Source organism: Somniosus microcephalus, chromosome 26 (assembly GCF_052327205.1).
Source record: "Somniosus microcephalus isolate GS21.2 chromosome 26, FLI_Smic_1.0, whole genome shotgun sequence".
Taxonomy (NCBI): Eukaryota; Metazoa; Chordata; class Chondrichthyes; order Squaliformes; family Somniosidae; genus Somniosus; species Somniosus microcephalus.
In genome coordinates this window covers 42,016,836-42,088,924 of record NC_141012.1, presented here as the reverse complement: position 1 = coordinate 42,088,924, position 72,089 = coordinate 42,016,836, and the positions used below count along the sequence as shown (strand labels likewise).

The following is a 72,089-nucleotide window of genomic DNA, read 5'->3' as shown; positions in this document are numbered from 1 at the left end:
GTTATAGTTATCACTGTATATTGTTCTCACTGTTCTCACTGTCACATCACTACACGAGGTCGCCTCTTGTCGCACTGTTATACCTGGGCTGACCACCTCCGACTCCGCCCATTACCTGCCCAGGTATAAAGGTAGCTGACTGGCTAGTATTCCTCCCTGTTGGATCGGATCACCCACGAGGGTGGGCTCTGTTATTTAGCCAATAAAAACCTTCAGTTACGTTCTTAACTCGTCGCCTTTTATTGGACTAATTGATAGGCATATCACAGGTCTATATTGAAACCTCATGCTATCTGTGGTGTATGTAACTTGTTCCACCTTAAGAGAACTTAAACCTGTTCCACCTTAAGAGATGTACTACTTTCTCTGGCTGCTGTATACGGTAATACCGGTGAATGAAGTATTCCATTCATCACTCATCAGTATTTCTCTGCCTGTGACTGTGGTTGGTTTCAGTTTCATTTCCATTGTATTGTACTGTGTGTAGGGCTCCGCCCATACCTGGCTCCTATGTAAGCTGGCCCAGCCTGCAGCACATCCAGTACGGCAGACCTCTGGATGGAAGATACATTCTCCTCTGTGTGTTACCTTCTAAGTCAATAAAAGCCTTGTTTTGTTTCGCTAACATCGAGTCTCGGATTTATTGAGGCACATCAACCACACCGGTATATAAGTGCTGTGTAGTAATTTGCTGGGTAGTATAGCCCTAACCTCCGAATAGTAAAGACCTATTGAAAAGTTATTCTTGTAGTCTGTGTCAGTAATTGACCTTAAATATAACTGGAACACACAGACTCAACAGTGGCGACGAGTCCGATCTTACCCTGCGGCAGTTTACATCCACGGCAGCTTCGTCCTCAGAACGGGCGTCGAGAAGAGGCATCCACCCTCATCATCCTGCTGAACAGCACGTCGCGCGGGAGGCATCGAGGACCCGGAGTGAAGAAGAGAAATTCTGAACTCGAAGCCCCCATCAGCGGCAGACAGCTATCTTCCTTCTACCACGGTGGTGGGTAAGCCAATCAGCGAAAGTCGGCCGCGTTGGCTGTAGCGAAGGGGAGGGAAGACGGAGGAAAGAGGGCAGTGAAATCGACCGCGGCCGGTGAAAAGGGCCGGGCCGCACTTGGGCCGAAAGGCGCAGCGACTGGGGCAGCTGAAGGCGCGAGAGCCGTGGTGAATTCGAACGCAGTGGGTGCACATAACCGGGCTGCAAGAAGGGATGCGAGGCGCGACGGCAGGGAAGCGCGAATGCCCACGGGAACCGCGGTGGAGTAGAAGCAGCGTTGGGGGAGTTGTTAACCACTGGGGAGGCGAGACCGGCAGCAGCACAGCAATTGCCATTGCAGCCAGCGGGTGAAGAAGACGAGCGCGGGAAGACGCCGCCATTTTGAATAAAAAAATTGCAAAGATGCCTAAACATGGGAACATTAATACTTTTGATAGCGACATCGAAGATTGGACCACGTATGTAGAACGCATAGAAGTTTATTGTAGAGCAAATAAGATACCAGATGGGGAGAAAGCACTAACCTTATTAAACTTAATGGGTGCGAAGACATACGGGCAATTGAAACACCTTCTATCACCAGAGAAACCGGCGGATAAGACTTTCGCGGATATTGTTACCATCCTGAAAAATCATTTAAGCCCCACGCCGCTGATGCTAGCGGAACGATTTAAATTTTACAGCAGAAAGCAGCTGAAAGATGAAAGCAATGCTGAATTTTTAATTGAATTGCGTAAGCTAGCAAAGTACTGTCAGTTTGGAACAGGACTAACAGATGCGCTAAGAGATAAATTTGTGTGTGGATTGTTAAAAGAAGAGACACAAAAGCGACTGCTTGAGGAGAATGAGCTGACGCTTGATAAAGCTGTCGCTATGGCAGCATCGCACGAAGCCGCAGTGAGAGGCACGGCGGTAATGCAGCTACGGTCACCGGAACTCAGCACAAATCAAATGGTCTTGGGTACAGTAAAATGTTATCGTTGTGGAAAGACAACGCACGATCAGAACCAGTGCTGGTTCAAAAATAAGGAATGCAGAAAATGTGGCAGGCTTGGTCACATAGCTAAAGTATGCCGGTCAGGAGAGAAGACCAGCAACAAAAAGTCACCGCAGGGAAAGTACAGAAAGGTACACAAGGTGACAGAGAACAGTTCGAACGAACAGAAGTCAGATTCAGACGCCAGCAGTAATGAACTGGGTAGCTTAAGAGTACACAACGTTGGTAAGGAAGCAGACCTCCAGACAATTTGGGTCACACTTCAGATAGCAGGAGTCCAAGTGAAGATGGAATTGGACACTGGATCGGCATTGACGGTCATGAATAAGAAAGATTACAAAAGGTTATTCCAACATATTCCCCTACGGGATACGGAGATTGTATTGAAAACATACATGGGGCAAAGAGTATACCCCATCGGAAAGATAGAGGTAAAGGTGGTCCACAAGGGCAAAGAAAGCCGAGGAATGGACTTACATGTGCTACCTGAAGGAGGTCCACCACTACTGGGACGGGAGTGGATTAGAAAAATGAATATGGACTGGCATTCCTTAAAAGCACTAACGGTAGATGCCAGGGAAACAGATGTCAAACCTAAACGATTGTCCAGAATATTGGACGATGCTAAAGAGGTGTTCCAGCAGGGACTGGGAACACTGAGAGGAATTACGGCAAACATCAAGATTGAAGAACATGCACAACCAAAATTTTTCAAAGCCAGACCGGTACCCTATGCGATACGACCTGCTGTGGAAGCGGAGCTGGAAGCGCTAGAACGTTCAGGAGTACTGTCTAAGGTAGACTGGAGTGAGTGGGCTACGCCCATTGTTCCCGTGATGAAACGTCCTTCGAGCAACAAGCCGGGAGAACCAGGGAAGGTTCGCATCTGTGGAGATTTCAAGATCACTGTTAATCCGGTGCTTCACACGGTGAAGTATCCGCTTCCGCGGATTGAGGATATCTTCGCTTCATTGTCGGGCGGGAAACACTTCACCAAGATAGACCTGGTGCAGGCGTACTTACAGATGGAAGTTGAGGAAGAGTCACGCCAGTACCTCACGATCAACACGCATAGAGGCTTGTACGGGTATAATAGACTGGTTTTTGGAGTGGCATCGGCTCCAGCAATTTGGCAGAGGGCCATGGAGCAGGTATTACAGGGAATTCCAGGCACACAATGTTACCTGGACGATATTCTGATTACAGGAGATGGTGACGAGGAACACCTCGCAAATTTGGAACTGGTGCTCATCAGATTGAAAGAATATGGACTTCGAGTTAATCGGCAGAAATGTGAGTTCTTTCAGAAGCGGATCTCGTACTGTGGCCATGTCATTGACCAGGAGGGACTTCATAAGTCTCCTGACAAGATCGAAGCGGTTGTGAAGGCTCCCGCTCCGGTTAATGTATCTCAGTTGAGGTCGTTCCTAGGATTGATTAACTATTACCATAAGTTTCTGCCAAATTTATCCACAGTACTGCACCCGCTGAACGCTCTTTTGCAGAAGGGAGTACCATGGGAGTGGAGCGAGGACTGTAAGAAGGCCTTTCGCAAAAGCAAGGAATTGATAACCTCAGAGGAAGTGTTGGCTCATTTCAACCCAACACTGCCTATTCGTTTGGCTTGTGATGCTTCTCCATATGGTATTGGGGCAGTACTCTCACACAAGTTGCCAAATGGCACGGAGAGGCCAGTCGCGTTCGCATCCAGATCATTGACCTCCGCTGAGTGCAACTATGCTCAGATAGATAGGGAGGCTCTCAGCCTTGTGTGGGGAGTAAAGAAGTTTAATCATTACCTGCAGGGCCAAAAGTTTACGCTTCTGACAGACCATCAGCCGTTGGTATCCATTTTTAACCCTAAGAAGGGTGTGTCGGTGATGACAGTACAGAGACTCCAGAGATAGTCCCTTTTCCTAGGGGCACATCAATATCAGATAGAATTCAAAGGTACAAAGCAGCATGGTAATGCTGATGGGCTGTCGCGCCTGCCACTACCTGAAGAAGAGGAGACAACGAAGGTTGACCCTGTTGAGTTATTTCACTCGACCATCATCGAGTGTTTACCAGTCACCAATGCAAGTATTGAAAGAGAAACCAGGAATGACCCGACACTGTCCTGAGTCTACGAGGTGACAGTGAAGGGATGGCCAGCACATGGTGATTCTCTGTTACCGGCATTCTCGGCAAGACGAGACCAGCTGTCCGTCTGTCAAGGAACATTGATGTATGGAACGAGAGTGATTATTCCTCCTAAGTTAAGGGAAAGAGTTCTAAAGGAACTGCATGAAGGTCATCTGGGGGGAGTCAAGATGAAAAGCCTTGCTAGGGCTTATGTGTGGTGGCCGGGTATCGACCAACAGATAGAGGAGCTGACGAAAAGCTGCTCAGGGTGCCAAAAAGTGCAAAATGCACCTCCGATTGCACCGTTGCATCCATGGGAATGGCCTTCAACCCCATGGCAACGCGTACATATTGACTTTGCTGGTCCATTCATGGACTCCTTGGCCTAGAAATTGAGTGGGGTTAGCGCCCAATTAGAGGCGCTAGAGGGCCTTGTGCCGGAATTATAGCCGCTTCGGAAATTGATTTGGGTCCTACCATCGGCGTTAGCCGGTAGCGCTGCGCCGGCACCGATGACGTCAGCGGTGTGCGCAGCGTCCCGGTTGCCGTGGTAACGCGGCCGGACGCCGAAATTCAGTTGCGGCCGCCTCGCCCGTGGCAGCCGCAACCAACGATTTTTCAAAAGTTTCTTGCTGGACTTAGCGCCGGCGCATTAAGGTGGCGCGGCGGCCGGCCGCTTTCCCGGCGGCCGCCTGCCCGCACCTCCCTCCCCGGACTCCTCCACCACCCCCCCGCGGCACAGATGTGTGTGGGCCTCGAGCCCGGCACTTCTCCGAGGTGCCGGGCTCATTTTTCGTGCGATTCCACCGGCCAGCGGTCGGCTGCAGGCAGCTCCTCCTTAACAGAAGGAGGAGGCCTGCAGTACCCCAGCCTGCCGCACCGCATCGGGTGCCGCAGCGGGGGATTAGCGCCGCAATCCTGCATTCAGCGCCCATTGCGAGGCGCTGACACCCTCCATTAGCGCCCGCAGCCGTCTGGGCGCGGCGCAGCTGAATTTTTGGCGGGCGCAGCGGCAATTAACGTTGGCGCTAAATTTCGGGCGCTACAGCCCTGGTGGAGGCAAACTCAATTTCTAGGCCCATGTTTCTAATTGCGGTGGACGCACATTCTAAATGGCCAGAAGTGATCAAGATGACTACCACTACTTCAGAAAAGACAATTGCGGTGTTAAGAACGATATTCACAAGGAACGGATTGCCAGAACAAATATGTTCCGACAACGGACCACAGTTCGTGTCAGAAGAATTCCAAAAATTCTTAAAGAAGAATGGGGTGAAACATTATACCTCTGCCCCATATCATCCGGCTACAAATGGGTTGGCCGAGAGATTTGTACAAACATTCAAAAAGGCAATAAAGGCCATGAGCGAAGATCAGATTCCACTACAACATAAGGTGGACAAGTTTTTACTGGCATATCGAAACGCCGCTCATGCAGTGACAAACCAAAGTCCTGCCATGATGTTTTATAACAGGAGGTTGCGGTCCAGGTTGGACTTGTTAAAACCAAATGAGCGGAGGGAAGTTGAAAACAAACAGTTCCAGCATATAAATAACAAGACCACTCGGAGTTTCGAGGTAGGACAACCAGTGTTGGCCAGGGACTATGGAAACGAGAAATGGCAATCCGGAACAATTCGGGCCAGACAAGGACCCCTGATGTACACGGTAGATGTTGGTAAAAATGTAATACGGCGTCATGCTGACCAACTGGTGGAATCAAGAACAAGGGTCGAACCCATGGTTACGACAGAGACAACCGTGGAAGAAGTTAGTGAACCTGAAGCATCTACCTCGGCAGTGAATGTACCTGATGATGATGTCCAAGACATAAGAGACCAACTAGAGGAGTCACCTCAGCAACAAGAATCAGAGACCCCTGAAAGGCGTTATCCAACTCGAATCAGGAGGCCTCCTGAGAGACTGAACCTTTGAACTGTTTCTACATGAAGTTGTATATGTATATATGTTATTATGTTATGTTAAATGGGGATATAACTGTTAAGCTAAAAAGGGAGGATTTTGGTGTATGTAACTTGTTCCACCTTAAGAGAACTTAAATCTGTTCCACCTTAAGAGATGTACTACTTTCTCTGGCTGCTGTATACGGTAATACCGGTGGTGGCCACACCGGTATATAAGTGCTGTGTAGTAATTTGCTGGGTAGCACAGCCCTAACCTCCGAATAGTAAAGACCTATTGAAAAGTTATTCTTGTAGTCTGTGTCAGTAATTGACCTTAAATATAACTGGAACACACAGACTTAACACTATCCACAACCAGTATGAGTGCACAAGTCTTTTTCATACTACCAGGAGATCCAGGAGCCAATAAGCCGCAAGCGCAAGGCATTCCTGATCTGGAAACAGCAACACAACTCGAGAGCAAGAAAGCAGCTCTACAGAAGCCTGAAGGCCGAGGTCCAACAAACAACTCGCGACCTAAAGAACAGATGGTGGGTGGAGAAAGCGCAGGAGATCCAGCAGCTAGCCGACAACCACGACGTGCGTGGATTCTTTAGCACAGTCAAGACCATCTACGGCCCAAGCACCCAAAGCCCTACCCCACTGCGGGTCAAGAACGGAGAGGTACTCATCAAGGACAGAGAGGCAGTCAGTGCCCGCTGGAAGGAGCACTTCGAAGATCTCCTTAACCGCGACTCTGACTTCGATGCGAGTGTCCTCAACTCCATCCCACAGCATGCTACCCGCCACCATCTCAGCACAACCCCAGCCCGGCATGAGGTTGAAAAGGCCATCTGACAACTGAAGAACAACAAGGCCTCAGGAGCAGATGGAATCACCGCCGAGGCACTAAAGCATGGTGGAGAAGCACTACTGGCATGAATTCATTTCTCTTATCTGGAAGGAGGAGAGCATACCAGGGGATCTCAGAGATGCCGTAATTGTGATCATCTTCAAGAAAGGTGACAAGTCTGATTGCGGTAATTACAGAGCAGTTTCCCTGCTGTCTGCCACAGGGAAAGTCATCGCAAGAATCCTCCTCAATCGCCTTCTCCCAGTGGCCGAAGAGCTCCTCCCAGAGTCGCAATGCGGATTCCACCCACTAAGGGGCACAATGGACATGATCTTCACCGCATGTCAATTACAAGAGAAATGCAGGGAACAGCACCAACCGCTGTACATGGCCTTCTTTGATCTCACAAAGGCCTTCGACACTGTCAACCGTGAGGGATTATGGAGTGTCCTCCTCAAATTCGACTGCCCTCAAAAGTTTGTCACCATCCTCCGCCTTCTTCACGACGACATGCAAGCCGTGATCCTGACCAACGGTTCCACCACAGACCCAATTCACGTACGAACCGGGGTCAAGCAAGGCTGTGTCATCGCACCAACGCTCTTCTCGATCTTCCTTGCTGCAATGCTCCATCTCACCCTCAGTAAGCGCCCCACTGGAGTGAAGCTAATTTAGAGAACAAATGGGAAACTGTTCAACCTCCGTCGTCTCCAGTCCAGATCCAAGGTCGTCCCATCCTCTGTCGTTGAATTACAGTATGCAGATGACGCTTGCGTCTGCGTTCACTTGGAGGTCAAACTCCAAACCATCGTCAACACCTTCACCGAAGCGTACGAGAGCATGCACCTTACACTAAACATCCGTAAGACAAAGGTCCTCTACCAACCTGCCCCCTCCACACAGTACTGCCCCCCGATTATCAAAATCCACGACAAGGCCTTGGACAACATGGACCACTTTCCATACCTCGGGCGTCTACTGTCAACAAGGGCAGACGTCGACGACGAAGTCCAACACTGCCTTCAGTGTGCCAGTGCAGCCTTTGGTCACCTGAGGAAGAGAGTGTTTGAAGACCAGGACCTCAAACCTGGCACTAAGCTCATGGTCTACAGAGCAGCAGTGATACCCGCCCTGCTCTATGCCTCAGAGACATGGACCATGTACAGCGGGCACCTCAAAGCACTGGAGAGGTACCACCAACGCTGCCTCTGCAAGATCCTGCAAATCCATTGGCAGGATAGGCGTACCAACGTCAGTGTTCTTGCTCAGGCCAACATCCCCAGCATCGAAGCTCTGACCACACTCGATCAGCTCCGATGGACGGGTCACATCGTCCGCATGCCCGATACGAGGCTCCCAAAACAAGCGCTCTACTTGGAGCTCCAGCACGGCAAGAGAGCCCCAGGTGGGCAGAGGAAACGCTTCAAGGACACCCTCAAAGCCTCCTTGAAAAAGTGCAACATCCTCACCGACACCTGGGAATCCCTGGCCCAAGACCGCACAAAGTGGAGGAGAAGCATCCAGGAAGGCACCAAACACCTCGAGTCTTTTCGCCGGGAGCAAGCGGAAGCCAAGCGCAGGCATTGCAAGGAGCGCACGTCAACCCAAGCACCCCACCCACCCGCCCCTTCAACCACCGTCTGTCCCACCTGTGACAGAGACTGTAGGTCCCGCATTGGACTCATCAGTCACCTGAGAACTCATTTTTAATGTGGAAGCATGTCATCCTCGGTTCCGAGGGACTGCCTAAGAAGAAGACACAAACCTGTGTGAGAGCTGCTGAGACACACACTGTCCAATTCTAGTGTGAGCTGCTAAACAGTGTTTCCTTTCATTTCTTATACTAAATGTTGCCTTTGATCACTACATTCGATGCATACTATCAATAAATCCTGGTACATCAAAGGTACATACAAATACCACAGAATAACAACATAAACTAAACATCCAGGCTCTCAACTCTTCTAATTGCTGCAATAACACGCTTGCCATCCATTTTATTACTAACTAGCTGGAGTGCCCGGCGGTGCCGAGGCTTTGTTGAGGGCATGTTGTTGTTGGAAGAGAGAGAGAGAGCGACTGGGGGGAAGAGAGAGAGAGAGCAACTGGGGGGAAGAGAGAGAGTGACTGGGGGGGAAGAGAGAGTGACTGGGGGGAAGAGAGAGAGCGACTGGGGGGAAGAGAGAGAGCGACGGGGGGAAGCGAGAGAGCGACTGGGGGGAAGCGAGAGAGCGACTGGGGGGAAGCGAGAGAGCGACTGGGGGGAAGAGAGAGAGCGACTGGGGGGGAAGAGAGAGAGCGACTGGGGGGGAAGAGAGAGAGCGACTGGGGGGAAGAGAGAGAGCGACTGGGGGGAAGAGAGAGAGCGACTGGGGGGAAGAGAGAGAGCGACTGGGGGGAAGAGAGAGAGCGACTGGGGGGAAGAGAGAGAGCGACTGGGGGGAAGAGAGAGAGCGACTGGGGGGAAGAGAGAGAGCGACTGGGGGGAAGAGAGAGAGCGACTGGGGGGAAGAGAGAGAGCGACTGGGGGGAAGAGAGAGAGCGACTGGGGGAAGAGAGAGAGCGACTGGGGGAAGAGAGAGAGCGACTGGGGGAAGAGAGAGAGCGACTGGGGGAAGAGAGAGAGCGACTGGGGGAAGAGAGAGAGCGACTGGGGGAAGAGAGAGAGCGACTGGGGGAAGAGAGAGAGCGACTGGGGGAAGAGAGAGAGCGACTGGGGGAAGAGAGAGAGCGACTGGGGGAAGAGAGAGAGCGACTGGGGGAAGAGAGAGAGCGACTGGGGGGAAGAGAGAGAGCGACTGGGGGGAAGAGAGAGAGCGACTGGGGGGAAGAGAGAGAGCGACTGGGGGGAAGAGAGAGAGCGACTGGGGGGAAGAGAGAGAGCGACTGGGGGGAAGAGAGAGAGCGACTGGGGGGAAGAGAGAGAGCGACTGGGGGGAAGAGAGAGAGCGACTGGGGGGAAGAGAGAGAGCGACTGGGGGGAAGAGAGAGAGCGACTGGGGGGAAGAGAGAGAGCGACTGGGGGGAAGAGAGAGAGCGACTGGGGGGAAGAGAGAGAGCGACTGGGGGGAAGAGAGAGAGCGACTGGGGGGAAGAGAGAGAGCGACTGGGGGAAGAGAGAGAGCGACTGGGGGAAGAGAGAGAGCGACGGGGGGGAAGAGAGAGAGCGACTGGGGGGAAGAGAGAGAGCGACTGGGGGGAAGAGAGAGAGCGACTGGGGGGAAGAGAGAGAGCGACTGGGGGGAAGAGAGAGAGCGACTGGGGGGAAGAGAGAGAGCGACTGGGGGGAAGAGAGAGAGCGACTGGGGGGAAGAGAGAGAGCGACTGGGGGGAAGAGAGAGAGCGACTGGGGGGAAGAGAGAGAGCGACTGGGGGGAAGAGAGAGAGCGACTGGGGGGAAGAGAGAGAGCGACTGGGGGGAAGAGAGAGAGCGACTGGGGGGAAGAGAGAGAGCGACTGGGGGGAAGAGAGAGAGCGACTGGGGGGGAAGAGAGAGAGCGACTGGGGGGGAAGAGGGAGAGCGACTGGGGGGAAGAGAGAGCGCGACTGGGGGGAAGAGAGAGCGCGACTGGGGGGAAGAGAGAGCGCGACTGGGGGGAAGAGAGAGAGCGACCGGGGAGAAGAGAGAGAGCGACCGGGGGGAAGAGAGAGAGCGACTGGGGGGAAGAGAGAGAGCGACTGGGGGGAAGAGAGAGAGCGACTGGGGGGAGGAAAGAGAGCGACTGGGGGGAAGAGAGAGAGCGATAGATAAGATACACACCGGTGATCAAATTGACACATTCAAATATAGCTGAAAAACTCACCTTCTCACATCTTCTTTTCTGTGAAAACATCCTCTGCTTTTATCTCTTACCCAATTTACAACCCATGCTCAGCAGAAAGCTGCTTGACCTTTTCACCCTGATCTCACAGACTGCACAGAAAGAACAGCGATTCGGGTAAAACGGACTTTCGCTCCCACAGTGGTGAGCCGCCTTCGTGAACCGCTGCAGTCCGTGTGGTGAAGGTGCGCCCACAGCGCTGTTAGGGAGGGAGTTCCAGGATTTTGACCCAGCGACGATGAAGGATCAGCGAAATACTTCTAAGTCAGGATGGTGTGTGACTTGGAGGGGAACCTGGCGGTGGCGATGTTCCCATGCGCCTGCTGCCCTTGTCCTTCTAGGTGGTAGAGGTCGCGGGTTTGGGAGGTGCTGCCGAAGAAGCCTTGGCGAGTTGCTGCAGTGCATCTTGTAGATGGTACACACTGCAGCCACGGTGCGCAGTGGTGGAGGGAGTCAATTTTTCCGGTGGTGGATGGGGTGCCAATCAAGCGGGCTGCTTTGGTGGTGTCGAGCTTCTTGAGTGTTGTTGGAGCTGCACTCATTCAAGCAAGTGGAGAGTATTCCATCACACTCCTTACTTGTGCCTTGTAGATGGTGAAAAGGCTTTGGGGAGTTGGGGTGAGACACTCGCTGTAGAATACCTAACCTCTGACCTTCTCTTGTAGCCACAGTATTTATGTGGCTGGTCCAGTTAAGTTTCTGGTCAATGATGACCTCCAGTATAATGATGGTGGGGGATTTGGTGATGGTAATGCCGTTGAATGTCAAGGGGTGGTGACTAGACTCTCTCTTGTTGGAGATAGTCATTGCCTGGCACTTGTGTGGCGTGAATGTTACCTGCCACTTATCAACCCAAGCCTAAATGGTTGTCCAGGTCTTGCTGCATGCGGGCACAGACTGCTTCATTATCTGAAGAGTTGCGAATGGAACTGAACACTGTGCAATCATCAATGAACATCCCCACTCCTGACCTTATGATGGAGGGAAGGTCATTGATGAAGCAATTGAAGATGGTTGGGCCTAGGGCACTGCCCTGAGGAACCCCTGCAGCGATGTCTTGGGGCTGAGATGTTTGGCCTTCAACAACCACAACCATCTTCCTTTGTGCTAAGTATGACTCCAGCCAGTGGAGAGTTTCCTCCTGATTCCAACTGCCTTCAAATTTTTTTGATAATTTGATCAGACACGTGGTCTGTTAATTTCAGTTTTCAAACCCAAAATCAGAAGAACGCAATATTGCTAAAAAAAACATATTTGTTTAAATATACAGGGAAAACAATTGACCATGAAAGTCAGCATCTGACACTGACCAAAATGCTTACATTACTGTTAATAGCAACGGGGACTACAAAGGGTTACACTGATTTTAGTTCTATGAAACACTACAACATAAAACAATAAAAAGAACACACATTTAAAGAGACAGTACCTTTAAAGTACACACAACACAAGAGAAAGTCTCTTAGTCTGTTAGTTCAGTCTTGTTAACTCACAATTTCAATCTCTGATACTTGCTGTGGGCTTTCAATTTCTTTCTCTTCCTAAATCTGTTCTTACTCGTCTCATATCTAATAAAGGACTTTCTACCAAACTGCTTTACAGCCTTTGCTGCAAAAGTGCTCCTGAACAAGCCACAGCTGCTTGTTGATCAATAATCTTATCTCTAAATTTATGAATTTCCTTTTCCTGTGCTTCTATTGCTAAGTGTTCCTGCTTATTCTCTTTTTCGAAATCCTCTGTTTGGGTCACTACGGTGACCAATACCGCACTACCGGCTACATCAATTAGCTTCTTTTGAAGAGCTTCCTTGACATTTGCCATGGTTTGCAACTTAATCGTTTTATTATGTTCGACCCCACACAATGTCTCTAAGCAGTAGACGTACAGAGAAATAAACAATATGACCCCATTTCCCCTCCGGGTAGAGCTGTAGACTTCATCAATCCTTCTGATCCTGACTCTCTCTACAAATTGTTAAGGAAAGCTCAAGATCTTTAGAGGCCCTCTCGCACGCTCTAGATGATTCATTATGACATGTCAAGTGTTATTGAGAACAAGACCCCCAGAAATGAGGCAGTTACTACAAAACTTCCAGATAATCATATAATTAATCATCTTAGCCCCATTGTCTGTTTCCCTATCTGAAGACAATCTTGGCTATCTTGTTTCACAATGTGGCATCAAAAAGAAGTCAATGGGAACGAATCACCCATCCTGCACCTCAGCAGAAAATAAATAGCAGTCAGCCAAACTGTACACTGCTACATTAAGCCCTAAAGCGACCTGGGAATGAACTATTTTAACCATTTCATTATTTCTAGCTACAGTAAAAATCCACAAGCCATCCACAAGTTAAAAGGAAAGCAAAAACCTTAATCATAAGAGATTAAACCAAATCCTACATGTATATGTGAACACAAATAGGGTGTCTTAAAAGAGTGACTTTGCTCATTGCCTGGCCCTGGCCCAGTTTCTCATCAGCTCTTGGCCCTGGGCTCCATTTCTCAGCCTACTCACACCTGCATCTTCCCTGGCTTTGCCTCCAACTTAATAGTAACAGGAAGACCATCCAGCCTGGTGTGGAGATGCACCACAGACCTAAGCCCCAACCTCAATTTCCCTTTCTCCCACTCCTGCTGGGATCGCCACTGGCTGCCCTTTCCCCTACCCATCAGACAAATACTGGCATGTGGTGGGGCCCAGGGCCTTGGTTCATTTCCCTCCCATCTGCCCCAGTTACTGCCGCTTCCCTGGATCGGTAGATGTTAGTAGGTCTGGTAGCAGTGGTTCTGACCATACGACTAGGGAATCAAGGGAGAGGGGCTCCGAGGAGATTCTAGCTCAATGTGTGAAAAGTATATGGAGAGAGTGGGAAAATACAGGAGAAGAGAAATGATAAAGGGAAGGAGAGACAGCAAGAGGGAGAAAGAGAAAGGGTCAGCAATGTAGAGATACAGTGGTGACAATGTGAGAAAATAAATGTGTGAAATACAGTGAAAAAGAGGGAGAGTTAAAGAGCCGAAGATTGATAGGGAGACAAAATCAAGGAGTGAGAGATGAGCAGAGAGTTAGTGTAAGACAAACACAATTTATTTTACTTTCTGCCTGTGAGCAATGGCCTTGGCCGATCAACCAATGTTTAAATTTTTTTTTTAATGGTACTGTAGGAATGGTCAAATTCCTATCTAGAGATTGAGTTCGACGCAGGCAATCAATCAAAAAGGTTTTTAATGTCAAACTAACGAGTTTAAACAGATTGATGCAAGAGAACTATGAATACAGGTCTTAACAGGTCGGAGGCTCCACGAGGACTGCCTGGGCGGTCCCGTGGATGGCGTCATGACGTCATGACGTTTTTCCTGCGTTTGGGTGATCACGTGATTAGCGGCATGACGTCATCGCGTTTGTCCACGCTCTTAAAGGGGCCGCGCATTGTACATGCAAACAGTATATACAATGGCACAGATTTAGTTTGTAGCTAACACATCATTAAAGGGAATTATGTACAGTTGTTCAGAGTCCCTCAGTGGCTCTGCCACAGTACCATTTTTAAAAAATGACACATCTAGTGACGATGACATTGTCAATAGCGGTTTCTAACCCTATCCCTAACACTGACACCCTGACCCTTACGCCTTAAACCTGACTCCAACCCTAAACCTTAACCTCTAGTCCTAACCCTAAATCACATGGTGTTAACAGCGCGATGCAGGCTAGCTGCAGCGCTAAAAAATGGGACTTGTTTCTAACAGTGAGCTGTCAGAATATCAGACACGTTTCCATGGAGATGATTGTGAACTCAGAGTGTCAGAATGTGTCAGGTAAGTGACATCAGCGCACGGGAAGGAGCTGATTGGTGAGTAGTTGGTGATTGTTTTTTTTTAAGTCTTCAGTTTATTTCTGTTAAGTTAGTTAGTAGTCTATTAAGTAGAGGCATGGCAGGGCACCTTGGTCCCGTGGAATGCACATCTTGTGCCATGTGGGAACTCCAGGATGCGTCCAGTGTCCTGGACAACCACATCTGCAGGAAGTGTCATCAGCTGAAGGAGCTTGAGCTCCAGATTTTGGAGCTTGAGCAGCAGTTGGCGTCATTGCAGCGCATCTGTGAGGCCGAGAGCTTCATCGATAGCACGTTTCAGGAGGTGGTCACTCTGCAGCATAAAAGTGTGCAGGCAGAGGGGGAATGGATGACTGCCAGACAGACAAGGAGGACCAGGCAGGTAGTACAGGAGTCCCCTGAGTGCATTTCACTCTCCAACCAGTATTCAGTACTGGTGAGAGCGATGGTTCCTCTAGGGAGTATAGCCAGAGCCAAGTCCATGGCACTACGGGTGGCTCAGCTGTACGGGGGGGGGGGGAGGAAGATTGGGAAAGCAATAGTGATAGGAGATTCGATAGTATGGGGAACAGACAGGCGTTTCTGCGGCCACAGACGTGATTTCAGAATGGTATGTTGCCTCCCTGGTGCCAGGGTCAAGGATGTCACTGAGCAGCTGCAGAACATTCTGAGGGGGGAGGGTGAACAGCCAGAGGTCATGGTTCATATCGGTATCAATGACATAGGTAGAAGGAGGGATGAGGTCCTGCAGGCAGATTTTAGGGAGCTAGGAAAGAGATTAACGAGCAGGACCTCAAAGGTAGTAATCTCCAGATTACTCCCGGTGCCACGCGCTAGTGAGTATAGAAATAGGAGGATAGAACAGATGAATGCGTGGCTGGAGAGATGGTGCAGGAGGGAGGGCTTTAAATTCCTGGGACATTGGGACTGGTTCTGGGGAAGGTGGGACCTGTACAGGCTGGACGGGTTGCACCTCAACAGAGCCGGGACCAACGTCCTCGCAGGGTGGTTTGCTAGTGCTGTTGGGGAGGGTTTATACTAATTTGGCAGGGAGATGGGCACCAGGATGTAGCATTAGAAAGGAGAAACAAGGTGCACAAAGGATTGGGAGAGGCAGATAGCACTAGAGTAAAAAATAGTAAGGTATTAGGTGGGGTCAGACTAAGAGAGAATACAAGAAGGTCTCAGATAGGTTTACAGTGCATGTGTGTGAATGCACGAAGTGTGGTAAATAAGGTTGGTGAGCTGCAGGCGCAAATAACCACATGGGAATATGATGTCGTGGCGATAACGGAGACCTGGCAGGATTGGGTACTAAATATTCCTGGATATAAGGTGTTCAGGAAAGATAGGGAAGGAAAGAAAGGAAAAGGGGTGGCAGTATTGATTAAAGAGAATATTACAGTGCTGGAGAGAGAGGGTGTCCTGGAGGGGTCAAGGACAGAATCTAGTTGGTTAGAGTTAAGAAACAATGGAGGTGCCATTACACTACTGGGTGTATTCTATAGGCCGCCAGTTAGTGGGAAGGATATAGAGGAAGAAATTTGCAGGGTAATTACAGAGAGGTGCAAGAATTATAGAGTAGTGATAATGGGGGACTTCAATTATCCTAATATAGACTGGGATAGTAATAGTGTAAAGGAGAGAGAGGGGGAATTTCTGAACTGTGTTCAGGAGAACTTTCTGGATCAGTATGTTTCCAGCCCAACGAGGAAGGGGGAATTGCTGGATCTGGTTCTGGGGAATGAGGTGGGTCAAGTAGAGCAAGTGTCAGTAGGGCAACATTTAGGAAACAGTGATCACAGTATCATAAGGTTTAGACTAGCTATGGAAAAGGACAGGGAGCAATCTAGAGTGAAAATACTTCATTGGAGGAAGGCCAATTTCAGTGGGTTGAGAATGGATCCGGTCCGGGTAAATTGGAATCAAAGATTGGCAGGCAAAACTGTAATCGAACAATGGGCTGCCTTTAAAGAGGAGATGGTTCGGGTACAGTCGAGGTACATTCCCACGAGGGGGAAAGGTAGGGCAACCAAAGCCAGAGCTCCCTGGATGACGAAAGAAATAGTGAGTAAGGGGAAGCAAAAAAAGGGGGCATATGACACTTGTCAGGTTGAGACTACAAGTGAGCACCAGGCTGAATATAGAGGGGAAGTGAAAAAGGAAATAAGAGGGGCAAAGAGGGAGTATTGAGAATAGATTGGCAGCTAACATAAAAGGGAATCCAAAAGTCTTCTATAGGCATATATAAATAATAAATAGGTAGTAAGAGGAGGAGTGGGGCTGATTAGGGACCAAAATGGAGACCTACGCATGGAGGCAGAGGACATGGCTGAGGTACTAAATGAGTACTTTGCATCTGTCTTCATCAAGGAAGAAGATGCTGCCAAATTCATAGTGAAAGAGGAGGTAGTTGAGATACTGGATAGGATAAAAATTGATGAGGAGGAAGTACTAGAGTGGCTGGCTGTACTTAAAGTAGATAAGTCACCAGGACTGGATGGGATGCATCCTATGATACTGAGGGAAGTGAAGGTGGAAATTGCGGAGGTACTGGCCATAATCTTTCAATCCTCCTTAGATACGGGGCTGGTGCCAGAGGAGTGAAGAATTGCAAATGTTACACTCTAGTTCAGAAAAGGGTGTAAGGATAAACCCAGCAACTACAGGCCAGGCCAGTCAGTTAAACCTCGGTAGCTTTTAGAAACAATAATCCAGGACAAAATTAACAGTCACTTAGACAAGTGTGGATTAATTAAGGAAAGTCAGCATAGATTTGTTAAAGGCAAATCAAATTGTTAAAGGCACCCACATGGGTCCTGGCTATGCCTGCCTTTTCATGGGATATGTGGAACATTCTTTGCTCCAGTCCTACTCAGGTCCCCTCCCTCATCTCTTCTTCCGGTAGATTGATGACTATATTGGTGCCATTTCCTGCTCTCGCCCTGAACTAGATAATTTCATTCACTTTGCTTCCAATTTCCACCCTTCCCTCACCTTCACATGGTCCATCTCCAACTCTTCCCTTCCCTTCCTCGACTTCTCTGTCTCCATTTCTGGGGATAGGTTATCGACAAGCATCCACTATAAGCCCATTGACTCCCACAGCTACCTGGACTACACTTCCTCCCACCCTGCCTCCTGTAAGGACTCTATTCCATTCTCCCAGTTTCTCCGTCTCTGCCACATCTGTTCTGACGACGCCACCTTCCATACCAGTGCTTCCGGCAGGTCTTCCTTTTTCCTCAACTGAGGATTCCCCTCTACCGTGGTTGACATGGCCCTTGACCGTGTCCGTTCCATCTCCCGCACTTCTGCTCTCACCCCTTCCCCTCCCTCCAAGAGCCATGATAGGGTTCCCCTTGTCCTCACCTTTCACCCCACCAGCCTCCACATTCAACGGATCATCCTGCACCATTTCCGCCACCTCCAGCGTGATCCCACCACCAAACACATCTTCCCCTCCCCCCCACTTTCAACATTCCGAAGGGACCGCTCCCTCTGCGACACCCTGGTCCACTCCTCTATCACCCCCAACACCCCTTCCCCTTCGCCCAGCACCTTCCCATGCAAGTGCAGAAGATGCAACACCTGCCCTTTTACCTCCTCCCTTCCCACTGTCCAGGGCCCCAAACACTCCTTCCAGGTGAAACAGCGATTTACTTATACTTCTTGCAATCTAATATACTGTATTCGCTGCTCACGATGCAGTCTCCTCTACATTGGGGAGACCAAATGCAGATTGGGCGACCGCTTTGCGGAACACCTCCATTCAGTCCGTAAGTGTGACCCTGAGCTTCCGGTCACCTGTCACTTTAATTCACCGCTTCACTCCCACTCTGACCTCTCTGTCCTCGGCCTCTTACACTGTTCCAAGAAAGCTCAACATAAACTCGAGGAACAGCACCTCATCTTTCTATTAGGCACTTTACAGCCTTCTGGACTTAACATCGAGTTCAACAATTTCAGACTATAAATTGGCCCCTGTAGTTCTTTATATTTTTTTTTAATTAATTTTTTTCTCTCTTGTTTCCTCACATGGTAGCTGTTAATGTTGCTGCCGCCATCATCATTCACACATCATCTAGAGCCATCTTTTGTTTCTTTACCTGTCCCATTACCTCTCCTTTTGCCTCGCACCATCATCCCTTTTGTCAGTCAATCTCTCCTGCCTTCCATCCTGTCACAGACCTTCCCTTTGCTCTCCCCTCCCCTCCTCCCTGCCCCTGTTTAAAAATCTCTCCTCCCTAATCTTTTCCAGTTCTGACGAAGGGTTCGACCCGAAACGTTGACTCTGTTTCTCTCTCCTCGATGCTGCCGGACCTGCTGAGTGTTTCCAGCACTTTCTGTTGTTAGTTCATGTTTAACTAACTTGATTGAGTTTTTTGATGAGGTACCAGAGACGGTTGATGAAGGCAATGCAGTTGACATAGTGTATATGGACTTCCAAAAGGCATTTGATAAAGTGCCACATAATGGCCTAGAAATTGAGTGGGCTTTGCGCCCATTTTGCGGCGCTAGAGGTCATTGCGCTGGACTTACAGCCGGTTCAGAAATTCCCTGGGGCCCTACCATCGGCGGTAGACCGGTTGCGCTGCGCCGGCACCGATGACGTCATCGGTGTGCGCAGCGTCCCGGTTGCCGTGGTGACGGGCCCCAGCGCCGAAATTGAGTTGCGGCCGCCTCGCCCGTGGCAGCCGCAACTAAGACTCTGGCAACCGAGTCTTACAGGAGTTTGCGCCGGCGCATTAAGGTCGCGCGGCGGCCGGCCACTTTCCCGCCGGCCGCCTGCCCGCACCTCCCTCCCCGGACTCCTCCACCCCCCCCCCCGCGGAACAGATGCTTCTGGGCTGCGAGCCCGGCACTTCCCCGAGGTGCCGGGCTCATTTTTGTGAAGATTTTACCGGCCAGCGGGCGGGTGCAGGCAGCTCCTCCTTAACTGAAGGAGGAGGCCTGCACTTCCCGAGCCTGCCGCACCGCATCGGGCGCCGCAGCGCCGGAATAGCGCCGCAATGCGGCAGGTAGCGCCCATTTTCAGGCGCAAACACCCTTCAGTAGCGCCGGCAGCCGTTTGGGCGCGGCGCTACTGAATTTTTGGCGCGCGCAGGGGGACTTAGCGCCGGCGCTAACTTTCCGGCGCTAAAGCCCTGGCGCGGCGCCAACTGAATTTCTAGGCCAATAAGTTTGTCAGCAAAGTTGAAGCCTATGGAAAAAAGGGACAGTGGCAGCATGGATACAAAATTGGCTAAGTGACAGGAAACAGAGAGTAGTGGTGAACGGTTGTTTTTCGGACTGGAGGAAGGTATACAGTGGTGTTCCCCAGGGGTCAGTACTAGGACCACTGCTTTTCTTGATATATATTAATGACTTAGACTTGGGTGTACAGGGCACAATTTCAAAATTTGCAGATGAAAAAACTTGGAAGTATAGTGAACAGTGAGAAGGAGAGTGATAGACTTCAAGGGGACATAGGCAGGCTGGTGAAATGGGCGGACACGTGGCAGGTGAAATTTAATGCAGAAAAGTGCGACGTGATACATTTTGGTAGGAAGAACGAGGAGAGACAATATAAACTAAAGGGTACAATTCTAAAGTGGGTGCAGGAACAGAGTGGCCTGGGGGTATATGTGCACAAATCGTTGAAGGTGGCAGGGCAGGTTGAGAAACCAGTTAAAAATGCATATGGGATCCTGGGCTTTATAAATAGAGGCACAGAGTACAAAAGCAAGGAAATTATGATGAACCTTTATAAAACACTGGTTCGGCCTCAACTGGACTATTGTGTTCAGCTCTGGGCACCGCACTTTAGGAAGGATGTGAAGGCCTTAGAGAGGGTGCAGAAAAGATTACAAGAATGGTTCCAGGGATGAGGGACTTCAGTTACGTGGATAGACTGGGGAAGCTGGGGTTGTTCTCCTTAGAGCAGAGAAGGTTGAGAGGAGATTTGATGGAGGTGTTCAAAATCATGAGGGGTCTAGATGGAGTAGATAGAGAGAAACTGTTCCCATTAGCGGAAGGGTCGAGAACCAGAGGACACAGATTGAAGGTGATTGGCAGAAGAACCAAAGGCGAGTGGTTATGATCTGGAATTCACTGCCTGAAAGGGTGGTGGAGGCAGATTCAATTATGGCTTTCAAAAGGGAATTGGATAAGTACCTGAAAGAAAAAAATTTGCAGGGCTACGGGGAAAGGGCGGAGGAGTGGGACTAGCTGAGCTGCTCTTGCAGAGAGCTGGCACAGGCTTGACGGGCTGAATGGCCTCCTTCTGTGCTGTAACCATTCTATGATCTTATGATTCTACGTTTCCATGGGGATGATTGTGAGCTCACATACTATGACAGTAACATGGTCACAGGGAGATTGAGGAAAACCTGCCGCAAGATCTGAGAGAACCAGAAGTGACAGCACGGCCTCGGAGTAATCACTTCCAGAGAGCAGCAGGGCAATGAGCTGAGAGAGGAGCAGATCTTATACAAATTGTGACTGTTACTTATTCTATCTTTAAAAGTCAGAATTTAAAGGACAACCAGAAGCGATGGGGGAAACGACCAACTAATCAGTGTAACCAGTAATTGCTTCTTAACACAACATGTTAACTGGAGACAAAAGCAAAATACTGCGGATGCTGAAAATCTGAAATAAAAACAGAAAATGCTGGAAATACTTAGCAGGTCAGGCAGCATCTGTGGAGAGAGAAACAGAGTTAACGTTTCAGGTCGATGATCCTTCGTCAGAACTGGAAAAAGTTGGAGATCGAACAGGTTTTTAAGCAAGTGTAGGGGCAGGGAGAGGGGGGAGGGGAGGAAAGAACAAAAGGGAAGGTCTGTGATAGGATGGAAGGCAGGAGAGATTAAATGACAAAAGGGATGATGGTGCAAGGCAAAAGGAGATGGTAATGGGACAAGTTAAGAAACAAAAGACGACTCTAGATGAAGTGTATTTGACAATGGCAGAATCAACAACAGCTGCCATGTGAGAGCAAAAAAAGGAAAACAAAATAGGGGCTGAGGTTATAGTCTATGTTCACCGGAGAACTAGGCGACAGAGGGGCCGATTTTAACTTTAGGTGGACAAACATCACTAAAAGAAATAACTTGCCTCGGCAGGGAATGTGAAAGCTCCACAGTGCATTCGACTTACTGTGTAGCAGCACACAGGAAGTGGTTAGTTGACTTGCCACAGCGACAAAGGACAAGGGCAAAAATAGCAACAGAGGAAACTTAAGAGAAATTTTGGAGAATAAATCCTACATGGAGATCGGTTAGTGTCAGTGAGAGAGCTGCAGATTACCGGGAATGTTGATTTAACCTTTATACTGTATGTGGTTCTTATCTATGAAGTTGATGATGCACAAAGCTCATACTTCCTCTGGTCAGGATGAGTCAGAGGGTCTCTTGTTTTGAGTAAAAGGGACTTTTGGGTCCAGAGCTGCGCTTCATTTTCAGAACAACAAGGTCACAAGGACACTTTCAAAACAGTGGAGGTACACAGAGGGAGAAAACCTGCCACGTCTCAGGGCTGAGCAGGGAGCAGCTGATCATTCTTGACAATTTTGAAATTTCTATGCACTCAATGGGAGAGGCCATTTTCTCTCCTCCCCTTTCAGAGTCCCACATCCCCTCCATTGCTTCACACCTCTAAGCTGCCCATTGCCTCCTTCATTGCACCAAGATTTCCCCCTGTTCATTCCATCTGTTCTAGCTCCCCACTCAATTCAATTCAATTCAAATCGCTTTATTGGCATGACAAGTTACATCTTATGTTGCCAAACCACTCCCTCTCTATTTCTCTCCCACCAGTGTATCCCCAGGATTTCTCGGCCTGCTCTGTGCTTCGTCAGGGAGCCTCCCTTCAAGTGCACCAGTTGCAATTCTTGGTGATTTTCCCCACTCTCCCCACACGCCTTTCAACTTCAATAATCACCTTCCACTGCTCACTTGAACCGTCCAAAGTGCTTGACTCCGAACCCCTTCTCAACCCCAGCATCTCTCCGCTTCAAGGCCTCCTTTACCACTGTGGATCCCTCTCTGTGCTGTGTGTGCTGCACTCCCTAATGGAGCTGAGAGGGACTGAATGAGACGGGCTGAAATTGACACCGAACACGATAGAGAATAATCAACTAAGACAAGTGGGAAATGAGAGGTCTTTCACCCACTGGGAGCAGAAATTTAGCCACCTGGTCCTCATAACTTTCTATCCAACGGTTTTAATAGGTGAGGAATCAGTGGGTGTGCACCTGGATTCCTGATCTTCACTCAAGGCTCCACTCCAAGAGTACAGTTTCATAAAGGTATTTGTACTTTTTCTCTCTCTCCCTCTTGTAATGCCAGTATTTCATACTGCACAGACACCGGCAGCCCTCCATTCTCAACATGTGCATGTCGGTAGACCATATGACCCACTGAGAGGCCTGATCCTTTACAGCCCCAGGATAGAAGGCAGTAAGTGAGCAAAGGCTTATACTGGTGCCTATGTGTCACCTGCAGTAACCAGGAAGCTTTGCAGGCTTTCAGCTTCCTCCAATTGAACATTCAGCCTTAAATCCTACAATTCTTTATCAAACGTCTTAAGACGTACTTAAAAAATATTCAGCTCCAACACAGACCGCTGCAAAGATCAGGAGATGATACAGGTTTACACTTACTCCGGACTGGGTCATTTTATTCAGCAGCCGATACCCAACCTGCCCACTTGGGCCATTTCCCCTTTCATAAGAACATAAGAAGTAGGAGCAGGAGTAGGCCATACGGCCCCTCGGGCCTGCTTCGCCATTCAATAGGATCATGGCTGATCCGAATCTAGACTCACGTCCACTTCCCTGCCCTCTCCCCATAACCCCTAATTCCCTTATCTGCTAGGAAACTATCTATCTCCATTTTAAATTTATTTAATGTTGCAGCTTCCACAGCTCTCTGGGGTAGCAAATTCCATAGATTTACTACCCTCTGAGTGAAGAAGTTTCTCCTCATCTCAGTTTTGAAAGGGCAGCCCCTTATTCTTAGACTATGCCCCCTAGTTCTAGTCTCACCCATCAGTGGAAACATCCTCCCCGCATCCACCCGATCAAGCCTCCTCACAATCTTATATGTTTCGATAAGATCGCCTCTCATTCTTCTGAACTCCAATGAGTAGAGTCCCAACCTACTCAACCTTTCCTCATACGTCAACCCCCTCATCTCCAGAATCAACCGAGTGAACCTTCTCTGAACCGCCTCGAGAGCAAGTATATCTTTTCTTAAATATGGAAACCAAAACTGCACGCAGTATTCCAGGTGTGGCCTCACCAATACCCTGTATAACTGCAGCAAGACTTCCCTGTTTTTATACTCCATCCCCCTTGCAATAAAAGCCAAGATTCCATTGGCCTTCCTGATCACCTGCTGCACCTGCATACTAACTTTTTGTGTTTCATGCACCAGGACCCCCAGATCCCTTTGTACTGTAGCACTTTGCAGTTTCTCTCCATTTAGATAATAACTTGCTCTTTGATTTTTTCTGCCAAAGTGCATAACCTCGCACTTTCCAACATTATATTGCATCTGCCAAATCTCTGCCCACTCATTTAGCCTGTCTACGTCCTTTTGCAGGTTTTTTATGTCCTCCTCTCTCATTGCTTTCCCTCCCATCTTTGTATCGTCAGCAAACTTGGATATGTTGCACTCGGTCCCTTCCTCCAAATCGTTAATATAGATTGTAAAGAGTTGGGGTCCCAGCACTGACCCCTGCGGAACACCACTAGTTACTGATTGCTAACCCGAGAATGAACCATTTATCCCAACTCTTTGTTTTCTGTTAGATAGCCAATCTTCCACCCATGCCAGTATATTACCCCCATCCCGTGATTTCTTATCTTGATCAGTAATCTTTTGTGTGGAACCTTGTCAAATGCCTTTTGGAAGTCCAAATACACTACATCCACTGGTTCCCCTTTATCCACCCTGTATGTTACATCCTCAAAGAATTCAAGCAAATTTGTCAAACATGACTTCCCCTTCATAAAACCATGCTGACTCTGTCCTATTAAATTATGTTTATCCAAATGCTCTGTTACTGTTTCCTTAATAATGGACTCCAACATTTTGCCAACCACAGATGTTAGGCTAACTGGTCTATAGTTTCCAGCTTTTTGTCTACTTCCCTTCTTAAATAAGGGTGTTACATTAGCAGTTTTCCAATCTGCTGGGACCTTTCCTGAGTCCAGGGAGTTCTGGAAAATAATCACCAATGCATCCACAATCCCTACCGCCACTTCTCTCAAGACCCTAGGATGTAGGCCATCAGGTCCGGGGGTTTTATCCGCCTTAAGTCCCATTATTTTACTGAGTACCATCTCCTTAGTGATTTTAATTGTCTTTAGCTCCTCCCCCCCCCCCCCATTGCCCCCTGTTTGTCCAGTGTTGGGATATTTTTAGTGTCCTCTATTGTAAAGACTGATACAAAATATTTGTTCAGCGTCTTTGCCATCTCCATGTTCCCCACCACTAGTTTCCCGGTCCCATCCTCTAAGGGACCAACGTTCACTTTAGCCACCCTTTTTCTTTTTATATAGCTGTAGAAACTCTTGCTATCTGTTTTTATATTTTTTGCTAGTTTACTTTCATAATCTATCTTCCCTTTCTTAATTAATCTTTTAGTTATTGTTTGCTGGCTTTTAAATGCTTCCCAATCTTCTATCCTCCCACTAGATTTGGCTACTTTATATGCCCTTGTTTTCAGTCGGATACTATCCTTTATTACTTTACTAAGCCACGGATGGCTGTCTTTTCTTTTACTCCCCTTTTTCCTCAGTGGAATATATTTATCTTGAAAGATGTGAAATATCTCCTTGAATGTAGACCACTGCTCTTGTACCGTCTTACACTTTAATCTGTTTTCTCAGTCCACTTTAGTCAATTCTACTCTCATACCTTCATAGTCTCCTTTATTTAAGCTCAGTATGCTGGTTTGAGATCCAACTCTCTCACCCTCAAACTGAATTTGGAATTCAACCATATTATGGTCACTCATTCCAAGGGGATCCTTTACTAGGACATTTTTTATTAATCCTGTCTCATTACACAGGACCAGATCTAAGATTGCCTGCCCCCTGGTTGGTTCAGTTACATACTGCTCAAGGAACCCATCCCTAATACACTCTATGAACTCTTTCTCAAAGCTGCCATGCCCAATTTGATTAGTCCAGTCAATATGAAAGTTAAAATCCCCCATGATTATAGCTGTTCCCTTATTACAAGTCCCAACTATTTCCTGATTTATACTCTGACCAACAGAGTTGCAACCTCTGGAATATATCTATAATAAATAAACTGATGCACAGGATCCATCGAACTGCAGTCTGCTTTTTTTTGGTGGTTTTTATTCAAGAGAGAAATATGCTGATTGTGTTTTCTGCCTCAGTGACACTTCTCGCTGTGACCTCCAGGTGCAGGTTAGCAAAGCCTGTAGGATAAGACAGGAGAGATTAAGTTGAGGATTGAAAGGTGTCAGCTGTGGCCCCAGTGGGTAGCACGCTTGTCTTCTGGGTCAGAGGGTTGCGGGTTCAAGTCCCACTCCAGGGACTTGCGCACATAATCCAGGCTAACACTCCCACTGCATTACTGAGGGAGCGCTGCACTGTTGAGCATCCCTGATTATAATCGCTCAACCTTTGGTGGCCGTGCCTTCTGTTGCCTAGGCCCTAAGCTCTGGAATTCCCTGCCTAAACCTCTCTTTCCTGATTTAAGATGCTCCTTAACACCTACCTCTTTGACCAAGCTTTTGGTCACCTGCCCTAATTTATCCTTATGTGGTTTGGTGTCAAATTTTTTGTCTTAAAATACTCCTGTGCAGCACCTTGGGACGTTTTACTACATTAAAGACGCTATATAAATGCAAGTTGCTGTTGTTGAATGCGCCACCTTTCAGATGCGATGTTAAACCAAGGCCTTGTCTGCTCTCTCAGATGGATGTAAAAGATCCCCCGGCACTTTTTTGAAGAAGAGTAGGGGAGTTCTCCCCGATGTCCTGGCCAATATTTATCTCTCAACCAATATCACTGAAACAGGTTATTTGGTCACTTATCTCATTGCTGTTTGTGTCACTTCTCCCAAATTTACCCCTACAGTCACTGCATGCAGTTTGTTGGAGGGCGGGGGTGAACTGATCAAGGGTTTGAGGTCAGCCAGATGTGCGCGCACCGACGGAGCAGGCAATGCTGTCTGCAGCAGGTAAGCAGAGGTGAGTGTTTTTCCATTGTCAGGGCCCACACCAGGGGCTCGAGCTGCTCGCGGAGCCCCGTGGGTCCACTCGTGGAGGGCAGCCCGGAGGGCGGAATGTGACAGGCGGCTGACCGACCGACCGACTGAAAAAACCCAAAAAGGTGACGTGACTGTTTAAAATAAACCAGTAAACTCACGGGAACCATGACTGCCAGGACCTTACCAGAGAACAACATGAAAACCCAACATACCCAACACTCCTACAGTGCAGCAATCTCCTCAACCACTGAACCCCAAACTACCCTTTAACTGCATTTGATAGGATTGCGGCCCATGAATATATTTAACTGTATTTCCCTGCCAAGGTAAAAGGTTAACAAGTAGTGGATCAAGAAAATATTCAAGAACATGTAAGATGAGTGACTTTCAAAAATGGCCAATTTGTTTTTTAGCTGTAATTGCTCCAAAGGACACACGGTGGCAGTGGTACCTATCACTTTAGTATTTTATTTCTGCGCTGCAGTCAGTTCTGTGGATCCTATTCAGTCCTTTTATCTGTTACAAACCAGCTGTATCTGTCACCCACTGCATGCACATTGGGCTGAACTTCTCTGACATTCATCAATGGCAACAGCTGTGCAAAACGTGCCTCTGGTTTCAAACTTTCTTTTTTTATATTCATTCTCATGATGTGGGGTATTGTTGGCCAGCATTGATTGCCCATTCCCCAGCTTCCCTGGGAAGGTGGTTAGTGGTTGGCCTTCTACTTGAGCTGCCACGGACCACATTTGTCGTAGCGGTTTGATACAACGGAGGGGCTCGCTAGGCCCACTTCAGAGGGCAGTTAAGAGTCAACCAGGTTGGTGTGGGACTGGAGTCACGTGTAGGGCCAGACCAGGTAAGTGTAGTGTATGTACCTTTAAGGGGAGAACTACTTTTTACAGCTCCTGTATACTGTAGTACCGGCAGTGACCACACCGGTATATAAACCCTGAGTAGGGATCCGCCCTCTGCCTCAGCAGCTTTTTGGGGAGAGAGTTCAAGATTTCCACTACCCTTTGTGTGAAAAAGTGCTTCCTGATTTCTCTCCTGAACGGCCAGGCTCTAATTTTAAGATTGTTCCCCTTGCTCTTGATTCCCCCACCAGAGGAAATCGATTTTTCCGTATCTACCCTTACAGATCCTTTTAACATTTTAAACACCTCGATCCACAGGTTCACAACCCTCTGAGTGAAGAAATTTCTCCTCATCTCAGTCCTAAATGTCCTACCCCATATCCTGAGACTGTGACCCCTCGTTCTAGACCCCCCAGCCAGGGGAAACATCCTCCCGGTGCACCCCCACCAAGGCCAATATATCCTTCCTGAGGTTCGGTGCCCAGAACTGAACGCAGTGCTCCAGGTGGGGCCTAACGAAGGCTCGACACAACTGAAGCCTAACTTCCTCCCCTTTGTATCCAGCGGCTGTTTAATTGCTGAGGTCCCCCTCTCTCCATCTGCTAATTAGGCCCCGAAGTGAATTCAGTGTTTTTAAAATAACAAGCTTTATTTAGCCACCGTCTTACCTCCAAGTTGACTGGTGAGGGAGCTGTTCTGGGAATGCTCCCCCAGAACAATACCGGCAGTCACTGGGCGCGCAGGTACCAAAGAGTGAAGCAGCGGCACAGAAAGATCAAGAGAATCACGGGAAGCGTTGCAAGATCTAAGTAAAATTAAATTAAAAATTAAAAAGAAAAATCAGTGCGGAGGAACTGGCGTCAGCTTTTACAGCGCGTTCCCAGGAAGTTTAACAAAGACTTTCGAGAACATCAACAATCCGCACAGAGACCGAAGAACTAAACCACTGGCAGATACACCAGGAGGGCCACAGACTCCATCGGGAGCTCTGAGCGTTACTGAGGGTGTACGTATATCAGGGTGGACTGGGACAGTTGGACTCCAGCAATCCTATGCCTGAAGCAAGAGCTTGACCAGGAAACTAGTACGTATAAAGCTTGATTCTGCAAAGCCCCCAAAATCCTCAGCTATCAGGTAACAAAATAGGGGAGAAGGTAAGAAAAACGGATGAGTAATTCTGGGTGTTTTCTTAAAGGCCAGCACAGGCAGAAGTAGATTTAAAGAGAGTACACTTGAGAGAAGACAAGGTTAAAGGGGGGCAGGGGAGAGGACCAAGGTGATTGAGATTCCCCTATGAGAAGCAGGTGACAAAGGAACGCAGCTGAGATAAGCCAAATTAAATAATATCTGAGACAGGTAAAAATTAAGGAGGGAAAATTGGGTTGGTTTGCGCCTCTCGTTGGCGCCTTAGGCCAATCTTTGATTTTCTTGCCCTCACCCTTTGCTTTGAGACATGGCTTCTCCAATGCAGCACACTCAGATGTCGGGCGTACATTTCTTTCTGAAGGTCCTTTTCGGACACTCTGGAAAGCAAAAGGAAAGCTATGATTAGATGCAGGGTCATTGTTGCGATAGAGGGCATGAGGACATGTTGCCTTATAATACCAACATGTGGGGAATGCCAGCCTCCCTCAATCGGGGACTTAATAAAAAAAATTCAGCTCAGAAACTCTCTCGCTGAAACAAACACTAATAATACAGTAATAAATAACTCAAATATTCGGAGCTGCTTTACTACTGTAACATAGGAAACTAAAATAAGCATGAAAAATACAACTTTTAGATTTAACAGTTTATTCCTACTTGAACTGATTTTCCCTCTCTCTTTTTCTAGTTTCCTCCATTCTTTCGCTTTCCTATTCTCATTTTAACTACTTTAACTCGATTTCTAAATTATATAAAATGCCCCATTCCATCTATGCTAGCCTTTGTATTAAGAAAAAAAACAAGGGCTTCCACTCAATTAATGTACAATTTGTATGCGATGACAAGACGAGGTTCATGCAGGTATGTGCCCGCTACCCAGGGCTGCCTTGATGCATAAGAACATAAGAACATAAGAAATAGGAGCAGGAGTAGGCCAATCGGCCCCTCGAGCCTGCTCCACCACTCAATAAGATCATGGCTGATCTGATCCTAACCTCAAATCTTCTATCACTCTGCATCCACCCGAACCCATGTGATCTCCCGGGAGAGGCGAAAAACCAGATAAAGACCCAATGGCCAATTTGGGAGAAAAAAATCTGGGAAATTCCTCTCCGACCCATCTAGGCGATCGAAATTCTTCCAGGAGATCACTCTGTCCCTATATTTTCTACAGTACTTACCTTCTGTAAAGGCGATCTCCACCCCAGCCAGGAACAGGAATAAAACCATCTCCTGAAATCTAACAGAATTAGAACACAGTAGGAGCAGAACAAGGCTACACGGCCCCTGGGCCCGCTCCACTACCCACAGGGCCATGACCATTCCGAACCCAGACTCATGTCCAATTTCCTGCCCGCTCCCCGTAACCCTTTATTCCCTTTACTTCTAGGAAACTATCTATTTCTGTTTTAAATTTATTTAATGATGTAGCTTCCACAGCTTTCTGGGGCAGCAAATTCCACAAACCTACCACCCTCTGAGTGAAGAAGTTTCTCCTCATCTCAGTTTTGAATGAGCAGCCCCTTATTTTAAGATTATGCCCCCTAGTTCTAGTTTCACCCATCATTGGGAACATCCTCACCGCATCCACCCGATCAAGCCCCTTCACAATCTTATATGTTTCAATAAGATCGCCTCTCATTCTTCTGAACTCCAATGAGTAGAGTCCCAATCTACTCAACCTCTCCTCATATGACCACCCCCTCATCCCCGGGATTAACCGAGTGAACCTTCTTTGTACTGACTTTATTATAAGGCAATCCAATATCACCCCAATGTTCCAACTTGGCCCCAATCTGCCAGGATGGTTGCTTGGAGACAAGAGGTGCCCCCTTGTACCGTGGCTAATAACACCTCTCTGAAACCTCACACTCCACAACAGAACAGATACAGCAGCAGCCATATCACCACAAGGTGCGTCATTGAGCAGGCTAGCGGGATGCTCAAGTTAAGGTTCAGGTGCCGTGATAGGTCCGGAGGCTCCCTGCAATATTCGCCAACCAGAGGCTCCGGAATCATTGTGGCTTGCTGCGTCCCACATAACATCACTCAACAGAGAGGATTAGAGGTGTAGGAGGAAGAAGACGTACAGAACTCATCATCTGATGAGGAAGAGGATGGTGAAGAAATTCTGGAGGACATGACGCACGGCGTGAGGATCACCTTGTGGCCCGAGATGCGAGGGATACACTCATAGCGCAGCAATTCACAAAATCTTTCTCCTCCGACTCCTCTGTGACCAGAACCCCTTCCACTAACAGTCCTGCAACCATCACTCCAGTGTTGTTGAATCCTCCACTTTGTCACCTTAAAAATCATTGAGCCAACTTCCACATCAAGGACATAAGGACAAGGCAGACACAGAACTTACCTTGAAAGCGCAATGCACATGAAAGTGACGGAAGTGAAAAAGGTTTTAATGTGCACAAGAAAACAAATAGTTCCATATCAAGTAATGAAACACCCAAGTGTCAACCCTCAGTGCTCTTTTCAGCTGCTGGCATCCTAGGTCTATCACTTCGACAAGGTGCAACCCCAGTGGCTTGAGCAGAGCTGGTGGTAGGCTGCTGTGCATCTTCCTGAGACTCCCGAGATGCTCGCGGACAACAACCTCCAAGTGTTGGAGCCCCTGAGGGCCCTGCTACAGACTGCTGCTCCTGGACTTTAGCCGAGGCAGTCTGGGCCAGCGGGAGCTCGGGCACCATGTCGGGTACTGATTGAGGGGGTGGTGAGGGAGGAGACGTGCTGACATCCAGTGAGAGGTCGCCACGTTCTGCGCCCGTTCCATCAATCTTCCTCCCTGGGGGCATCAGCCCTGCAGGTCTGCGGGAGAGCAAACTGGCAGAGATGAGTGACTGATGCCTTGGAAGCCCCGATCTAGTCTGCCCACCAGGTAAAACAGACGTTGGAGCTCAGAGTCTGCATTGTAGCTGTCTGAGCTTCTATCAAGGCCACAAAGGCTGGTAACACTGCCCTCCTGCTATGAGCAGTGGCTTTGGAGGTGACCACGGGTAGATTGCAGAGTTGCAGAGTTGAGAACCCCTGCGAAAGCACGCCACAGATGGTGGAAGTGGGACTTCTCCATCCTCTCTGCCGTAGTGGACAGAGTGCCTGGCAGGACTGCCAACACCTCATGGATTTGTTCCTGTGCCTCAAATATTCTCCTTTTCATGGCAGGCCCCAGAGTCGTTACATCTCTGTCTTGCTGAGCAGAGCTCGGAGAAGGCAGCACCCTCCAGCGCTTATTCTCCTCTCCTGTGCCTGCCACCGCTATCTGCTCCTGCTCACTTGTGCTGTGAGACTCACCAGGTGCCGGCCCATCTGTCTCAGTAACATGCCCACTTCGGTTTGGCAGTCTCTGGAACGCTTGTAGGGTGTAATGGTTTACCCTCAGGGGGGATGCGTTCCTTCGAGGAGTCTTCTTTCATGAAGGGCTGGGGTTTGTGTTCTTCTGGTGAGGGCTCTGGAGGGAAGAAAGGGTGAAGATTTAGTAATAATAGTAAAAAAATGGGTAAATGAAGCACTTGAGCATACTGTTTGAGGTGTGGTCAGCTGAAGGTGCAATTGGTTATGTGAGATGAGGGGGAATCTAAGTTTAAATCAGTCACCCTACTCTGCGGATCCGCTAACCTCACCATCACCAACGCTGAGCGTGTTACAGGCATCACTTATCTCCAGTGCCTCCTCCTCCACCAGGGTCACTTCCACATACTCCGGGGGCCTTCCACTTGTCCTGGCCCTCTCCCGTCTATTCTGCACTCTCTTCTCCTACGAAAGGGGTGGGACAGAGTTACGAATGGCTGGCCAGGATGTATGCTTCTTCTGGGTGTAATGCATGAAGGTGAAAGGGAAAATGAGGTTGTGAGAGTGGAGACGTCATGCGTTTACAGTAGGTAGCTACAGTGCGAATTGAGGTTTGCTGAGAGGAAGGGCAGGTTGAGCAACTTAGAGGAGATGAGATGAGGATGTGGTTAGTGGCAGCAGTGAATCGGGAGGTGAGCTTGTGCAAGGAGTGAGGATGAGAGGTGATACAGTGTGCCATTGTGATTGGTGGTGAGGAGAGTGAAGAGTGGTGTATGAGGGACAAGAGGAAGTGAAAGGAGGTGCATTGCAGGAGGTGGGTAAAGAACGACCTGCAGTGACCTCTCCTGACCTAGTCAGGTCATTGAAACGTTTCTTGCACTGGATCCAGGTCCTCAGAGTCACACTCCCGCTGCTGACTTCCTCCGTCATCTCAATCCAGACCTTCTTGGTTGTGGCAGCGGCTTTCCTCCTCCTCTTTTTCTTCTTCTTCTTCTTCCCACTCATCCCTCATGGACCTCACTGCACCCAGCAGGACCTCTGGGGAAGCAGAGAACTTGGGAGCCGCCTCCTCTCTCTTTGCAGCCATCTTCACAATTTGCACCAATACTTTTCTGTTACTGTAATACTGAATGCAGCCTCCCTTGAAGAGGCTGATGCTTCAAATAGTGGCCGGGACTCTGACTGGGACTTGCAACATGCGGGAGTGGGCGGGACACCCGCAGACACGTGAACGGGCTGAGAAACCCGGACGCATTGTTAAAATTGACCAGGCCTTGATGTCTCGCAAAGTTGCGGGCTCATCGCCCGCTACAGCCCTCGCATTCTCTGTTCCCGTCCCCATATTAAAGTCGGGGACCATGATTTTCTAATTCAATGGCCCAGAACTTGGTGTCGGGGGCTTGCCGCGCGTGCAAGCCCCCGATGTGCACTTACCCGGCGCGCCGACATCTGAAACCTGGCCCGCAGTGGATTTCCTGTCAGTGGCCCGGTTCTGATGTCGGCGCGCTGTGCTAACCTGACCCAGCGGCGTAGTTAGTGCGATGTGCCGGCTGGGATCAGGTGAGCACTGTTCAGCCAATCAGGGGAGGGGAAACTTCATTCATAAGTTTGATAGTAAAGACTGTCAGACTCATGAAAAGTACGGCACCCCAAAACACTACTTAAACTTTAAATAAAATTTTAAAAAGCATCCCAATAATTAAATTAACTATGAATAACTTTAAAAAACTATTTTAAACAATTAATCAAATTTTTGAAAAAAATAAATTTTTAATAAATAGGGTCTAAAACTAAACTTACCTTACTGTAGATTCTTTAAAAATAATAAACCTGTGGAAAAAAAAATTCTAAATTGTACTAAAAGACCACTTACCTGTAAAACTAAGTACTTACGTGTGGTTTTTCAATGTGTAAAAACCGGAGCCCTTTACACACGCGCAAATCTGTAAAAATACAGGAAATCCAAGTCGCACGCGCTGCCCAATACCGCGCATGCGTTCAGCCTCTTAACCCCTTGGGTCAGAGGACAGGAAATGCTGGTTTTCAGCGCATGCGCTGTGCGTGCTGAAAACCGGCAATTCTTTCTGGCACACGCGTGAGTACCCTGTCCGTACTCACGCGTTGTGACAGGAATTACTGGGCCATTGCAAATGTTTCCTAGAGCAGCTTCAAGTTTGTTCTCGAGCTGGAACAATTGTGTAAGACGCGAGTGTGGATACTCTTACCTTAAACCTAGACGTTACTGTTTGTGATACAAGTGTCTGAATGCTTAACACATTCATGTGACATTTCTCTGCTGGCTATGTTAACAGATTATTTCAAATGGATTATAATGCTATAAAACAGCCAGCAAATTGGCAGAGAGCTATGGGCACTTAAAGAAAGGTTTTTCTTAGATTCAGTAAAGTTTATATTCTTTCTTTGGTTCTGGTACATTCCCGGTCACGTTACATGGTCCTTGCAGATACAAAATCAGACTTACATCGTCCTTACATTTTGATTATGCTAAGTATCCAGGGTTGACAAGACCAGAGCCTTCCCTAGGTAGGAAGGGGCTGAGGTTCCTTTGGTTGGGGTGGGGTGGGGGGGCCAGAGCTGATCAGCATGCCTAGCCCTCTGCATTTGGAAGAGAATGAGGCAGCTAAGCTTTGGCCCCATTCAGACTCTTCTAGGGTTGATGTGCTCTCTGGGGGTTAGTTTGATTTCTGGCACGGAAGGCCACAAATACTTGGGCTCTTTTTTTTTTAGGTTAGTCAATACCTTTTTGAGAGGGCAGCCAATTCTCTGACATCCAGCACTAACATTCTAACATCAGCCCCGCTGGAGGTTGGTTTACATTATTGTGGTGTTAGGTCGGCCTGGAAACTCCATGTAGTCTGGTCCATTGCCCAGCTCGATTAGGGGTTCAGGCTGAAATGACTGTGGTGGCTGCAGGAATCGCCCTTGCTGTGCCCCATTGGCATAGGGGCTCGTTCCCTTTCTTTGCTCTTCATGCTCCGTCTTTCTGTACACCAGGTTCTTTATTCCATTTCTGGATGCCTCTCCAGAAGCAAATACAAGTTTGACATTTCCAAGTTCATATGAGGATAAATAATTCCGCCCCCCCCCCCCCCCCCCCCCCCACTCTCCTCAGCCCCTTCAACACAAGTCTCGGGTTGGGACAAAACCTTTTTTCCTGATTGTTGGATGAGGGGAGGGGGCAGTATATGTTTGGCCCTTCCCTCATGCCCTGTCTAGCCTAGTTAGTGGGTGATGCGCTATCAATTACTCATAAAAGACTGAGAGTTAAGAGAGTAACTAAAGGCTTTTATTAACTAAAGAATGAAGGTCTGCCTCGAGTGGTCGACCGGTCCAGAATACAAAGGGCTGGGGAACAGTCACCTTTATACTAGGACTTGTGGGAGGAGTCAGCCGAGGCATGTCCGGGCATGTACACAGTGGAATACAAACAGTGGTTTACCACAGTGGGGCAATGCCTATACGTGGTCCCTGAACTAACTGAACAGGCAGGAGGTCCTCAGCTCCTGACTGTTTTGCAGTAGAGTCCCTAACACTTAAAATGTCCATGTTTAAAATGGGCAGTCGCTTATAATGGCCAAAAAGGGATAACCGTTACCCATTAACATCAATTTCAAAGTTGTCTGTTTATAGCATCTTAAGTTCTCCTTTTATTTTGGACAGAAATAGCTGTGCTTACTCACTAGTTTGCACCTCGTTAAGGTACACTGAATGAAAAACTTGTTCCATAAAAACCACAATCTTCAAATTAAGAGGCTATTCTGTAAATGCTAGGTTCAAGAAGGCGGCTCACCACCACCTTCTGAAGGGCAATTAGGGACGGGCAATAAATGCTGGCCTTGCCAGCGACGCCCACATCCCATAAATGAATATAAAGAAAAAATACTATCGCATAATTGCCACCAGCAAAATGCTTTACACTAATGGCAATTTCTAGGCTTCATAGATTTCTACAATTCCTGATCAATAACTTAATAAATGTTGGTACAGATATTACAGAGTTGCACCTCCACTGAGGCATTAATCTCTCCTGTTCTGTAAGCGTTGCTGCAGCCCGCGTTTCAGATGTAGTGTCTGTCGGTCTGCATTTGTGGATTAAGATCATTGGAGTGCCACAATTTTCCTGTTCCACTACCTGGTGCCGCTACTCCGGGAACCTAAAGTCCACTACACATTGTGTACAGGAATTCCAGATTTACAAAAACTACTGCCGACAGCAAGCAGGAGAGTTTCAATTCCTCCAGACCAGCAGGTAGGCGTGAAGGGAGAATCGGGGAAGAACAGTGTGAGCAGTAACTGGGAGGGGAAAATCGGAGAAAGCATACATCGTTATATCAGCTATTGCACATAGCGGGCAAGTGGCATTTGCTCGAAGGCACCCGCTATAAGCATTGGGACTGTATCATCTTTAAATATTATCTACGGATCTCATAGCATTGTGCTAGATCCTTACCTGTGCGTGAGGCAGTGTTTGCGTTACAGATGATATCTGCAAACAAGGAGGAAATAATTAAACAGGTTACCTTGTTTTTAATTCGTTTGTGGGATGTGGGATGTGGGTGTCGCTGGCAAGGCCAGCATTTATTGCCCATCACCTAATTGAGAAGGTGGTGGTGAGCCGCCATCTTGAACCGCTGCAGTCCGTGTGGTGAAGGTACTTCCATAGCGCTGTTAGGGAGGGAGTTCCAGGATTTTGACCCAGCAACGATGAAGGATCGGTGATATACTTCTAAGTCAGGATGGTGTGTGACTTGGAGTGGAACTTGGAGGTGATGGTGTTCCCCTGCGCCTGCTGCTCTTGTCCTTCTAGGTGGAAGAGGTCGCGGGTTTGGGAGGTGCTGCCGAAGAAGCCTTGGCGAGTTGCTGCAGTGCATCTTGTAGATGGTACACACTGCAGCCACGGTGCGCCGGTGGTGGAGGGAGTGAATGTTTAAGGTGGTGGATGGGGTGCCAATCAAGCGGGCTGCTTTGTCCTGGATGGTGTCGAGCTGCTTGAATATTGTTGCAGCTGCACTCATCCAGGCAAGTGGAGAGTATTCTATCACACTCCTGACTTGTGCCTTGTAGATGGTGGAAAGGCTTTGGGGAGTCAGGAGGTGAGACACTCGCTGCAGAATACCTAACCTCTGACCTGCTCTTGTTGCCACAGTATTTATGTGGCTGGTCCAGTTAAGTTTCTGGTCAATGGTGATCCCCAGGATGTTGATGGTGGGGGGTTCGGCGATGGTAATGCCGTTGAATGTCAAGGGGCAGTGGTTAGACTCTCATTTGTTGGAGATAGTCATTGCCTGGCACTTGTGTGAAGCGAATCTTACCTGCCACTTATTAGGCCAAGCCTGAATGTCGTCCAGGTCTTGTTGCATGCAGGCATGGACTGCTTCATTATCTGAGGAGTTGTGAATGGCGCTGAACACTGTGCAGTCATCAGTGAATATCCCCATTTTTGACCTTATGTCGCAGCAGCTGAAGGTGGTTGGGCCGAGGACACTGCCTTGAGGAACTCCTGCAGTGATGTCCTGGGACTGTGATGATTGACCTTCAACCACCATAACCATCTTCCTTTGTGCTAGGTATAACTCCAGCCAATGGAGAGTTTTCCCCCCGATTCCCATTGTCTACAGTTTTCCTAGGGCTCCTTGATGCCACACTCTGTCAAATGCTGCCTTGATGTCAAGGGCCGCCACTCTCACCTCACCTCTGGAATTCAGTTACTTTGTCCATGTTTGGACCAAGGCTGTAATGAGGTCGGGAGCCGAGTAGTCTTGGCGGAACCCAAACTGAGCATTAGTCAGCAGGTTATTGGTGAGTAACTGCCGCTTGATAGCACTGTTGATGACACCTTCCATCACTTTGCTGATAATTGAGAGTAGACTGATGGGGTGGTAATTGGCCGGATTGGATTTGTCCTGCTTTTTGTGGACAGGACATACCTGGGCAGTTTTCCACATTGTCGGGTAGATGCCAGTGTTGCAGCTGTACTGGAACAGTTGGCTAGAGGCGCGGCCGGTTCTGGAGCACAAGTCTTCAGCACGATAGCCAGGATGTTGTCGGGGCCCATAGCCTTTGCTGTATCTAGTGCGCTCAGCCGTTTCTTGATATCATGTGGAGTTAATCGAATTGGCTGAAGACTGGCTTCTGTGACGATGGGGACCTCAGGAGTAGGCCGATATGGATCATCCACTTGGCACTTCTGGCTGAAGATGGTTGCAAATGCTTCAGCCTTGTCTTTTGCACTCACGTGCTGGGCTCCACCATCATTGAGGATGGGGATTTTCATGGAGCCTCCTCCTCCCGTTAGTTGTTTAATGGTCCACCACCATTCACGACTGGATGTGGCAGGACTGCAGAGCTTTGATCTGATCCGTTGACTGTGAGATTGCTTAGCCTTGTCTATAGCATGCTGCTTCCACTTTTTAGCATGCATGTAGTCCTGTGTTGCAGCTTCCCCAGGTTGGCACCTCATTATTAGGTATGCCTGATGCTGCTCCTGGCATGCTCTTCTATACTCCTTATTGAACCAGGGTTGGTCCCCTGGCTTAATGGTAATGGTAGAGTGAGGGATATGACGGGCTATGAGGTTACAGATTGTGGTGGAATACAATTCTGCTGCTGCCCCACAGTGCCTCATGGATGCCCAGTTTTGAGCTGCTAGATCTGTTCTGAATCTATCCCATTTAGCACGGTGGTAGTGCCACACAACACGATGGAGGGTGTCCTCAGTATGAAGACGGAAGTTCATCTCCACAATGACTGTGTGGTGGTCACTGCTACCAATACTGTCATGGCCAGATGCATTTGCGACAGGTAGATTGGTGAGGATTAGGTTAAGTAGGTTTTTCCCTCGTGTTGGTTCTCTCACCACCTGTCACAGGCCCAGACTGGCAGCTATGTCCTACAGGTCTTGGCCAGCTCAGTCAGTTGTTGTGCTACCGAGCCACTCTTGGTGATGGACATTGAAGTCCCCAACCCAGAGTACATTCTGTGCCCTTGCTACTCTCAGTGCTTCTTCCAAGCGGTGTTCAACATGGAGGAGTACTGATTCATCAGCTGAGGGAGGGCGGTAGGTGGTAATCAGCAGGAGGTTTCCTTGTCCATGCTTGACCTGATGCCATGAGACTTCATGGGGTCCGGAGTCAATGTTGAGGACTCCCAGGGCCACTCCTTCCCGACTGTATGCCACTGTGCTGCCACCCCTGGTGTGTCTGTCCTGCCGGTGGAACAGGACATACCCAGGGATGGCGGCACAGACCTACGTTGAACTAACACAAAACTGTCCTAAAACATTAACCTAGCCTCAAACTCAAACCTACCCTCAAACCAGTCAAATTTGAAGTGGAGCTACCGTCATCCTCAGTTATTGGATTTGAAATCGTCACTGAGCCATAGACTATTATCTAACCTTTAAATGCTACCCTACCTGAAGTCCCTTAACTAACCAATCTGTCAATTAACCTATTCTTAAACAATAACCTACCCTCAAATACTAACTAACACTCAAACACTAATCTAACTTCAAACACTAAGCTGCCCTCTAACATTAACTGCCCCTTAAGTATCAACTTACCCTTAAACACTAACCGATTCTCAAACACCAGCCTATTTTCAAACATTAATCAACCCTCCAGCATTTATCTAATCCGTAGATATTTGCCATTGTTCGAAAGTTTTTATTATTTTCAGCAAAGTTTGCATGTTTTTTCTTTGCTATCTGATAGTCACAGTATTTACAGGTAAACAGAGTCAGAATCTCTCCGGTCGAACTAATTGAACAGGCAGGAGGTCCTCAGCTCCTGACCGTTTTGCAATATCATCTTTTAGTTATCATTCACAGATCTCACAGCATTGTGTTAAATCCTTACCATTGGATGTGAGGGTGCTTGAGTTACTGACGGGATCTGCAAACAAGGAGGAAATGATTAAATTGGTTAACTACGGTGAACTAACACTATTTATAAGGGGAGGTTCCAGTTCCTGTGCCAAGTACAATGGAAGCCCCAGTGAATGTGTTCCTTGGTTACCAGTCAAATTTAAAGTGTAGCTATTGTCATCCTCCGACAGTTATTTAATTTCAAATCCTCACCGAGCCATAGACTATTATCTAACCGTCAAATGCTTGTTTACCTGAAGTCCCATAACTAACCACATAAATGCTGGAAGCACTCAGCAGGTGAGGCAGCATCTGTGGAGAGAGAAACAGAGTTTACGTTTCAGGTCTGGGACCCTTCGTCAGACGACCTGAAATGTTAACTCTGTTTCTCTCTCCACAGATGCTGCCTGACCTGCTGAGTATTTCCAGCATTCTCTGTTTTTATTTCAGATTTCCATCATCTGCAGAATTTTGCTTTTGTTTTCTCTTAACAAACCAGTTTGTTATCTAAACCTCAAACACTAACCTAGCCATCAGTCATTGCCTTAGCCATTACCTAACCTTCAAACAGTAAAGCTGCAGAGCCCTCTGATCAGACCACACCTTGAGTACAAAACGTGTCCACTTATAGCCACCAGGCTGCAAGGGAAATAATCTAGTGCCACAAAGAGCCCAAGGCTGTCCACTAGTGTTGGAATGGACCTCCTCTATCTTGTGATCTTATGAATCACTGTCAAACATTGCCCTACTTTTAGACACAAACCTGTTCTCAAACAAGAACCTACCATCAAACAGTAATTAACACTCAAACACCAACACTCAAACCTGTTGCTCCAGCTCAAGCTCGGAGTTTCAGAGCTTGAGTGGTTGGCAGCACTGCAGTGCATCCGAGAGTCGAAGGGTTTCCCGGAGTGTGTGTTGGGAGGTGGCCACCCCACTGCCACAGGAGGTGAGGGAATGGGTGACCACCACAGGGTAGGAGGAAGACATAGGTAGTGCAGGAATCCCCCAAGCCAGTGGCACTCGCTAACCGGTTTACAGTGTTGAACACCGGGGAGGGCGACGGCTCCTTGCAGTAAGAATCAAACCCTTGGCACGGCAGGAGATTTGACTGCACATACAGGAAAAAGAAAGATCAGAAATGCAGTAGTCATCGGGGATTCGATAGTTAGGGGCATAGACAGATGTTTCTGCTGTAAAGGAATAGCCATATTCAGAAAAATACACCATCTATGAACAGAATTCTGACTTTATTAAACATGACAAACTGGGTTTGAAAATCTAAAAGCCACAACGATGGAAAAGCTGTAAACAGCATACAAGCTTTTGAGATAAGATCAGTTGTTGACACTGAAACAATAGCCCTATTGAAGCAGAGGGTTAGAGCTTCCAGAAAGTCTGAGCTTTGGAGGGAACACAATGGAATGCCCAGTTAAAAGTGTCATAAACCAACACTTTGGAAAGAAACACAAAGATTAAAGAAACATGTGCCTTTGTAAAAAATAACATCAAATGAAACACGGGAGGCACCAGCCATTACATTGTTTTTGTGTTAAACTTGGAACACCTAGGAGACACAAAGTCTGCAATATGACCAACTGAGGTAAATAAGAATTGCATAGATCACCCTAGTTGAAGTGTTTTTAATTTACACATTGTAAAAAGATACAAACAGAAGACCTTCGTAAGAATGGCATCAAGTACGTGACTGCTGTCATATTGTTTTTATGATAAGTTTTGAACACCTAAAGGAGAGACACAAGTCTGAATGCTACAAGCTGAGCTAACTGTAAGAGTAGCAGGGGTCAACAGAAAAATGACTAGAGATAATTAGCTTACATCAGCAGAAAACTTCAAAGGACATACCGCTGAAAAACGGGTATAAAAATTGGACTTTCAAATAGGAAGACAGAATTCACTGGAAGGGGCAAAGCGATTCTCGGCTTCAGAGTCTCTGTAAGCCTACAACTCTTTGAGTCTCGGTTAATCAAAGGAATTTGATTTTGGTGGATATCCTGGAATAAGACTAAATAAGAAATGTAAAAATGTAACGAAGTTAAGATTTGAGAATAAGGATCTCTGAGAATAAGAATTGTAAGCTATTGTTTTTGGAACTGTTAATGTTGCGATTGAATCACCAGCTGTAATTACATATTGGTTCTTTAATAAATCTATATATTTTTTTTGAATTTTTTCACATGGTACTTCTGTATCAAACTCACGAACTCAATCTCTGTACACTCTTTGGTGAGGAGTTGCAGAATTCTGGGGGAGTTTTCCAGACCCTCATAATATCTGGAAGGTTACAGTCTAGTTAAACTTATTAAAAGTGCTATCTGGAGGACGGTAACATCTTCAGGTCGTTCCTTTCCTTTAGGGAGAGATAGTCCGGACCTTTAGACACAATTAATCATCTTATAGGATTTGGCTACCTCTAACTTTAGTTGAAGGTGAATGTCTGGGGAATACGCCTGATCCGGGGTAGTCCGAAAAGGGCTAGGACTAGTAATTATCCCTTCACTGCAACTGCAAACATGGGGAGGATTTTAACCACACAAAACAGGTGGGTTGGGGTTGGGTGGGATGTTAAAATTTTAAAAATCTTAAACCCAACCCCAACCCACCTCCAACCCTCCCACTTCTGGCTTTAACGGCGGCGAGACAGGTACGGATAACCAACTCGCTCCCAGGAGGTAGGGTTGGCCATTTAAATATTATAATGAAGCTGTGTGCCTATCTTTCAGGTTTAACCCTGGCCGGCCGGGTTTCCCGGGCCTCGGGAAACCAGGCAGCTCAATTATGTAATGATAAGAGAAGGAAAAGGAGGAGGGGCGTGGCAGTATTGATTAAGGATGATGTTACAGTTCTAAATAGAAAGGATACACGAGATGGTTCTAGGACTGAATCTATTTGGCTTGAGTTGAGGAACAGAGGGGAAGCTGTTACATTGCTGGGAGTTTTTTTATAGAGCTCCACACAGTAAAAAGGAGATAGATGAGCAAATTTGTTCACGAATTTCAAAGGCATGTAACAAAAATAGAGTAGTAATATTAGGAGACTTTAATTACCCTAATATATAGACTGGGAAAAACATAGTGCTAAGGGTAGGGAAGGAGAGGAATTTCTGATATGTGCTCAGGAGAACTTTCTTGATCAATATGTCTTCAATCCAACAAGGAAGGAAGCCGTGTTGGATCTGGTTCTGGGAAATGAAATAGGACAAGTGGGGGGTGTTACAATAGGAGATCATCTAGCCAACAGTGACCACAATATAATTTAGAGTTATTAGGAAAGAGACCAGAAAATACCGAAGTTAAAAATGCTCAACTAGGGAAGAGCTCATTTCAGTGATTTAAGATGGGACCCAGCACAGGTGGATTGGAAAAGGGAATTGCAGGGTAAAGCAGGAACGGAGCAATAGGGGGCATTCAGGGAAGAGTTAGTTCAGGTACAAACTAGGCATATGCATTTAGGGGAAAAGGTAGAGCCCTCAAAGCTAATGCACCCTGGATGACAAAGGAAATAAAATATAAAATAAAACAGAAAAAGGAGGCTTATGACAAATGTCAGGAGCAAGATTCAGTTAATAACCAGGAAGATTATGGAAAGTACAGGAAGAGATTGAAAAAATTATTACGGGATGCAAAAAGAGGTCACGAGAAAAGATTAGCAGGCAACATTAAATTGAACCCGAAAACATTTTTAAACATAAAGTGTAAGAGTTTAGCTAGGGAAAAAGTTGGGCTTATTAAGGACCCAAAGGGAAATCTTCAAGTAGAAGCAGAGGACATGGCAAAAGTATTAAATTAGTATTTTGCATCTGTCTTCACAAAGGAAGTGGATGATGTGAAGGCTACACTAAAAGAGAAGAGGGAAGTTATGGACGGGATAGTAATAGATTGAGAAGATCAGCATTACTGAAAGGTGGTGAGTCACCTGGTCCAGATGGAATGCATCCGAGGTTGCTGAAAGAAGTAAAGGTAGAAATAGCAGAGGCATTGGTCACAATCTTTCAATCCTCATTGGATACAGGAGTAGTGCTGACGGAATGGAGGGTTGCTAATGTTGTGCCACTATTCAAGGAAGGGGCGAGGGATAAACCAGGAAACTACAGGCCAGTCAGCCTAACAATGTGGTGGGAAAGTTATTGGAAACCATTATCAGGGGGCAAAACAAACTTTCATTTGGAAAGGCATGGGTTAATCAAGGAGAGCCAGCATTGATTTGTTAAAGGCAAATTGTGTCTGTCTAACTTGATGAGGCAACAGAGAAGATTGATTAAGGTAGTGCAGCAGATGTATATATGGACTTTCAGAAGGCATTCGACAAAGCGCCACACAGGAGGTTTGTTAAGAAGATTGAAGCCCATGGAATTAAGGGGAAAGTGGCGGGATGGACACGGAATTGGCTCAGTGACAGGACGCAGAGGGTGGTGGTGGATGGATGTTTTTCAGACTGGGAGGTGGTTTGCAGTGGTGTTCCCCAAGGATCAGTTTTGGGTCCATTAATCTATTTAATTTTTGTAAACGACCCAGACTCGGGGTACTAGGAGCAGCATTATAAAGTTTGCAGATGATAAAAAAAAATTGCCAACATAGTGGATAGTTGTAGATTTCAGGCTGACATAGACAGGATGGTGAAATGGGCAGAAGCATGGCAAATGGAGTTCAATGCAGAGAAGTGTGAAGTGATGCACTTTAGGAGGAATAATATGACAAGACAGTGTACTATAAATGGCACGATTTTGAAAAGTGTAGATGAACAGAGAGGCCTTGGTGTCCATACACAAAAATTCTTAAAGGTGGCAGGGCAAGTTGATAAGGTGTTTAAAAGAAAGCATGATTGACCTGAAACATTAACTCTGCTTTTTTTTTTATTCGTTCATGGGATATGGGTGTCGCTGGCAAGGCCAGCATTTATTGCCCATCCCTAGTTGCCCTTGATAAGGTGGTGGTGAACCGCCTTCTTGAACCGCTGCAGTCCGTGTGGTAAAGGTACTCCCACAGTGCTATTAGGGAGGGAGTTCCAGGATTTTGACCCAGCGACGATGAAGGATCGGCGATATATTTCTAAGTCAGGATGGTGTGTGACTTGGAGGGGAACTTGGAGGTGGTGGTGTTCCCATGCGCCTGCTGCCCTTGTCCTTCTAGGTGGAAGTGGTCGCGGGTTTGGGAGGTGCTGCCAAAGAAGCCTTGGCGAGTTGCTGCAGTGCATCTTGTAGATGATACACACTGCAGCCACGGTATGCCGGTGGAGGGAGTGAATGTTTAAGGTGGTGGATGGGGTGCCAATCAAGCGGACTGCTTTGTCCTGGATGGTGTCGAGCTTTTTGAGTGTTGTTGGAGCTGCACTCATCCAGGCAAGTGGAGAGTATTCCATCACACTCCTTACTTATGCCTTGTAGATGGTGGAAAGGCTTTGGGGAGTCAGGAGGTGAGACACTCGCCGCAGAATACCTAGCCTATGACCTGCTCTTGTTGCCACAGTATTTATGTGGCTGATCCAGTTAAGTTTCTGGTTAATGGTGACCCCCAGGATGTTGATGGTGGGGGATTCAGCAATGGTAATGCCATTGAATGCCAAGGGGAGGTGTTTAGACTGTCGCTTGTTGGAGATAGTCATTGCCTGGCACTTCTGTGGCGCGAATGTTACCTGCCACTTATCAGCCCAAGCCTGAACGTCGTCCAGGTCTTGTTGCATGCGGGCATGGACTGCTTCATTATCTGTGGAGTTGCGAATGGCGCTGAACACTGTGCAGGCATCAGCGAAAATCCCCATTTCTGACCTTATGTTGGAGGGAAGGTCATTGATGAAGCAGCTGAAGATGGTTGGACCTAGGACACTGCCCCGAGGAACTCCTGCAGCAATGTCCTGGGGCTGTGATGATTGACCTTCAACCACCACAACCTTCTTCCTTTGTGCTAGGTATGACTCCAGCCAGTGGAGCGTTTTCCCCCTGATTCCCATTGACTTCAGTTTTACTAGGGCTCCTTGATGCCACATTCGGTCAAATGCTGCCTTGATGTCAAGGGCTGTCACTCTCACCTCACCTCTGGAATTCAGCTCCTTTGTCCATGTTTGGACCAAGGCTGTAATGACGTCGGGAGCCGAGTGGTCTTGGCGGAACCCAAACTTGGCATCAGTCAGCAGGTGCCGCTTGATAGCACTGTCGATGACACCTTGCATCACTTTGCTGATGATTGAGAGTAGACTGATGGGGCGGTAATTGGCCGGGTTGGATTTGTCCTGCTTTTTGTGGACAGGACATACCTGGGCAGTTTTCCACATTGTCAGGTAGATGCCAGTGTTGTAGCTGTACTGGAACAGCTTGGCTAGAGGCACAGCTATTTCTGGAGCACAAGTCTTCAGCACGATAGCCAGGATGTTGTCGGGGCCCATAGCCTTTGCTGTATCCACTGCGCTCAGCCGTTTCTTGATATCACGTGGAGTGAATCGAATTGACTGAAGAATGGCTTCTGTGATGGTGGGGACCTCGGGAGTAGGCCGATATGAATCATTCACTCGGCACTTCTGGCTGAAGTTGGTTGCAAACGCTTCAGCCTTGTTTTTTGCACTCACGTGCTGGGCTCCACCATCATTGAGGATGGGGATATTCTTGGAGCCTCCTCCTCTTGTTAGTTGTTTAATGGTCCACCACCATTCACGACTGGATGTGGCAGGACTGCAGAACTTTGATCTGATCTGTTGATTGTGGGATTGCTTAGCCCTGTCTATAGCAGGCTGCTTCCGCTTTTTAGCATGCATGTAGTCCTGTGTTGCAGCTTCCCCAGGTTGGCACCTCATTATTAGGTATGCCTGGTGCTGCTCCTGGCATGCTCTTCTACACTCGTTGTTGAACCAGGGTTGGTCCCCTGGCTTGGTGGTAATGGTAGAGTGAGGGATATGCCAGGCCATGATGTTACAGATTGTGGTGGAATACAATTCTGCTGCTGCTGATGGCCCACAGTGCCTCATGGATGCCCAGTTTTGAGCTGCTAGATCTGTTCTGAATCTATCCCATTTACCACGGTGGTAGTGCCACAGAACACGATGGAGGGTGTCCTCAGTGTGAAGACAGGACTTCGCCTCCACAATGACTGTGCGGTCGTCACTGCTGCCATGGGCAGATGCATCTGCGACAGGTAGATTGGTGAGGACGAGGTCAAGTACGTTTTTCCCTCTTGTTGGTTCACTCACTACCTGTCGCAGGCCCAGACTGGCAGTTATGACCTTTAGGACTCGGCCAGCTCAGTCAGTAGTGGTGCTACCGAGCCACTCTTGGTGATGGACATTGAAGTCCCCCACCCAGAGTACATTCTGTGCCCTTGCTACTCTCAGTGCTTCTTCCAAGTGGTGTTCAACATAGAGGAGTGCTGATTCATCAGCTGAGGGAGGGAGGTGGTAATCAGCAGGAGGTTTCCCTGCCCATGCTTGACCTGAAGCCATGAAACTTCATGGGGTCCGGAGTCAATGTTGAGGACTCCCTGGGTCACTCTTTCCCGACTGTATACCACTGTGCCATCATCCCTGGTGGGTCTGTCCTGCCGGTGGGACAGGACATACCCAGGGATGGTGATGGAGGAGTTCAGGACATTGGCTGAAAGGTATGATTCTGTGAGTATAACTATGTCAGGCTGTTGCTTGACTAGTCTGTGGGACAGCTCTCCCAATTTTGGCACAAGTTCCCAGATGTTGGTGAGGAGGATTTTGCAGGGTTGACTGAGCTGGGTGTGCCGTTGCCGTGTCCGTAGCCGGTGCCGGGTGGTCTGTCCGGTTTCATTCTTATTATTTTGCTTCGTAGCAGTTAGTTACAGCTGAGTGACTTACTGGGCCATTTCAGAGGACAGTTAAGAGTCAACCACATTGCTGTGGGTCTGGTGTCACCTTATAGGCCAGACTAGGAAAGGACATAGAAACTAGGAGCAGGAGTAGGCCATTCGGCCCCTCGAGCCTGCTCCGCCATTTAATGAGATCATGGCTGATCATCCAAATTCAGTACCCTGGCCCTGCTTTCTCCCCATATCCCTTGATCCCTTTAGAAATATATCCAACTCCTTCTTGAATATATTTACTGAATTGGCCTCAGCTGCCTTCTGTGGTAGAGAATTCCACAGGTTCACCACTCTCTGGGTGAAGAAATTCCTCCTCATCTCTGTTCTCTGTCCTAAATGGCTTACCCCTTATCCTTAGCATGTGACCCCTGGTTCTAGACTCCCCCGCCATCGTGAACATCCTTCCTGCATCTAGTCTGTCTAGTCCTGTTAGAATTTTATAAGTTTTAATGAGATCCCCTCTCATTCTTCTAAACTCCAGCAAATATAGCCCAATCGACCCTTATACCTGCCCTCCCAGGTATCAATCTGGTTTCCTTTCCTAAAGGACATTAGTGAACCAGATGGACTGTTACGACAACCCAATAGTTTCATGGTCACCATTACTGATACAGTACTAGCTATTTATTTCAGATTTATTTAATTAACTGAATTTAAATTCCCCACATGCCATGGTCAGATTTGAACTCACATCTTTGAAGATCATTAGTCCAGACCCTAGCCCAGTGACATTACCATTATGCTACCATTCCTGTTCTGTCTCCACAGCTGCTCCCTGACCTGCTGAGTATTTCCAGCATTTTCTGTTTTTGGTTCAGATTTCCAGCATCCACAGTATTTTGCTTTTGTGTTACCAGGATGTTGTTGTGTATGTACCTTTAAGAGAATAACTGGTCTCAGACTGCAGTACCGGCAGTGACCACCCCTGTATAAAAGGCGCTAGTAAGCCTCTGTAGTTTCAGTTTCCCGATTGACTCCTTTCAGTAAAGACTTGTTTTGTTCAACTCCTGCTGTCCGTGTCTCAATCATACACGGACATAATACTGGCGACGAGCAGATACGAACTTACCTACAGTCTGCACCACCTCCTGGGATCCATTCCTGCAGCGAAGTGAGCAGAGGTCGAGGCCAGAAGGAAGAAAGAAGCAGTAGAAACGGGCGTCGACCGTGGGCATCCGCCCCTGTGTTAGCAGAGTTGAAGATTGCTGGAGAAGCTGTCGAAAGCGGGGCCTGGTTCCTGTCGACGGTGCTTCAGCTAATCGGGCTGGTGGCAGGTAGTACACTGATCCTTCCTGGGCTGCGGCGGTCGCGAACTCGAGCGGGTTGCTTGCAACGGGGCCGAGCAGCGTTGTCGGGAAGAGGAGAGAGAGAGGGTGGAGCACACAGGGCGCGGCCGGTGCTACGAAGCCGGGCTGCGTATAGACCCGAGAAGAGGGAGGCAAGTGTCCCACAGGGTTGTTCCACGATGGGAAAATAATAAAAAAAGAAATATTAAACGCACAGGAAACCGCGAAGAGCTGCAGGTTGCAACGGAAACCACGGAAAGCAGCGCTAGCAACAGCGGGGAAGAAGGCAAAAGCGCGGGAGGCACCATCTTAATCAGCGGGGAAGAAGGCAAAGCGTGGGAGGTGACATTTTGTTAAATCGGGGAAGAAGGCAAAGCGCGGGAGGTGCCATTTTAGATTTTCAAGATGCCGAAGACTGGCTGTATCACTACCTTTGATAATACAATAGAGGACTGGACCACGTATGTGGAAAGAGTCGAGGTATATTGCGAGGCAAACGAAATAGCCGATGAGAAAAAGGCATCGGTATTGCTAAACTTAATGGGCGCTAGAATGTACGGCCTATTGCGGGACTTGATTACTCCAGCCAAACCGAAGGCGAAGAGTTTTAACAAAATTGTTGCTGTCCTACAGGAACACCTAAACCCTGCACCGCCGTTGATAGCTGAAAGATTTAAATTCCACAGGAGAACTCAGCATAAAGATGAGAGCAATGCTGAGTACCTTACGGAACTATGCAAGCTATCAAAGCACTGCCAGTTCGGAGCAGGACTGGCAGATACACTACGGGACAAATTTGTCTGTGGACTCCTGAGTGAAGGAACACAGAAGAAGTTACTCTCAGAGAAAGAGCTGACGCTAGATAAGGCTTTCAGCATGGCAGTATCGTACGAAGCAGCAGCCAGGGGAGCTGCGGAAATTCAACAAAAGCCACAGGAATACGGCACCCACGAAATGACACGATGATTTGCAAAATGTTATCGCTGCGGCAGAACTAACCATGACCAGAAGGACTGCTGGTCCAAGGACAAAATATGCAGGCAATGCGGAAAGATGGGACACATTGCACGAGTTTGCAGGTCTCGGAAGAAGACCAGCGACAACAAAAAAGCTACTAAGGAACTGTACAAGAAAGTACAAAAGATGACGGACAGTAGTTCCGAAGACCAGATGAGCGATAGTGAATCCAGGAACAGGAGACTAAGCTGTCTCAAACTTCACAATGTAATCGCAAAAGAGGATCACCGAACCATTTGGGTCACCCTCACGATAGCAGGGTCCCAAGTTAAAATGGAATTGGATACAGGATCAGCGCTAACCGTCATGAATCGACGAGACTACGAGTGGCTATTCTCACACATACCCTTGAGAGAGACATCCATCGTCTTGACGACGTATACGGGGCAAAAAGTATACCCCAGAGGAAAAATAAGGGTGCCTGTCGAATACAACGGCAAGAAAATATGGAAATTGTATCTCTACATACTGCAAAATGGTGGACCACCGTTATTGGGACGTGAATGGATCAGGAAGATAAGCTTAGATTGGCACTCCATTCATGCAATGACGGTGGATGGTAAAAAAGATGAAGACGTCACTCCTGGACGATTGTCAACAATCTTAGCTAACGCCAAAGAGGTATTTCAACAAGAACTGGGCACTCTTAAAGGCATAACCGCCTCAATAAAAATAGAAGAGAATGCAATTCCCAAGTTTTTCAAAGCAAGACCGGTACCATATGCAATTCGCCCAGCCGTCGAGGCAGAGCTGGAGAATCTGGAGAAGGCAGGCGTGTTGTCTAAGGTCGACTGGAGCGAGTGGGCGACACCCATCGTTCCTGTCATGAAGAAAGCGTTGAGCAATAAGTCTGAGGAGCCAAGGAAGGTTCGCATCTGTGGGGATTTCAAGGTGACGGAGAACCCAGTCCTTCACACAGTACAATATCCTCTTCCAAGGATAGAAGACATCTTCGCCTCACTGTCTGGAGGGAAGCGTTTTACAAAAATTGACCTAGCACAAGCATATTTGCAGATGGAGGTTGAAGAATCCTCTCGGAAGTATCTCACGATAAACACTCACAAAGGTCTTTACCAGTATCATCGATTGGTATTTGGAGTAGCATCAGCTCCGGCGATATGGCAAAGAGCAATGGAACAAGTCCTGCAAGGGATTCCGGGGACTCAGTGTTATTTGGACGACATCCTTGTGACAGGTGAAGATGACAGTGTACACCTTAACAACCTAGAACAGGTGCTCACTAGACTACGGGAACATGGGCTACGAGCCAACCGCCCCAAGTGCGAGTTTTTTAAGAAACAGATATCGTATTGTGGCCACGTGATTGATGAAGAGGGGTTACATAAGTCCCCTGACAAAATTGAAGCGGTTGTTAAGGTCCCAGCGCCTGAAAATGTGTCGCAACTGAGGTCATTCCTCGGATTGGTGAATTACTACCATAGGTTTTTGCCGAATTTGTCGACAATCCTGCACCCACTGAACGCCTTGCTACGAACGGAAGTAGCATGGAAATGGAGCAATGACTGTAAGCGGGCCTTTCAGAAGAGTAAGGACTTAATCACTTCAAGAGAAGTATTGGCTCACTACAACCCAGCACTGCCGATCAGACTGGCGTGTGATGCGTCTCCCTACGGCATTGGGGCGGTACTGTCACATAAATTCCGTGATGGTTTAGAGAGGCCGATAGCTTTTGCGTCACGCTCGTTAACTTCTGCCGAGCGTAACTACGCCCAGATTGACAGAGAGGCCCTCAGCCTAGTGTGGGGGGTGAAGAAGTTCAATCACTACCTGCACGGTCAAAAATTGACTCTACTAACCGATCATCAACCTCTTGTCTCCATTTTCAACCCTCAGAAGGGCGTACCGATAATGACAGTGCAACGGCTGCAGAGGTGGTCCCTTTTCCTAGGGGCACACCAATATGACATCGAGTACAAAGGAACTAAACAGCATGGGAATGCTGATGGATTGTCACGTCTACCGTTGCCAACGGTGGAAGAAGAAGACCTTGCAGTGGATCCAATGGAGTTATTCCACTCGACCATAGTCGAATGTCTCCCTGTGACGAATGCAAACATAGAAAAGGAAACATGGAATGACCCGACACTATCACGGGTCTATGATTTAACGGTGAAGGGATGGCCAGCACATGGCGAACCACTGCTGCCAGCATTCTCGCCGAGAAGAGAACAGCTGTCAGTGTACAGAGGAACCTTGATGTGTGGATCCAGAGTAGTAATTCCACCTAAGTTGATGGATAGTGTGCTCCATGAGCTTCATGAGGGTCATCTGGGTGGGGTAAAAATGAAGAACTTAGCCAGAGCGTTTGTGTGGTGGCCGGGAATCGATAGAGAAATCGAAGAGATGACCAAGAGCTGTGCAGGATGCCAGAAGGTCCAAAACGCCCCACCACAAGCTCCTCTACATCCATGGGAGTGGCCCTCATCTCCATGGCAAAGGGTGCACATTGATTTTGCTGGTCCCTTCATGGACTCGATGTTTTTAGTTGCGGTGGATGCACATTCAAAGTGGCCAGAGGTAATAAAAATGTCCTCAACCACCACGGAAAAAACTATCACAGTTTTACAAACCATATTCGCCAGGAATGGGCTGCCTGAACAGATTTGCTCTGACAATGGACCACAGTTTGTGTCTGAAGAGTTCCGGAGGTTCTTAAAGAACAATGGTGTTAAGCATTACACATCTGCCCCATATCATCCAGCCACTAATGGATTGGCCGAGAGGTTTGTTCAAACATTCAAGAAGGCTATCAAGGCAATGTGTAATGAAGATATACCCCTACAACACAAGGTGGACAACTTCTTGTTTGCCTACCGGAATGCGGCACATGCGGTTACCAACCAAACTCCAGCCATGATGTTCTTCAATCGAAGACTACGATGCCGCTTGGATTTGGTTAAGCCAAACGTCCGAAGAGATGTGGAGAACAGGCAGTTTCAGAATATGAATGAAAGGCCGACCAGGAGTTTTAAGATAGGTCAACCAGTTTTGGCCTGGGACTACCGCACTGAGAAATGGCAGCCAGGAACGATTTGTACACGGCAAGGACCTCTCATGTATACCGTGGACGTTGGAGAGAGCATTGTAAGACGCCATGCTGACCAGATTCTAGAGTCACTGGAAAACGTCAACTCCACACCACGATCTGATACACCTGGTAATGAAATCGATGTACCAATTGCAGTTACCGCAGAATCGGTGATATTGGAAGCAGATGAACCAAACAACGACATTGATCCCGACTCAACCTTGCCAGAGGAACCTGATACCCCAAAGAGGCGTTATCCAGACAGAATCAGGAAGCCTCCTCAAAGACTGAACTTATAATTGCTTAAACTTAACCAATGTATCTAGCAACCGTAATTGTGATTGTAATTAGTTATCATTTAGTTGTTAAATGAATGTTATGTACTGTTCATCTAAAAGGGGAGGAATTGTTGTGTATGTACCTTTAAGAGAATAACTGGTCTCAGACTGCAGTACCGGCAGTGACCACCCCTGTATAAAAGGCGCTAGTAAGCCTCTGTAGTTTCAGTTTCCCGATTGACTCCTTTCAGTAAAGACTTGTTTTGTTCAACTCCTGCTGTCCGTGTCTCAATCATACACGGACATAATAGATGTTACCAGGGATGAGAGACTTCAGTTATGTGGAGAGGTTGGAAAAGTTAGGACTGTTCTTCTTGCAACAGAGAAGTTTAAGAGGTGACCTAATAGAGATTCTGAAGATGATGAGTGGCTTTGATGGAGTAGATGGAGAGAAAAGCTGTTCCCTTGGGCGAGTGGGTCAATAACCAGAGGCCCTAGATTTAAAATCATTGGCAAAAGATCTAGAGGGGAGACGAGGAGAAATGTTTCACTCAGGGATTTGTCGGGATCTCGAACTCTCTGCCTGAAAGGATGGTGGAAGCTGATTCAATAAATCATTTTAAAAGGGAGTTGGACAGGTGCTTGACGATGAGCAACTTACAGGGTTAAGAACAAAAAGCGGGAGTGTAGGATCAAGCACGACTGCTCTGTCAAAGAGCCAGCATGAGCAAGACGGGCCGAATGGCCTCCTTCTGTGCTGTAAGTTTCTACGATTCAATAAAAACCAATCTACCATCAAACACTATTTGTAGGGAAATGGTGTTAGGGAAATTGACGGGATTGAAGGCCGATAAACATAGAAACATAGAAACATAGTCTGTCCAGTCCTGTCAGAATTTTATAAGTTTCAATGAGATCCCCTCTCATTCTTCTAAACTCCAGCGAGTATAAGCCCAATCGACCCAATCTCTGGAAGTGGCCCTAGAAATAGTAGATGCATTGCTGGTCATCGTCCAAAATTCTATAGACTCTGGAACAGTTCCCATGGATTGGAGGGTAGCTAATGTTACCCCACTATTTAAAAAAGGTGGTAGAGAGAAAACGGGGAATTATAGACCGGCAAGCCTGACATTGGTATTGGGGAAAATGCTAGAGTCCATTATAAAGATGTAATAGCAGAGCACTTGGAAAACAGTGACAGGATCGGACAAAGTCAACATGGATTTATAAAAGGTAAATCATGCTTGACTAATCTACTGGAATTTTTGAGGATGTGACTGGTAGAATAGATAAGGGAGAACCAGTGGATGTGGTGTATTTGGACTTTCAGAAGGCTTTCGATATTAATAAGAGATTAGCGTGCAAAGTTAAAGAACATGGGATTGGGGGTAAGGTACTGACTTGGATAGAGAACTGGTTGGCAGACAGGAAGCAAAGAGTTGGAATAAACGGGTCTTTTTCCGAGTGACAGGCAGTGACTAGTGGGGTACCGCAGGGATCGGTGCTAGGACCCCAGTTATTCACAATATATATTAATGATGATCTAGATGAGGGAACTAGATGTAATATCTCCAAGTTTGCAGATGACACAAAGCTGGGTGGGCATATGTGCTGTGAGGAGGATGCAGAGAAACTACAGTATGATTTGGACAGGTTGGGTGATTGGGCAGATGCATGGCAGATGCAGTATAATGTGGATAAATGCGAGGTTATCCACTTTGGTGGCAAAAACAGAAAGGCAGATTATTATCTGAACAGCAATAGATTGGGAAAAGGGGAAGTGCAACGAGACCTGGGTGTCCTTGTGCACCAGTCGCTGAAGGTAAGCATGCAGGTGCAGCAGGCGGTTAAGAAGGCAAATGGTATGTTGACCTTCATAGCGAGAGGATTCGAGTACAGGAGCAAGGATGTCTTGCTGCAGTTGTACAGGGCCTTGGTGAGACCACACCTTGAGTATTGTGTGCAGTTTTGGTCGCCTTGCCTGAGGAAGGATGTTCTTGCCATGGAGGGAGTGCAGCGAAGATTCACGAGGCTGATACCTGGGATGGCAGGAATGACGTATGAAGAGAGATTGGGTCGATTAGGCTAGAGTTTAGAAGAATGAGAGGGGATCTCATTGGAACTTATAAAAATCTGACAGGACTAGACAGACTAGATGCTGGAAGGATGTTCCCGATGGTCGGGGAGTCCAGAACCAGGGGTCACAGTCTAAGGATAAGGGGTAAGCCATTTAGGACTGAGATGAGGAGGAATTTCTTCACCCAGAGAGTGGTGAACCTGTGGAATTCTCTACCACAGAAGGCAGTTGAGGCCAATTCATTAAATATATTCAAGAAGGAGTTCGATATATTTCTTAAGGCTAAAGGGATCAAGGGACATGGGGAGAAAGCAGGGACAGGGTACTGAATTTAGATGATCAGCCATGATCTCATTAAATGGCGGAGCAGGCTCAAGGGGCCGAATGGCCTACTCTGTTTCTATGTAAACACTAACCGCCCCTCAAGTGCCAACTTACCCTTAAGCCCTAATCTAGTCTCAAACACCAGCCTGTTTTCAAACATTAATCAACCCTCAAGCATTTATCTAACCCTTAGACATTTGCCATTGTTAAAAAGTTTTTATTAATTTCAGCAAAGTTTGTATGTTTTTTCTTCGCTATCTTATAGTCACAGTACATGGTATTTACAGGAAAATAGAGTCAGATTCTTTCACACATTATTGTTCATTTCAGAAACAGGAGTGTTGAGTGTTGACAGGACCAATGCTATGTTTTGGCAGAGTGCAGTTTGGGTGGATTCCCCAATCGAACTACAGTAATTGAACAGGCAGGAGGTCTTCAGTTGCAGACAGTTTTGCAATATTATCTTTTAGTTATCATTCACAGATCTCACAGCATTGTGTTAAATCCTTACCTTGGATGGAGCCAGTTTTTGAGCCACAGGTATCATCTGCAAACAAGGAGTAAATGATTAAATTGGGTACCTATGGTGAACTAACGCTATTTATAAGAGGAGGTTCCAGTTCCTGTGCCAAGTATAATGGAAGCCCCAGAGAATGTGCTCCTTGGTTACCAGTCGAACTTAAAGTGTAGCTATCGTCATCCTCCGACAGTTATTTAAACAAATCCTCACCAATCTGTAGACTATGATCTAACCTTTAAAAGCTAGCCTACCTGAAAAGTCCCTTAACTAACCAGTCTGTCATCTAAACCTCAAACACTAACCTAACCATCAGACGTCACCTTAGCCATTACCTAACCTACAAACAGTAAAGCTGCCTAGCCCTCTGATCAGCCCACACCTTGAGTACAATGTATCCACTTATGGCCGCCAGGCTGTAAGGGAAATAATCAAGAGTTTGGAGAAGAGCCACAAGGATGTTCCCTAGTGTCAGAGTGGACCTTCTCCATCTTCTGGTCTTGTGAATCTCTGTCAAACCTTGGCCTACCTTCAGACCCTGTCCTCAAAGACTAACCTACCCCTAAACAGTAACACACGCTCAAACACCAAGGGTGGTAGTGGGCGGGTCAGGTGGGAAAGTTGTTATTTTTTACAGCGGATCATCTCGCTCTCACGCGCCTTTCCCCCTGGCGCGTCTGTCATCGTGGAGCCGACCCGACCGGCAGCGGCGGGCGACCCAGTTGAGATGATTATCAGGTAGTTTACAGGCACTGAACAGCCTTTTTTCACTTATTTTTTAATTTCCCTGCATGACCACGGGATTCACGCAGCTCGGGAACCACATCTTTATACCTGAGGTGTGAGTTCCGTGGCCATTGCTCCAGCTGATTACTTGACAGCATGAAAACAAACCAAAATAAAAACATGTTGATTACAACAGCTAACAGATTGATGGAGATTCTGTTCCACTTGAAAAGCTACTGGTAAGTGTCAATTCAGAAATTCCTGAAGGGATGTGAGTGCTGACGGCTCCCCTCCTACCCTGGATGGTGAGGGAAATACATTTTTCACCGGCCTTTCTCAGCTGTTGCCTCCCAACTCAACAGTAATTGCAGTGAATTGATCAGCGTTATAAAAAATGACATACCCCATTTAAATAAATTTTTGTGTTGTTTCTGGTCAGGTTTTTCTCACAGTATACTGTGATTGTCCAGTTACATATTAAATCAAGTCATCAACCATAACAATTTCATTCTCATCACTCATTCCACTGGTTCAATTTGCTTTCAGTCCCTGATGTGACTAATTTAATTTTTCAGTCTGAGACTTTAGGGTGAATTTCTGCGGAGGTTCTCTCACCTGTCCATTGTTAACTTCAATGGAAGAGCTGCAGAAATCGCAGAAACACATTGTAAGCACCACTTACACTGTTTGTCAGGGATTCCGCAGCTCTTCCACTGAACTTGCATAAGATTGTAAATCCACCCCTTTACAATTACATTTAAAATCTGCTTATTTTTATGTATTACCTATACACACACATCTTTTATTTGTACCAGTTACTGATACAAAAGTCTATAGATTTATGACTAAAGCACCAATAACTTCACAATTAATGTACCTTTTAATTATCTTTTTGATCGTATTTATAGATGATGTCATATTAATTAATGATAATTTTATTAAAATATTTCTTTGTCACTCATATATAACTTTTATTATATTATTGTAGAGTAAAGATTCAACACACTTTGTTAGATTAAACTTCAAATGTAATGTGGCCAGGGTCCCTTTAAGGATCCCGGCTGAAAACGCATCATGAATGACATCACCCGCTCTATCTAATTGGGCTGGGTAATGCGCTGGGTGAGCTTAATGGGCCCCATTAAGGTAAGTTCATTTTCTACAGCAGGATGGAGCCAGCAGCGGGGTCGCGACCCGCCATGGACACTGCCCGCACCGGACCTGCTGAGGTAGGCAAAATTCCAGCCCAAGTAATTGTCAAAAGTAACCTACAATAATATAATAAAAGTTATATATGAATAACTAAGAAATATTTAAATAATATTAATAATAAGAACCTTCTGTCAAGTATTAATCAACACTCAAACACCAATCTACCTTCATACACTAAGGCCGCGATTTTGCCGGCGCTCAGAGGACGGGTTTGGAGGTGGGTGCGCTGTCAAAATCAAAATGATTGACAGCGGGTTGGGAGTCCACTCCAAACCCGCCTCCATGTAAGTTTCCAAAGTGCCGCGTCTGCGATTTCAGAACAGACCCGACACCAAGCAGCAGGGGAGGCATTTCAAATAGTTAAATGCTTGTTAAACGCTTGTTAACTACTATTTTGCCAGCCTATTTCTATTTTCCTACTTTTTTAACGGGGTTCACGTTGTTCAGAGATAACGTCAGGTAAGTAGGTCGGATTCTCTATGTCTCCCCATTGCTGTGAATAGGTGACAGCTGCGAAAGTGGTCTGAAAGCTACCATTTCACAGCTGTTCACTTTCCAATGTCAGAAGTTTGAGCCTTCAGGACTTGGAAGACACTTTTGAGCTTTATGCAGTTTGGAAGTGTTTGGAGTAAACTCTCTATCCACTGTCACCTCCTTGGAGCAAGCTCTCTCACCACTGACCGATCGCTTCTGTCGTCTCAACTTCAGTTGCCATCTATTCCAGCAACATCGGTGCCCTTGAAAAAATCTCACCTTGGTCCTCTGAATCCCTCTACGATCAGCCTCAGCACCAACATCACCAGGCACACCAACATCATCAGGCACACCAACATCATCAGGCACACCAACATCACCAACAACAATACCAACCTTCTCTGCAATCACCTGCTGTTGCACAGGACACCCGACAACATTGCTGCTTGGGAGGCCAGGGATGGACTCACTATGGCCAGATTTACTTCACTTAACACTGTACACCCTGGCTGCCACATGATGCGCCAGGTTGACACCACCCACACCAGCACCATAAAGCACCCTTAAAATGCCCAAACCATTCCTTTCACACTCATCACCATTTTGAGCAGGGAGGGGGAGGGGAGGGGAAGTTAAGTCTCAACAGTCACTGGAACTCACTAAGATACTTCCAAAGGTGAGCACAAATCTGTCCAATAAGTTAAAGTGTTGAAAATAAAGATTTCAATGTTTGACAACACATTAACAGAAACATCACATGAACATTGGCTAAACCACCCAGGTGCCTACCCTTGTGTGTTGTTAGTTGGTATGATTGCACTAGGATGAGGGTGAGTGTGAGGGGTGGCTAGTGAGATGGGGAAGTGATAATGTAGATAGAAAGGGATGGGTGGAGGTGCAAGGTAAGTTGGTGTGAGTAAGGATGTGCATGAGTAGGGTAGGGAAGGCAGAGTGATGTGGATGTGATGAGAGGTACAGCAGGATGAGGTTGAGTGTGGCATGGCAGTAACATTTCGTGATCTACTGAGATCATTGAAAAGTTTGCGCCACTGCAGCCTGGTCCTCCTGACAATGTCCCTGCTTGTGCCCTCCTGTGCAATGTGCAACCAGGCTGCTTTGATCTCCTGGGGAGGTCTCTTCTGCCTATGGGAAGGGAAGAGAATCTCCCTGCGTGCTGTGACTCCATCCATAAGCATATGGAGGGAGTCATGGGAGAGCCTGGGTGCAGCCGTGCACCTCTGTGCAGTGCTCGTCAGTGTTTGCAGCACCTCAATGCTGTAGAACACTGACAGCAGAACTGTCAAAATCAATTTGGACATGACCCCGGTAAGGAAATCGGCTGATGACGCGTCATCAAATGATGTCATCAGACCCGCTTCCTATTAATTGGCCGGGAACCTCGCAGGACGGGCTTAACAAGCCCTATTAACGTAAAATCACTTGGAGAGTGTGGGCTGCAGTAGGCAGCAGGCTGGGACCGCGACACCGACCCCGGCCGCCACAGACCCGTCTCGGTCGGTGAAATCGCGGGCTAAGTTCCCCTCAAACATTAACCGCCCCTCAAGTATCAGATTACCCTTAAACGCTAATCTATTCTCAAACACCAACCTATTTTCAAACATTAATCAACCCTCAAGCATTTATCTAACCCTTACACATTGGCCATTTTAGAAAGTTTTTATTATTTTCAGCAAAGTTTGTATGTTTTTCCTTTGCTATCTTATAGTCACAGTACATGGTATTTACAGGTAAACAGAGTCAGAATCTTTCACACGTTATTGTTCATTTCAGAACCAGGAGTGTTGAGTGTTGACAGGGCCAATGCTATGATTTGGCAGAGTGGAGCTTGGGCCTCATTCCCCAGTCGAACTAATTGAACAGGCAGGAGGTCTTCAATATAATGGAAGCCCCAGAGAATGTGCTCCTTGGTTACCAGTCGAACTTAAAGTGTCGCTAACGTCATCCTCCGACAGTTATTTAATTTCAAATCCTCACCAAGCCGTAGACTATGATCTAACCTTTAAAAGCTAGCCTACCTGAAAAGTCCCTTAACTAACCAGTCTGTTATCTAAACCTCAAACACTAACCTAACCATCAGACATCCCCTTAGCCATTACCTAACCTACAATCAGTAAAGCTGCCTAGCCCTCTGATCAGCCCACACCTTGAGTACAATGTATCCACTTATGGCTACCAGGATTCGAGTACAGGAGCAAGGATGTCTTGCTGCAGTTGTACAGGGGCCTTGGTGAGACCACACCTTGAGTATTGTGTTCAGTTTTGGTCGCCTTATCTGAGGAAGGATGTTCTTGCCATGGAGGGAGTGCAGTGAAGATTCACCAGACTGATACCTGGGATGGCAGGAATGACGTATAAGGAGAGATTGGGTCGATTGGGCTTATACTCGCTGGAGTTTAGAAGAATGAGAGGGGATCTCATTGAAACTTATAAAATTCTAACAGGACTAGACAGACTTGATGCAGGAAGGATGTTCCCGATGGCCGGGGAGTCCAGAACAAGGGGTCACAGTCTAAGGATAAGGGGTAAGCCATTTAGGACAGAGATGAGGTGGAATTTCTTCACCCAGAGAGTGGTGAAACTGTGGAATTCTCTACCACAGAAGGCAGCTGTGACGTGTCTGAACGACTATCGACCTGTCGCACTCACACCCATCATAACGAAGTGTTTCGAGAGACTGGTCCTGGCTCACATCAAAGCCAGTGTTCCCGCCTCTCTTGACCAACACCAGTTTGCCTATCGTGCAAACAGATCAACGGAGGATGCAATCACAACTGCTCCACATTCTGCATTGAATCACTTAGACGGTAAAGAGACCTACATCAGAATGCTGTTCATAGACTACAGCTCAGCATTCAACACTATCGTCCCCAACAAGCTGGCCACCAAACTCCACACTCTTGGCCTGAACACTTCCCTTTGCAACTGGACCCTGGACGTCCTAACTAACAGACCCCAGTCTGTCAAATTAGGTAACCACACCTCCCCCCCCCACTGACCCTGAACACGGGGGCCCCACAAGGTTGTGTGCTGAGCCCCCTCCTCTACTCCCTCTTCACCCACGACTGTGTGGCTGTTCATGGTTCCAAAACCATCATCAAGTTTGCGGGTGATACCACGGTGGTAGGCCAGATCACCAACAACGATGAGTCAGCCTACAGGGAGGAGGTCCAGCATCTCATGAAGTGGTGCGCCGATAACAACCTGGCCCTTAACATCAAGAAAACCAAGGAAATCATTGTGGACTTCAGGAAGTCTAAAGGCGGAAGTCACCCCCCCATCCACACCCATGGGGCTGTGGTGGAAAGGGTGGACAGCTTTAAGTTCCTCGGAGTCCACATCACGGAAGACCTCTCCTGGTCCCTCAATACCTCCTCTTTGGTGAAGAAGGCCCAGCAGCACCTATATTTCCTAAGGAGACTGAAGGGATGTAACCTGTTACCCCTGATCCTCTCTAACTTTTACCGCTGCACAATAGAGAGCATCCTGACGAACTGTATCACAGTGTGGTTTGGCAGCTGTAGCTCCTATGACCGGAAAGCCCTACAGCGGGTAATCAAAACTGCCCAACGCATTACCGGCACCCGGCTACCGACCATAGAGAACATCTACCAGAAACGCTGTTTACGGAGGTCACTGACCATCATCAAAGACCCTACCCACCCCAGCCACAATTTGTTTGCCCCCCTGCCATCTGGGAGACGCTACAGATGCATTCGCACCTGAACGACCAGATTTAGGAACAGCTTCTTTCCCAGGGCTGTCATCCTACTGAACTCTACAAATAAACTCTAAAGCCTGCACATCTGCCAATGCACTTTATTATGTTTATGTTTATGTTAATGTATTACAAGCCAAATGAATGTTGAATGTTAAATGTCTTAATCTAAATGTACACTCTCGGGAGCCGCAAGCCTACATTTCGTTGTACTGCACTTGTGCACTAACAATGACAATAAAGTTGATTATTATTATTATTATTATTATTATTATTAATAATTCATTAAATATATTCAAGAAGGAGTTGGATATATTTCTTAAGGCTAAAGGGATCAAGGGATATGGGGAGAAGGCAGGGACAGGGTACTGAATTTGGATGATCAGCCATGATCTCATTGAATGGCGGAGCAGGCTCGAGGGGCCAAATGGCCTACTCCTGCTCCTATCTTCTATGTTTCTATGTTTCTATATTTTTGTATATTTCAGGCAGGAGGTTCTCAGCTCCTGACCGTTTTGCAATATCATCTTTTAGTTATCATCCATGATCTCACAGCGTTGTGTTAAATCCTTACCTGTGCGTGTGCCAGTGCTTGAGCTATTGTCGGGATCTGCAAACAAGGAAGAAATGATTCAATTGGGTACCTACGGTGAACTAACGCTAGTTATAAGGGGAGGTTTCAGTTCCTGTGCCAGGTACCAGGAAGCCCCAGAGAATGTGCTCCTTGGTTACCAGTCGAACTTAAAGTGTAGCTATCATCATCCTCCGACAGTTATTTAATTTCAAATTCTCACCGAGCCCTCAGACCATTTTCTAGCCTTTAAATGCTAGCCTACCTGAAGTCCCTTAACTAACCAGCTTGTTATCTAACCTTCAAACACTAACCTAACCATCAGTCATTGCTTTAGCCATTACCTAACCTTCAAACACAGAAGGTGCCTAGCCCTCTGATCAGATCACACCTTGAGCACAATGTGTCCACTTATGGCTGCCAGGCTGCAAGGGAAACATTCATAACATAATAACATAAGACGTAGGAGCAGGAGTCGGCCATTTGGCCCCTCGAGCCTGCTCCGCCATTCAATAAGATCATGGCTGACCTGATCTTGGCCTCAACTCCACTTCCCTGCCCGCTCCCCATAACCCTTGACTCCCTTATCGTTCAAAAATCTGTCAAAAATCTCCACCTTAAATATATTCAATGAAAATATTCAAGAGCCAGAGAAGAGCCACACGAATGATCCCTAGTGTTTGAAGGCTTCAATATGAGGAAAGACTGGATAAACTTGGGATTTTTAGCCCAAGAGCTGAATCGTGATCTCGTAGAGCTAGCCGAGAATAAACAGTATGGAAATGAAAATCGGGAGAGATGGAGAACTGAGGGTGGCTGAATCGATATTGCCCATTTTACACTATTGACCAAAGTCAAAATTTATCCCCGCTGTGTTCATTTGCTTCTGAAATGACTCCAGAATTTTCACTTTCACTACTCTACCCAGGAGACAGTCGACCGACGACCGTGGAAAAACGTTGCCTTTACATTACAGACCTGAGAGAGTTGTGTTACTTTACCTACCTTTGCGTGACGCATTGTTCAACACACCCTTCAGGCAGTCTGCAAGAGAAACATAGTTAAGCAAGAGAAAAGTAATTGAACAGGTCACATGTGGTGAGCTAACATCACGTCTGAGGTGAGGTCAAGGATTTGGTGCTTTGTACAGTGGAAGCCCTGGGGCTTGGTCGCTTTAGTCAAGGGTAAAGTGTAGTGACACTTGCCTGGGGTTGGTGGACCTCTCCGTGTGCAGTTGGGTCGGGTGGCTCAGGATGTTGGTGTCATTGCTTTGGGGGAGGAGTGTTGGTTGCAGTATCTTTGCCGCAGTTATGCCTGATCTTGGCTGGGTGTGTATTTGTTGTGCTTGACTGGACTCCTCGAGGGTGTTGTTGCCAAGTTGGGAGGAGGCAGTGCCTTTCACCTTTAGGGTTATGAAATGCGACCAGAGGCCACCCCCGCCCCCCAAAACTAAAGGAAAGGTTTTACAGTTATCTTGGAGGTGCCTCTTCTGTCTGCTGATCAGCTGCAGACCTGCTTCAGCCTGGCGGAGTCTCCAGCTCAGGCCTCCCTGCTCGGGCTTCCCCGCTCGGGCCTCCTCGCTCAGGCCTCCCCGCTCGGGCTTCCCCGCTCGGGCCTCCTCGCTCGGGCCTCCCCGCTCGGGCCTCCTCGCTTGGGCCTCCCCGCTCAGGTCTCCCCGCTCAGGCCTCCCCGCTCGGACCTCCCTGCTCAGGCTTTCCAGCTCATGCTTCCCCGAGGATGGTGTTTCTGAGGTCCAGGTTGAACCCCATTTAGAGTACTGCACCTCAGGAAAGATGTATTGGCCTTGGAGGGGATGCAGTGCAGATTTACCAGAATGATATTAAGTAATGAGGACAGGTTGCATAGACTAGGTTTGTATTCCCTCGCGTATAGAGGATTAAGGAGTGATATAATTGAGGTGTTTAAGATGATTAAAGGAGTTGATAGGGTAGATAGAGAGAAGCTATTTCCCCTGGTGAGGGAGTCCAGAACAAGGGAGCAAAACCTTAAAAGTAGAACTAGGGTGTTCAGGGGTGATGTCAGTTATTTCCTGGAAGTATTCTCTGGAGAAGACATTAGCGCATTCCACTGATCTCAGGAAGTTCTACAACTAAACCTAATGGCCTAGAAGTTGTTCCACTCTGGCCTGCGGAGTGATCCCTACACTGGGACGGGTAGGCCCAATCACACCCAATATTGGGCCTCGGGGCCTCATTTAAATGATACTGGTGAGGTGCAGACACCTGCTGGGCCTCCTCAGGCAACTCACCAGAGAATTGACATTGAATTTCGGGCCGCTGTGGCGCTGGCCGTGGCATTCAAGTAGGACTTGGTAGGGGGAGGGAGGCGATCGGATGGGGGGAGGGGTGGGGGGAGGTGAAGGCAGTGGGAAGCCATCAGGATGGAGGGGAGTGATCAGGAGGGAGGGTTACGACTGGGAGGGAGGTGGGCGATTGGGAGTGAGGTGGGTGAGCGGCAGGGAGGGAGGGGCCCGACCGGGAGGGAGGTGGCTGATCAGGAGGGTGGGAAGCGAGCAGGAGGAAGGGGGGTGATTGGGAGGGAGTGGACAATTGGGAGGGGCATGACCAGGTGATTGGGAGTGGGGGGCTAAGTGATCGGGAGAGGGCCGAGCAGGAACTGGTAATGGTCTACATTTAGTTAAGTACTTTTTTAACAAACTCCTCTTTTTTGGTGGCGGCCTCCAGCTGTCCCTAAAAGGATCACTGGTTAGGCTGCATGGAGGCCATGTTTTTAGGGCAGTCCAACTTTGCAAAAAAGGCCTCAAGTAGGCGTTAGGACCTCTTATTTGCATATGTTTCAGGTATGGGCCCTGGATGTCCAGACTCCTTTTTCCGGTGTAAATGTAATCTTTAACAGTTCGGGTCCCGAGATGAAATATCCTCAAACGTGCAAAGTTCAGATGTCATCGTGCTGACGCTCGGAACACGGGGCCATGAATAAAGCTCAATTGCAGACTGAGAGCGACCTCAGAGAGCCAGGATAAATGACCTCTCTGTATCTGCATACACCACTGGAGCAACTTCCCTTCGTGCACTGTAGCTTCTCCGGTAGAGTACGGAGTGGCTTTCCCTATGCTCAAGAGTACGGGTAGCAGCTGCCACCACTTTGACCCACGTACCTTGTGGATCCATCCCTATCACAGCACCATAGTTCTCTCCCAACTGAAATCTGGGATCAGATGGCGAAATGCACAAGAACCTTCAGAGGAGGAAAATAGTGCAAAGGGACTACGTAGACACATGCTAATGCCTCATTGATTTTAAACAGATTAACGCCTGCACTAAAATAATGGACAGAGGAATGTTATAGGAATGTAGCAAGCTTTCGTCCTCTGATACGATAAACAGTCACATTTGAATGCGTGCCCTGGGTGCCCCTTTTTCTGCCTTTACCAATATGGCGGACGGCCCACTGATGGCAGAACTTCAGTAACCACACCCGGAACTTTAGAATTCTCTTCCCTGAACCTCTTTGCTTCACTTACCTACCTCTCCAACTTCAAAATGCTCTACAAAGCCTGATCTCATTAACTCTTTGTGCCTTCAATCATCTCCGCTAACTTATCTTCCTTTTTTATCCTCAAGTCCCCAAAAGTGCCTGTAAACGTACTTGGAGCCACTGCGTTACGTGAAGGATTCTCCAACAGCGCAAGTTGTTACTGCTAATGTACCTCCAACTCCCGCATTTTATTCTAAAAGTTCTTTACTTTAACCTTGGATTAATTTAGGTCTTTAATGTATGTTTACCTTGCCTGAATTTATTTTCTGCTTTGATGTTGTTCTATTCTTCCCCTTGATCATTCTCCAAGATCCACTTACCCACAATTAAAGTCTTATTCCTCTTCCTCTTCATATGTCTTTTGAACGAAACTGAACATTTTTCTCTCTATTTATAGCTAGTCTGTTTAGACGCAACACATGTCTCCTCCATCAACCAAATTCATCCCAAAAGCCGGCCCAGATATTTATAATCACAATACTATTTGACCTGCTTTGAGCTAGCCAGCCACTCATTGTCAGTGACCAGTTGTGTTACATTCTTACCTATACGTGTCGCAACGCCTGTGGGTTTGTTGCTTGCACCTGAAAGCAAGAGTGATATCCTTAAAAACATTAGAAGCAGTAAGCAAACAGCACCTGAAAAATGAGGTTACAATTTCGCATCATGGACAGTGGATGCCCAGAAGCTGGTTCCTTTTGCTGGCAAATTAAGCGTACAGTACGGTGGGGGCAGTCCAGGGCCGGTATGCCTTCTATAGATAAGTACATCACTTGGATGGGATGTTTCTAGATGTGGAGGTGTTATTGTCTGGGTGTGGGTGTTGCAATATTGAATCATAGAGTCATAGAATGATACAGCACAGAAGGAGGCCATTCGGCCTATCGTACCTGTGCCAGCTCTTTGAAACAGCGATCCAATTTTCCAATTAGTCCCACTCCCTGCCCTGTCCCCATAGCACTGCAAATTTTTCTCTTCCAATTAGTTATCCAATTCCCTTTGAAAGTTATTACTGAATCTGCTTCCACCACCCTTTCACGCAGTGCAAAGTTGAAGCCCATGGAATGAAAGGGACAGTGGCAGCATGGATACAGAATTGGCTAAGTGACAGGAAACAGAGAGTAGTGGTGAACGGTTGCTTATCGGACTGGAGGAAGGTATACACTGGGGTTCCCCAGAGGTTGGGTACTAGGACCACTGCTTTTCTTGATATATTTTAATGACTTGGACTTGGGTGTACAGGGCACAATTTCAAAATTTGCAGATGACACAAAACTTGGAAGTATAGTGAACAGTGAGGAGGAGAGTGATAGACTTCAAGAGGACATAGACAGGCTGGTGGAATGGGCAGACACATGGCAGATAAAATTTAACGCAGAAAATGTGAAGTGATACATTTTGGTAGGAAGAACGAGTAGAGGCAATATAAACTAAAGGATACAATTTAATCAGAAGGAACCAGTTAAAAAAGTATACAGGATACTGGGCTTCATAAATAGAGGCATAGAGCACAAAAGCAAGGAAATGATGATGAGCCTGGTTCAGCCTCAACTGGAGTATTGTGTCCAATTCTGGGCATCGCACTTTAGGAAGGATGTGAAGGCCTTAGAGAGGGTGCAGAAAAGATTACAAGAATGGTTCCAGGGATGAGGGACTTCAGATATGTGGATAGACTAGAGAAGCTAGGGTTGTTCTCCTTAGAGCAGAGAAGGTTGAAAGGAGATTTGATAGAGGTGTTCAAAATCATGAGGGGTCTATACAGAGTAGATAGAGAGAAACTATTCCCATTGGCTGAAGGGTCGAGAACCAAAGGACACAGATTTAAGGTGATTGGCAGAAGAACCAAAGGCATCATGAGGAAAAACTTTTTTACTCAGCGAGTGGTTAGGATCTGGAATGCACTGCCTGAAAGGGTGGTGGAGGCAGACTCAATCGTGGCCTTCAAAAGAGAATTGGATAAGTACTGGAAGGAAAACAAATTTCAGGGCTACGGGGAAAGGGCGGGGGGAGTGGGAATAGCTGAAGTGCTCTGGCAGAGAGCCGGCACGGGCTCAATGGGCCGAATGGCCTTCTTCTGTGCTGTAACCATTCTATGATTCTATGCATTCCAGATCATATCAACTCGCTATTTAAAACAAATTCTCCTCATTTTGCCTCTGGTTCATTTGCCAATTACCTTAAATCTGTGTACAATATATCTGGTGTACTTTGATTTATCCTCTTGAGGTCTATATTGTTCACGTGTGTTGGAGTGGTCTTGGTGTTAGTGTATGCTTTTTTACTCCAGGAATGTTCACACAGGTGTAGTGCCGGAGGACTAGCGAATATCTAAAGTTATACCTATATTTAAGAAGGGAGAGAGAACATGTCCAGGGAACTATAGACCAGTCAGCTTAACATCGGTAGTAGGAAAAATAATGGAATCCCTACTAAAGGCGAAAATAGAAAAATATCTAGAAAGCAAAAATATAATAGTGAATAGACAACATGAATTTTAAAAGGGAAAGTTTTTTGACTAACCTCATTGAATTCTTTGAAGAGGCAACAGAGAGAGTAGACAAGGGTAATGTAGTAGATGTAATATATCTAGATTTCCAAAAGGTCTTCGATAAGGTACCATATAATAGACTAATGAATAAGGTCAGAGCATGCGGAGTCAGGGGACAAGTAGCAGAATGGATAGCTAACTGGCTGCAAGACAAAAAACAGAGAGTAGGAGTAAAGGGTACCTATTCTCAGTGGCAGAAGGTGGGTAGTGGTGTACCATAAGGATCAGCGCTGGGACCACTGTTGTTCACAATTTATAGTAATGATTTAGACTCTGGAATCAAAAACACAATTTCTAAATATGCAGATGACACCAAATTGAGAGGGATAGTCAACACTGAGGAGGACTGCAACAAATTACAAGAAGACATTAATAAACTTGTAGAATGGGCATATAATTGGCAAATGAATTTCAACATAGGTAAGTGTGAGGTATTACATTTTGGTAAAAAAAATAAGGAAGTCCCATATTACTTGGAAAATAAGACTCTAAATGGGGTAGAGGAGCAAAGGGATCTGGGAGTACAAATACACAGATCACTAAAAGTAGCGATGCAGGTCAATAAGGCCATAACAAAAGCAAACCAAACACTAGGGTTTATTTCTAGAGGGATAGAATTGAAAAGTAGAGACGTTATGCTAAACTTGTATCAAACCCTGGTTAGACCACACTTGGAGTACTGTGTACAGTTCTGGTCACCATATTATAAAAAGGATATAGAGGCACTGGAGAGGGTGCAGAGAATATTTAGAAGGATGATACCAGAAATGCGAGGGTATACATATCAGGAAAGGATGAACAGGCTGGGTCACTTTTCTCTTGAAAAGAGAAGGCTGAGGGGTGACCTAATAGAGGTCTTTAAAATTATGAAAGGTTTTGATAGAGTAGATACAGAGAGAATGTTTCCACTTGTGGGGAAGAGCAAAACTAGAGGCTATCAATATAAGATAGTCACCAAGAAATCCAATAGGGAATTCAGAAGAAACTTCTTTACCCAGAGAGTGGTGAGAATGTGGAACTCGCTACCACAGGGAGTGGCTAAGGCGAATAGTATAGATGCATTTAGGGGGAAGCTAGATAAGCATATGAGGGAGAAGGGAATAGAGGGTTATGCTGATAGATTTAGATGAGGAAGGATGGGAGGAGGTTCGAGTGGAGCATAAACTGCGGCATGGACTGGTTGGGCCGAATGGCCTGTTTCTCTGCTGTATATTCTATGTAATCCTATGACTGCTTTGGGAGTATCAAAGTGGGATTTTCAGCTTCAAACATTTTGCAAACCTTCAAACACTTACTTAACTGACAAATATTTGCCATAAGTTTTTAATAGGTGTAATGCAGTTTCCAAATTAATTTATAATGGATGGGCAAGTTCATGATACAGTACAATTACTTTTCATTGCATAAAGTTCCAACGCATCAAACTTACTTGCAAAACCCTTTCTATTTTCCAATTCATAGAATCCCAGTGGATCAAATCCCTTCTCACACATTCCCATTGTACAGGATCCCAATAGACCAAGCCCCTTCCCATTCACTCCAAGTTATAGAATTTCACTGTAGCAAACCCTTCTTTACTCACTCCAATTGAATAGAGCTTCAACAGAGCAGATCACCTTAACATTCACTCCCAATGGATAGAAATCCCGATCAAAGCAAGAAGTGTTCCTGAATGATTTGTTATTTAATCTGTTGTTGACGTTGACAAATTGGCAAGCATTTATTGTGCTTGGGAAGGTTGGTGGTAGGTCAATTGGTTACTTTAGAGGGCTTTAAAAGTCAGCCACATATTGTGGTATTGGAGCGACATACAGGCCCGCCCAGGGTAAGAGTTTTAACTTATACTTATTATATTTATACTACCATATACTTATCATATTACATTACTATTACTTCCAGTGGTAATAGAGGCTTTTTGCACCATTCATCATATCCTGCAACTTGGACTGTCATTGCTATACTTATTTGCTTATTGTTTCTATATTTATACTTGTTTTTACTTTTGCTTTTTATATTTATACTTATATTGTGGGAGTGAGTGGGGAGTAAGCATTCCATTGTACCAGTTACATATGGCAATAAAATAATCTTGAATCTTGAGTTGCAAGTTCCCTTCCCTGCAGGACGTTAGGTTTTTACGTCAAAACAGTAACTTTCATGGTCATTTTTGTTCCCTGTTGCCAGCCCACTAATTACTAGCTTTACCGAATTCAACTTCAAAACTTGCCATGGTGGGTTGTGAACTCGATCTTTGAGTAGCTAGTCCGTACCATGACTACATTACTCTCCCCTATAAATGCTCACTGCTCTGACATTGTTAGTCCACTTGCAAATTTGATCTTGCAGCCTTAGCACAACTGTAATGTCAAATTACATCTGTGAATTGGGTTATGTTTCTGTTAATTCCATGCTTCAGGCTGAATGAAGGCGTGGATGAGGTCTGCAAATTGGTGATTTTGTCTGCACTTGATAGTGATTCTGGTCCAATTATAATGTTTTCCAATAAAGCAATTATGAAGTTATCAAGATAAAAACCTGAACTGGTCCAAAATCACATGCATGCACGTAGAGACTAAACATGTTACAACTTATTCCTACCCTTTTGGGATGAGGGTCCACCTGATATATGGTTTCCGATGAATGACAGTGTCCACTCGTACACTGCTTCCCCTAAAAGAAAAATTAACCAGGTTGTAACAATCATGGTCTTCCCGCCTGGTCTTTGATGAACTGACAACGTACTCACTTGCACCTGCTTTAAGTAGGCTATGAGGTCATTGTGATGTTTGCTGACACTGTGAAGCGTCACAAGCAGTGTAACAATGGTGTAGCATCATCAGATGTAACCTCTGCAGGATACCTGTGGGTACATTACCAATCTGTGCCTAAATATCTGTAATATTCCAACCACCCTGGAATCTGGAATCCTGTTGCTCTATTAAGAAGCTATGGG

The 72,089-nt window shown here is 47.0% G+C and overlaps 1 protein-coding gene across 4 annotated transcripts; it reads right to left on the bottom strand.

Moving 5' to 3' along the window:
* Positions 1–25,882: 25,882 nt before the first annotated feature.
* On the bottom strand, positions 25,883–71,887 carry LOC147100414 (uncharacterized). Of its 4 annotated transcripts, XR_015073758.1 has the most exons (11): positions 71,735–71,819; positions 69,109–69,279; positions 67,134–67,172; positions 64,075–64,113; positions 63,073–63,108; positions 56,345–56,380; positions 39,963–39,998; positions 36,557–36,592; positions 29,075–29,159; positions 28,305–28,441; positions 25,883–25,982 (listed from the first exon to the last, which is right to left on the bottom strand). XR_015073758.1 is itself a non-coding variant. In XM_085968258.1 (9 exons), the coding sequence occupies exons 1-8, from the start codon at positions 71,838–71,840 to the stop codon at positions 29,113–29,115; spliced, it is 375 nt and encodes a 124-aa protein (XP_085824384.1). In that variant the 5' UTR covers positions 71,841–71,887; the 3' UTR covers positions 28,353–28,441; positions 29,075–29,112. The 4 variants fall into 4 exon arrangements, 2 of the variants coding, with proteins under 2 accessions (XP_085824384.1, XP_085824386.1); XR_015073757.1 differs by lacking the exon at positions 69,109–69,279 and having other exon boundaries at positions 71,735–71,785; XM_085968258.1 differs by lacking the exons at positions 25,883–25,982; positions 69,109–69,279 and having other exon boundaries at positions 28,353–28,441; positions 71,735–71,887.
* Between the last annotated feature and the right edge of the window lie 202 nt (positions 71,888–72,089).

What these genes read in the sequence shown, in the direction of transcription:
- LOC147100414 (XM_085968258.1), bottom strand. Translation starts at nt 71,840, where the DNA reads ATGATTGTTACAACCTGGTTAATTTTTCTTTTAGGGGAAGCAGTGTAC. An exon ending in TGGACCCTCATCCCAAAAGG is followed by an intron (nt 67,173 to 71,734) that starts GTAGGAATAAGT and finishes TCTTGCTTTCAG; the next exon opens with GTGCAAGCAACAAACCCACA. An exon ending in AGGCGTTGCGACACGTATAG is followed by an intron (nt 64,114 to 67,133) that starts GTAAGAATGTAA and finishes TTTCTCTTGCAG; the next exon opens with ACTGCCTGAAGGGTGTGTTG.